This window comes from Perna viridis, chromosome 5, assembly GCF_037379345.1.
Source record: "Perna viridis isolate PV_CMFRI_1.1 ecotype Kerala chromosome 5, ASM3737934v1, whole genome shotgun sequence".
In the NCBI taxonomy this organism is placed as follows: Eukaryota; Metazoa; Mollusca; class Bivalvia; order Mytilida; family Mytilidae; genus Perna; species Perna viridis.
In genome coordinates this window covers 20,649,524-20,703,856 of record NC_142449.1, presented here as the reverse complement: position 1 = coordinate 20,703,856, position 54,333 = coordinate 20,649,524, and the positions used below count along the sequence as shown (strand labels likewise).

At 32.9% G+C, this 54,333-nt stretch overlaps 3 protein-coding genes across 3 annotated transcripts; 2 read left to right on the top strand and 1 right to left on the bottom strand.

The window, feature by feature from the left end:
• Nucleotides 1-13,443: 13,443 nt before the first annotated feature.
• Nucleotides 13,444-17,276, top strand: LOC148616454 (uncharacterized). Its single transcript, XM_088583506.1, has 4 exons — nucleotides 13,444-13,486; nucleotides 13,755-14,113; nucleotides 14,376-14,440; nucleotides 17,183-17,276. The coding sequence occupies exons 2-3, from the start codon at nucleotides 13,756-13,758 to the stop codon at nucleotides 14,414-14,416; spliced, it is 399 nt and encodes a 132-aa protein (XP_088439632.1). The 5' UTR covers nucleotides 13,444-13,486; nucleotide 13,755; the 3' UTR covers nucleotides 14,417-14,440; nucleotides 17,183-17,276.
• Nucleotides 17,277-18,909: 1,633 nt separating this feature from the next.
• Nucleotides 18,910-23,097, top strand: LOC148616453 (BTB/POZ domain-containing protein KCTD21-like). Its single transcript, XM_088583507.1, has 2 exons — nucleotides 18,910-19,112; nucleotides 20,113-23,097. The coding sequence occupies exons 1-2, from the start codon at nucleotides 18,934-18,936 to the stop codon at nucleotides 20,426-20,428; spliced, it is 495 nt and encodes a 164-aa protein (XP_088439633.1). The 5' UTR covers nucleotides 18,910-18,933; the 3' UTR covers nucleotides 20,429-23,097.
• Nucleotides 23,098-23,542: 445 nt separating this feature from the next.
• On the bottom strand, nucleotides 23,543-39,891 carry LOC148616452 (uncharacterized). The gene is made up of 11 exons (XM_088583505.1): nucleotides 39,719-39,891; nucleotides 36,223-36,326; nucleotides 35,730-35,833; nucleotides 33,453-33,580; nucleotides 30,370-30,493; nucleotides 28,612-28,759; nucleotides 28,202-28,435; nucleotides 27,741-27,838; nucleotides 26,523-26,606; nucleotides 25,058-25,135; nucleotides 23,543-23,940 (listed from the first exon to the last, which is right to left on the bottom strand). Exons 2-11 carry the CDS (start codon nucleotides 36,317-36,319, stop codon nucleotides 23,788-23,790), a joined length of 1,248 nt encoding a protein of 415 aa, XP_088439631.1. The 5' UTR covers nucleotides 36,320-36,326; nucleotides 39,719-39,891; the 3' UTR covers nucleotides 23,543-23,787.
• Nucleotides 39,892-54,333: the final 14,442 nt, after the last annotated feature.

The window sequence follows — 54,333 nt, the reverse complement described above, 5'->3', positions numbered from 1 at the left end:
TTTATAGTGTCTCTAGAGAAAACCCTTTGAGATACTTGTACGTTTTAATCACCATAAGGTTGAGTGTTGGAACAATTTAAAATCCGTGGAAAACATTTAACTATTATAAAATATCCCCGGATTAAATTTAATATTATTTTTTTTCGATGGAAAATATTTAACACAGGATACTATTGGATGTTACATATAAATTTTGTATGTATGTGTTAGCCTAATATGACATGTATGAAGGGGTGTAGCCACAAGAAATATGTTTTAAAGTCAAATATACAATTGCTCTACTGTCGTTTAGCCTACAACTGAAGCTCGAGTAGTTCTGATTGTTGTCTTGAGAGAAATGGGGAAACGAGATAATGAATTCCGGTGCCATGAACTTTCGTTAAGGATAACCATTTGTTTCTGAGGGGGATCTGGAATGGCTTGGAAAAATAGAAAAAAAAATATTCTGGCCTCCACTACCTCAAAAATAAATTTTAAAAATCTGGCCCAAAGATTCCAATGTACAGTATAATGAAAAATATAGCTGTATAGGATTTCACAAAAAAAATTCTGATGCGCAATTATTGAAAATAAAAATTCTGTCCCGACCAAAGCTGCAAAGCCCCATCCTTCAGAATCAAATGGTCGCCCCTTATTTAATTCGTTATATCTACCAGAAGTCAATTTTAGTCACCTACTGGCGACTGTCGCTGAAGGGGACTGAGTTTGTACTTTGTCCAATCGTCCGCCAGTCTGACAAGTGCGTTTTCTGCACCTTTGCCATCATGGATGCAGATATATGGTATTTTGGTACTATACATTGCTTAACTATGATAAGCTACAGTTCAAGTTCGCATTGTGTTCTGGTCCGTTTATTTTGCTGAGTGATGGCCCTTGGACTTGGCAAATTAATGCAAAAATTTAATTGTTTTCAGACATGTATTCGATTTTCATCGACTAATTGCAGATAAAGCTTGAGTTTAGTTCTGATCTGTTGATTTTTTTGCTGAATTATGGCGTCCGTTGTCGTTAACAATTTTTAAAAACTCTTCTCCCCTGAAACTACTGGACCAATTAGAACAAAACTCAGTATGAATGTTCCTTGGGGTATTCAGCATAGAACTGATTACGGGAATTCTGATTCGTCGAAAAACATGAACGCCGTTACTAAAATAGAACATAGGTGGTGAGTTTTTCGCATATATCCCCTAAGCCGTTAGGTTAAATCAAATTCCGACATGGGTTAAAGTGTTCAGTATTGTGAAATTTATCTGTAGTCGAATTTTTGTTATCTGTTAAGCCATGTGGGAGTGATTGCCCCTTTTCGACGTTTTTGTTTTGTTGCTCTTTTTAATGTTTTTCACTTTCAAAAAATCTTCTATGACATTACTTGACGTAGTGGAATTGGGTTGATGTGGGCATTTTTGTTCCGTTGAAAAACATGGGCGCTGTTACTACAAAATATAACAAAGTGGTAAGACAATTTTTTTTCACACATTTCACTTAAACCGTTAGGTTTAACCCAATGCTGACATGGAGTAAAAGTATTCAGCATGATAAGATCTCTGGTCAAATTTTCGCTTTGATCAGTTAGCCATATTGGAGTTATTGCCGTTTTCGACGTCCCCCTATTTTTAATGTTATTTCTTTCAAAAGTCTTCTCTGAAACTACCAGACCAATCAGAACCAAACTTGGCATGACTTATGCATAACACTGATGTGGGGATTTTGTTCCCTCGGGGAAAAAACATGGCCGTTGTAACTAAAAAGAGAACAGAAGGGTCAGGCAGGAGTTTTTTTCGTATATCTCCAAAACCGTATGTTTACACCAATTCTTTCAATGCTGGAACGATCGTTATTGTACGGCTTACAGAAGTCAGCATTGAATCAAAGTTGTAGTACATCGTCTTGTCGACTTGAAAGGTGAACAATAATGGGTTTTTTGTACAGTTTGCAGCAATATCTTGAAAAATATGATAGATGGAAAAAATCATTTGATGAAATGGTCCTTGTGAAAAAGTCTCCTGGCATCAAAGTTGTTGCCCTTGCCTGGTTAAAAATGATAATTTTAGCAGTTTTCAGCCGACGTCTTAGAAATTATAATTAGATAGAAAGAAACTCAATTGATGAAATAGTCTTATGATGGTAAGTCCTGCCAAAGTCTTGAGTCTAAATTGTCGGACGACTCCTTTTAGAGCTATTGCCCTTGAAAGGCAAATAATTAATCAGGTGAGCGATTCAGGCTCATTGGATCCATTTGTTTAAAAATCAAATGGATATCAAACTTTGTTGTAAAGATATAAAGAGGAACTGCCATTTTTTTTGGGTGATATTTTTAACATGGAATGTTAAAAATAAATTTTGAAATGAGTTAAAATAACTATCAAATAATTCGCTCCTATCATTATCATCAAATTCTATTTCATCAATATCTGGATCGTTTATTATATCAATCCCATGATTGTTTATTATATCACGAAGGGGAAGATTGTAGTTGTTAGCTTTGCTAGTCCCAAAAGAGACTTTTCATTATTAATTTTCTGTGAAGTTTTAGTTGTGAGAATTTTCTAGCATTTGTTCTAAGTTATTTTTGAATTCGTCTTTTGCAATCTTTTTTTTTATATTATTGACCTTATTACGTTGATGTTTTTATTTTTAGGGTATCCCAATAATTTCTTTTTAATAGCGCAGATGAACCAATGTTTCTCTTTATTACGTATGCGACTTGTGAATTTGTTGGAATACATTCCATGACAATTTGAACACATGACATCGATGTCTTGTAAATCGACAGGTTAAGTATCCCAGTCTACATCACCGTGACCGTATTTTACGGCGTCTGGCTAATTATATTACAGCTGATGCTGCATAATTATCGCTTATCTTTTTTGGGGATATTAAATGCATCAGATCACAGGGGCTTACTCCCACTGTCAATGTTACGCCCGAAATTGGAATATGGCCCATTCCGGAATGGGACGGGTCCTGAATCGGAATTACGCGATATTCCACGAGATCAACACCGTATTTATCCATAAATCTCCCAAAAACTTTACAATTCAGTGATTTTTCGTTTTACACTTCTTTATCTACTCTCCCACGTACGGGGATCGATGAAGACTGCAGTTGCTTACCGTGATATTACCGTGTGATCGTTTTTTTAATATACTTACTTATAATGTATACTTTCGCACAGGTGGATTGTATTATTGTCTGGTCTTCGTACTTATGGGATATCTACATATTTATTGAAGAAAATATCATGATACAACAAAGCAAGAATATCATTGTGAAAATATAATTTTTATTTAAAGACTACGTATTGGCGAATGTTTGGTCACGGCTGATGAATATTTACAGAAATTTTGTGGGGCTGCCAACAAATACTTGTACGCTGCAGCCCAAAACAAACCAAAAGTTTCGAAATGTTAATCAATTATTCGGCACAAAAAATTCAATCTTCGGTTCAAAGTTCAATATTTAGCACAACAAAGTTCAATAATTAGGACAACAAAGTTCAATAATAGCACAACAGAGTTCATTATTTAGCACAACAAAGTTCAATATTCAGCACAATAAAAATCAATATGCATCTTAGCAAAATTCAATATTGAACACAACAAAATTCAATCTATGCACAAATTGCAAAATTCAAATACTTGACCCTGGGAACGGAGATCAAGTATGCAAGTTGTATCATCTGATCATGCTATCCAAAAATATACGCCTTCAAACCCGATGTACATCATGTGCCGTTGTTAATCGACAACATATTTGTCCAGTGTGGTGGACGTGTTTTTCAACAAACAGTCGACATTCCAATGGGAACAAATTGTGCTCCTTTACTTGCTGACCTATTCCTTCACTCTTATGAGGCTGACTTTATAACTGATCTGATCAGAAAGAAAGAATATCGTTTGGCTAGATCCTTCAATCTCAGTTTCCGCTATATAGATGACGTATTTATTATCTTTAAACAATCCTAATATCGGGGATTTGATGTATCGCATCTACCCAAAAGAACTTGAGATAAAGGATACTACAGACACTGTGAAGTCAGCCTCATATCTTGACCTACACTTAGAAATCGATGATAAAGAAAAACTATTGACCAAACTTCACGACAAACGTGATGACTTCATTCAGAATTGTCAATTTTCCTTTCATCTGGGGCAACATCCCTTCGGCTCATGCGTATGGAGTGTTCATATCACAACTCATACGTTATGCCAGTGCTTGCCGAAACTACGCAGACTTTTTGTATCGCGCTAGAACTCTAACAAATAGGCTTCTGGAACATGGTTATGTTGCTACAAGATTGAAGTCATCACTACAGAAGTTTTATAGTCGTCATCATGAACTCGTGGATCGTTATGGTGTATCCATCAGCACCATGAAAACTGATTTATTCAACGGGTCATAGTTTTCCTTTCCTCGTTTGTCTACCCCGGACTTGACTTTTTATGAGCAACTCGGCGAGTGTTTCTAGAAAAGCAGAGGATGCTTACCCTACCGATGCAACTGGTCCATGCTCCCAGTTTTTAGTGGAGTCCGAGTTTTTCATTTACTTTTGTTACTTTGTATGTATGGTTTTAGTTGCTTTGTGTTCTTTGTTGTGTATGTCTGTTTTCCATGTCTGGTCTTTGTCCCTGGATTACATTCTTTTGAATGTGGCCTTGGTTCCCTTGATTACTATTTCAATCAGCCGTGCCTGTTTGGTTTGTTACATCTTCTGAAGTTATAAACAAAAAGCATACAGCAGTATTTGTTCTAACATAAAAATACGGGAGTGGCGGGAGGGTTTAAAATATTTTCTTGTATATTTGGCATATCAAAATAAAATTTTTGTTGTGACCTTACCCGAAAGCAAAGGGGAAATAATTGGGCCACATGGCCTTTTATATAGTTCAAGGGGGAATAACTCGTACACGGGAACTGAAAACGGTCAAAATCTTATCCGAATATTTCTCAATAAATTCATCTATTCTTGTAATTCAATAGATGGTCATATTAGTACAATGGATTTTTAGAACTTAAAGGGCCCATATGGTATACGGCTTTGTTTTAACACTATACCATCTACCTTTTATTGCGTACCCTATATCACACCTCCAGACCTATATTTCACCCCTTCACAGACCATACTTGTAAGTATGGTTAAATATATATGATATAATGAACATGACATGTTAAAATCTGTATCACATGCTGTATCAACCCTCGACCTGATATAGGAATCTCGGGTTGATACAGCATGTGATACCGATTTTTACGATATTCAGTATATATTATATGTCAGTGGAAAGATAAATTTATTTTTGAATATCGTCTTTTTCTAACTGAAATATTGTAATTTTTTTATTCTATTTTGCAGTAATTAAAGAGCGGTCAAAGATCAATCTATACCCTAATACCCAGTTGCAAGTTATTTAAGTGAAATCGTGTGTTGTAGGTATCTAAAACAGATAACATATAAAGATCACATTAATTGAATTAAAAAAAATATTATAACGAACTTTTTCTTACAATAGTTCACTATTTAATCACAGAACAAAATTGTCCCTAAAACGGCAGTATTTTAGTTTATTTTTATTAAAAAAAATTAATCACAGGTCTATGGATATAATAAGACACCGTAAATATTACAATGTGTATCTAAATATTAAGTACTAATTAGCCAAAAAAAAAATAAATAAATAAATAAATAAAAAATTAAAAATTAATACAACGTTCTCTATTTGATCTCAAACTTGAGCTTTGTAAAATGAGTTTGAAAATGTAAATTATATTTTTTTAACAAAACAACAAGAAGTTTAGATTTAATTATATATTTATTTGATTTTATCATTAATTCAAGACCATCATATTTCTATTTATAAATTCTACAACACTACAATAATCTTTATAGAATAATAAATATATATCTTAAACTTTTTTACTTCTGCTTTATTCAATTCAAAACATCACATATATGATTATGCACTATATAACCACTTATGGCAAAACCACAAAGTAAGAAACGGTCTCCATGAATCCTAACAAGATCAGTTGAAAATATGGAATAAGATAATTATTAAGTATTTATTTCTGTGATTGAACTAGGAGGCAAGTAACTCTATCATTTTAATATTAAGTATTGCTGAGAAGACAATTAGATACAAACTAAAATTTTTATCTGATTTTCGGCCATTTTTAAATTGATTTTTTTCTTTGATAATGTTTGAAAATGGGATAAAAAATTATCATGATTCATTGAAATTTATTTCAGTGGTCATTGCAAGAATTTTCATTTAACTATCTTTCCAATACAGTGATGCAATGGGAACTTTTAAGCATGAACAAGCAATATTACTCAAGAAAATAAGTTTAATTCGATGAAATGTTAAATTTAGAACTAGCTTCACTACTCTCCATAGACCTGTTTCTCCTCATTATTGAAAACACTTATATTTACAAATAGGGAGTCCCAGTCTACCCTAGCGAAACGATCTCTCAGTAGGTTATAATCTGCTTGTTCATGTAGACAGATTTTTTCTCTTAAAGGGTTTTTGTAGGTTAGATTTTGGGAGATTTAATATTCCAAGAATGGGTAAATGGAAGCGAACTTGATCGAAGAGATGCAGACCTACATCAGTGATCAACAGGTTGATGAGATTGTTAAGCATGATGAGGTCAACAAGGGATGATGAGTGTTCCGTAAAATGGGTAGGTTCACTGATTAACTGCTGAAGGGAAGATCTTTCATTTTATTGTTTGGAGAATGAGATTAATAAATAAAATTATCTGTTACAGTAACGTCTTTATCAATATTCAGGGCTAATTCTAAAGACTCGGAGACTTCTTCCCATATATTATCATTACTATTTGGTGGAACATAAAATGTACCGTATAACACGATTTTCTTTTTAAGTTTATTTCTAACCATAAGCATTCTGATTGACCAACGCAAAGGTCGGGACGCCAGATACTTGGATCTTACATACACAACAACATCCCCACCCAAACGAACTAGTCTATCTTTGCGGAATAGTTGGTATCCTGTTATCGATATTTCATTATCAGGTACAATCTGTTTTAATCAGCTTTCCGTAAATGAGAGGATATTAAAGTCGTTATATTCAATTGACATTTACTTAAGTTTTGGTTTTATGCTTTGCACGTTCAAGTGAAGAAAAAATACAGAATTCTTCAGGATTTGTGAATAACTTAAGTTTAAGCTGGTGGAGCTAGTATTTAATGGTTCCGTGCTACAACTGGATGTAGACAAGGGCCCAGGATTAGTTTCGACGCCAGCAATTCCCGACTTGCGGACCAACATTTTTTTCAACATTTATCTCCCTTTGGAGCAGGTGTCTATTCGGAACACGTAAGGTTTTCCATCCGATATCGACGATACTTTAGAGATCTCAAAAGTCAAAAGGAAATTTCTTGTTCTATTGACCCTGCCATAAATTTTCTTTACCCGGAATACAAATGAAAATCATCCTTATGTAACCTACCAACAAAATGAAACACCCTGTAAATTTTAGAAACACCGTTTTGTTTGTCTGCTAGGATTTCCATTTCCATTCGAGTTAACTCTTTTTTCTGCACCCGAATCCGAACATCGATTAGAGAGACTTCGAAATTACACCTGCTCTTACGGGAGGTAACTCTGCAAAAACAGGATAACATATGGTTGCTCCCCGAGCTCCGCAAGTATGGAATTATCAATAAAATACAAGCAACTATGTAGTAGAAAATTTCAGTTTTTATTGGAAAGTTTGGAACAGACTGAGTATAACTTGATATATTTTCCCTCTTTATCTCGGTACTTGCTTCTGCATTTAGTTCCCGATTTAGCTCATGATCAAAAAGGACTTTGCTTAAAAAAAGTATGAGCGGGACAGAGGCTAATCCATAAGTGATAAATAAACAAATGAATTTGATATTGAACAATGAAAGACATTTCTTAGATTTCCTTATACGCGATAATGAGTAAAACGGTCCGATTCTCTCTCTCTCTCTGTAGCTATATCATCCGTCATCATGACCATTTAAGACAAGATTTATTGATAGCCTCAGACACAGTAGGTGTACAAGAGGACAAAATAAAAAAAAAAAACAAACAAACAAACAAACAAATGTATATACATGTAAATAAGACACAATACACAGAACAGTCAATATCATTAAATATGTGAATACATACAGATTCACATTTATATTTTAACACATTCACTTTCATATGATATTAGCAATTTTTCGTAATAAAGCACACACTCTTTTGGATAATTGAACATTACAGATAGACAATAACCCACCAAATTTACTCATATTCGGTTGCTTTGAGTAGTCATGTGGGATGTAACGAGATCTTAAATACATAACCGTCCGATTATTTCACTGGAAGAATATGTGAACTTCATCTCCCTCCCCTTTTTTACAACGATTACATATTCTTTGACTCCGTGGGACTCCAGACCACCTTCCAGTTTCTATTGGTAGTTTTAAGTTAGGATATCTTAATTTTGTCAAATGAATACGTTCTGCTGGGGACAATCTGAGAAGATATGGTTCAATTCTGAATTCATGTTTAAAATTGGAATATAATTCACCACGAGACATGTTGTCCATTTGTAAAAATTAATAGAATTGATCACATAATGCCTGTTTAACTGCGATCTTAAGCCAGTCAATATTTACTTTCACGTGTTCGTTCCATAAGTAACTAAGACCTGTATCATCCAAAATAGATTTAACATGATATTCCACCTAAATTTGATTGGATTACTGTCATGCATTTTTAACATAAGTCGAGGCATTTTATTTGACAGTTTTTGTTCTTCTTCCATAGTTCTTGCCCAAAAGCTAATCATTCGTACTTTAACAAGTGGAATTCTACCCAACTCGCCATAAACCATAAAATTTGGAGTGCTGCTTCTCAGCTTAAGGATATTTTTACAAAATTTAAGATGCACCTTTTCAATGTTTTGCTTATTTTCAAAACCCCAGACCTCAGAGGAATATAAAAGTATCGGTGATATCAAAAGTATCAAATAACGTCAACTGTAAATCTATTGGCAGTGGAATGTTTCTTAGTTTCCTATAGAGAGCAAAAAGAGCTTTTGGGGCTTGATCTATTAGACGCTTTCTTGTAATAGTGAAATTAATAATTGAAATTTATATGTATACGACTCTACTATTTCTATATTTTTGTTATATATTTGGAATTGAAAATGTTGTTTACGCTTTATTTTACTGAAGACAATAACTTTTGTCTTTTCAGTATCAACTTGTAACTTCAATTCTTTTCAGTAATTAGCAAACACATCCAATGCTTTTTGCAAAGCTTCCTTTGTTTCTGACATTATAATTGTATCATCTGCATAAAGCATCACAAATATTTTGACATATACATCAAACATTTCTGAGCATGAACTTCCTATCAAATCTAGATTTTGTACTTACAATGAAGTATTGCAAAATGATTTCTAGATCATTCAATAAAATTGAGAACAAAAAAGGTGACAAGTTTTCTCCTTGTTTCACACCAACTCCACAGTTAAAAAATGCAGAGAAATTACCTTGATGCCCAATACAAGACTTAATATTCTGATCCATATTGAAAATAACTGAAAATATTTCCCTGTTACATTGGATTTTTGAAATTTTAGCCACGGGCCATCTCTCCAAACTGTGTCAAATGCTTTTTTAAAGTCAACAAATGTGCAAAATACCTTTGGAAAATATATATAGCTAAAAGGGAGTGTAACACAAAATGTTGTCAACAGTAGAATAACCCTTTCGAAATCCAGTCTATGATTCATATAAGAGCTCAATCTCATCGGTAGACTTAGTAAGTCTTTCATTCAAAATGGATGAGAAGTTTTCCCTAAGCATGGATTTAGTGTAATTCCTGTATTGTTATTTGGATCCGATACCAAACCTTTATTCTTGTATTGTTCTTATAAATAGGTACAATAATTTCTTGTGACCAAAGTTCTGGTACAATATCTGTATTGAGTACTGAATTAAAAATCATTAAGTATACAGGTATTAGCTCCAAAACAGTGTTTTAAGATATTCATTAAGAATATTATCAACTTCACATGTTTGCCATTTTTTTTAGATTTCTAATATTTTTAATTTTAACTATTTCGTCCTCAGTGATTGGACCACTAAGTAATTCGTTCAATTCTCTTGGTAAATTGTTAACAAAATTTTCAAAATTTCTTGAACTCTACTTCGGCGTCCATTTTGGTATCAGTCTTATCTTATATTACATATTCCTGGGCGGGTCTACGCAAATGATTATCATTTTTTCATCAAAAGTAACGGGTAAATATCAAGCTATGACACAAAAAACTTGTTTTTGAGGAAAAACAGTATTTTCATGAAAAATAATGCTTCAGAAAAGGTGTTTATTTTATGAACTCAAAATAAAAGTGAAAGTAGAAAAGGTCTATTTTTAGTTTGACCAGTCCTAGTGTACCAAAGTTTGTGTCTTTTATTCTAAAATGGACCTAAAAATTATTTTTGACATTTCCTTAATTGAAAAACATGGTCAAAAGTTGAAACTCCTTGTATATTTTTTTTAAATCATGAAAATTTAAGGTATACTATAGAAGCCTGTGAGGCGAAGAATACAAGACTGAGACCTGATACCCACAGTTTCAGTGGAAAGTAAGATTTTTAGTAAGTGAGTTTCAATTATCCTAGAAGCTTTCAAACAACAATATATCATATTTTATACTAAATGGAACAACCTTAAATGGAATAAAGTGATTCAAGGCCTCATTTTTACTTTTATGGCATATTTTTACTAAATTTGGAAATTAGCAATGTTTTTTATGGATTAAAAGATGACCAATGGATTGCAATTGCTATTATCAAAAATTTTCTAAACACAGCTATATAAGAAATAAATAGGGTGACTTAAATTGCAGAAATATTAAGTTTTGATTTTTTTTTACATTTTTAATACTTGGAGTAGAGACTTGACTTGAAAATGGTTGAATTGCACTTGTTACACATGACATATAAAAACTGAAATGTTTTTTTGCATTTTCACTTTTATTCTACTTTAACTGCTCAAGAAGTGCTGTACTACAGCCATTTGATTGATTAAAGTAAACACTGACCGATAAAACATTTTTTATCTCATAAATGACCATTTCTAATGGTACTTCCACTCAAATTTTAATGTGACTTATAAAAAATTGGTGGTAATGACATAAAAAAATGATGTTTCTTCAATAGTGTGTGAAGTAAGTAGAAACTTTGATATTTTCTGTGTATGTTATTTACCGTTCTTGCAAAATGTCAATTTGTGTCTGTGAGATATTTCTCCTTTTGTAATTACTGAGCACATTTATACATGCCCAGGGTACCAAATGTGACTGAAAATCAGATTTTTGGGAACTAAGATGTTTTTTTCATTAAAATAATGATATTTATTCAACATTTTGACTCTATTATATCTTTGTTTAAACAAAAAATTCAACTTTGTGCAATTGGTTGTTTCAGTAAGCAGATATTAAACTATCAAGAGGCTCCCTTGTGTTGAGGCTAAAAAAAAGGGGGGTCTGAACTTGACTTTGTGAATATGGGCCAAAAAAAAGAGATTTTGAAACAATTTGGTATTCATAGAATAGTTAAGGCATTTGTCGTATCAATATAGACAACCTTTAATGTTTAAAAAGGTCTAAATTTTTTTTATCAAAACTTTTTTTGCAAAATTTGAGACAATTGACTTAATACTGTTAATTCACAAGAAAGCAGGAGGACAGAGATATTTTGCCTTTAAGTTGGAAATTGAACACAGTTATAGAAAAGCAACACATTAAAAGATATCAAAAAGTTTTAGTAATAGGTATCAGTCTTGTATTACATATTCCTGAGCGGATGCACGTTAAAACACGAGCTCGTCCCGTTCCGGAATCGGACGGCCAGAAAAGGAATAACGTGGAATCTCGCGTTATTCCAATTCAGGATGCGTCCCATTCCGGAATGGGAAAATTCCGATTTCGACCGTAACATCAATATGCAGTCCTACTAGTATATAACCTACCTACACTAGTGGGGCTTCATATTTGATAGTGGGACCAAGCCCCTATGATCAGAATACAGGCAATTCATGCTATCACTTGTAGTTATAGGGACAAGTAAGTGAACTGCTATTGTTTATATTTCTAGTTGGGTTTGCTTTTACATTTTGAAGATTTTGGTTACGCATTAAATCAACAACAGAGTTCGAGTCGCTCACGATCACGATATTTTCGGTTAGCGGATGCACAACTTTAACGTGTCCAGTTCCGGATGGTCAATAAAAAGAATTGGCCTCTAGCGAGCACTAGTAACTTCAGCCCGTAAGTTTTCACCATTGTCGTTATCATCTTTTGTGTAAATAAGAAGACCAGCACTAGTGCTGGTGTGATCTTTCCACTGGGATGGATTAGGATTTAAAAAAATATATGGTTTCGAAAGTTTTCGAAAAATGCCGTATGATTTCTGATGCTTCGTATACTCGAAGTTGCAAATAGACAATTTAATCTTTACTTAGGAGTTATATATTTTGAGAACTAGAAAATCAATTTAGGACAAGGATTTAATTCAATATTTCCGATAAAAAGAAATACTGTAATACATACAAAAGAAATGTCAAATTTTGGATTTATTCCTTGAATAGCCATGCTGAAGCGAAGTATCGAACAATGTAAGTTGTCAACATAGTATTTGGGTAACTGAGTCTGTTATAGATCACGACTATTTGGGTAACTGAGTATGTTATAGATCACGACTATTTGGGTAACTGAGTCTGTTATAGATCACGACTTTTTGGGTACCTGAGTCTGTTATAGATCACGACTATTTGAGTATTTAAGTCTGTTATAGATCACGACTATTTGAGTATTTGAGTCTGTTATAGATCACGACTATTTGAGTATTTGAGTCTGTTATAGATTACGACTATTTGAGTATTTGAGTCAGTTATAGATCACGACTTGAATTCGTCGTTTTAAGCTACATTTGTTCGTTTCGTACTTAAATGTTAGACATGGTGATGTTCCAAAAGGAAAACAACTTTCCTTTGAAGACATTTTGTTCCATTCAAAAAAATTCTTGTGTTATCTTTTTCCCTCAGAAAAAATGTTTATTTCGCATTTATGGTATATGAATGACAAGAAGATACCTTATATCAATTTTAACAGTAAGTTATCTGAATCATCAACCATTACTTTTACTGCGGCATATAATGACGAACTCCATTCGGAATAGCAAGTCCTCCAATATTATATACTCATTATATTATGCAGATTTCGATCAGTGGTTTAAATCAGTGTGTTAGCATTACATATGGTGTACATGTATTACATGTATTTTGCATGTAGTTATTCCCGGAAGTGTCTACAAGTGACCATATATTACGACTTACTATATAAGATAGTTTGCGTCGGATATATAAAATGTATTTAAGTAAAACAGATATTCTAATTGAATTATCTTGTTTTGATCCGACATAAAAGTAGGTGACATTAGATTTTGTATATTTTCGACAACTGATAAATAAAAAAAGATTCCATTATGACCATGAAGCACTTTTCATAACAATTATTTTTTGGTACATGTGTTTTATTACAATTTGAATTCTTCAATCTCAATCACTAGGTTGAAGAATTCGTAGTTTAATGTATATTGTAACATATGCATGTAGATTGATGTAATTTGTATTTTTATCACTTGCTCTCCCTCAACGAGTTAGCAGTTAACAACAATGGATACCTTTGTTTTAGAATGAAGATCATCTCAGTTGTTGCCAGCGTTTGTGTTTGTCTGTCTGTAGTGTCTGCTACTGGATATGGAGCTGGATATGGAAGTAATTATGGATACGGAGTAGGTTTCGATGACGGTAGCTTTGGTTACAAAAACCTCGAAGGTTATCACAGTTATGGGCCATCAAAATTAGGTCACGCATTCTCTGGATATGGCAAAAAAGGATACGGAGAGAAGAGTGGATACATCGATGAACTATTCTTGGCCCAACCAATTGTTCCTATAGCATCACCTTACCCTTCTGGTGATTCATTGGGTGGTGTTGTTAATGGAGGGATTTTCGGCGGTAGTCTTGGAGGACAAGACGGTCTTCTTCTTGGTAAGATCAATAAAATGGGGCGCTAGTCATTCTGAGAAAAATACTGTTGTGGGGATTTCATAGTTTTAAACAACACAAGATGAAAACATTTGCCTTACTATATGACTGTATAAAATATCGAATACAGTCATATTAATAAGGAGAATTTGTATGGATTTCGAACTTACCAAAGTTAATCTTACTCTCAGAGTTCATAAATATTTCACATTTATTTGTATTTTGATATGTGTTATGTGTAAGATCGTTTGAATGTTTGTTTCAGCTGGTTTCTTGTTGCTATTGGTTGCCCTAAGAAATAACTGAACGACTTAGTGCATACACCAGAAAGTAAGTAGCATTTGTTATTGGTCTATTGTTAGCTTACTCATACGTATAAGGACTATATACAGTGTAATATTACTTATTATTTTTCGACAATATCTCGGTATTGAGACTGCACTCATGGCAACGTCACCTTTGGTGAGTTATTAGAATATGTATCTGTATATGGTAAATCTTTTCGTTAAAGTAATGACCGTTTCCTGTTTAATGTGACCGAGTGTAAACGAATTCAAGACGCTCGTTTGGTGTAATAAATGGAAATCCTATATATAGATTCTACTTCAGTTTCGAGTGGATTGTAGTATTTCTACACTCTCGATACTTAAAATCAAAGTTTTTAACATGCACGCTAAAGCTCAAATATTAAAAATCTTGAATTAACAATCTCGAGTGTAGATAATATATATAATATATAATCCACTTGAAACTGAAGTGGAATCTATATATACAAACAATTTTTTGCTATTGTTTTTTTTTTTAATGAAACCTAAATAAACATAAAATTCATTCAATTTCTGAAATGTAATGAAATATTAAAATAGTGAATAATAATGTACAAAAATGATAAAAAAATGCCATAAAAACAAAGAAACAAGAAACAAAAAACAAAAACAAAACTAAAAAATAATAAACTAATAATTGAATAAACTTAAGTATCATTTTTCCTCAAATACAAATTTTCAGTTTATAAGTCATTTATATTAGTGACCAGGTAAATATTTAATGGGTAGCTCAATAAAAAATTGAGATTTTGGTCCATTATCATTAATAAACATTTCATTTAGTGACATTTTTTAAATAAAAAAGTCCTACATTATTTGAAAAAAGAACAGTCATGTTAAAAGTATATTTTTCCGTAAAAGGCTTCAGTTCGTATGATGTAAGAAAATTTAATAAGTTATATATTATGAAAATCTGATTTAGAAAAGAATTTATTTAATTTTTTTAAAGAAATAAATTGGCAATAAATACTAGTACTGATTTGACATTAATAAACTGGCAAACCATGTAGAACCGCGGGGAAATGTGAGGTTGTGCAATGAAGGATAATAACAAAATTATCAAACTGATAAGATGATTGGGTTTTTTTAACGACCTTGAATACCAATACAGGCCTCTCACGGTCAACTGGTGTTGGTGGCGGAGCCCAGCCTTTCGGGATACCTGACCGAAGAACTCGGTCAGAGTATGTCCTACTAGCTGTTGGGCTGCTGTGTTGACGCTCTGGTCTATTCCCAGACCCCACGTGGATCCGAGAGCGTTTCCCCACTCTAACTGTTTGGGAGTACGTCAACGTGAAGAGTGATCAAACTGATAAAAACTCGGCAGTAGTCAAATAGGAAAAGTTGAAAGGAAAGACCGTACAACAAATAACAATATCAGGTTAAAACCTGGAAAGTTATAAACCACCGCAAAGTTCCTGACTTGGTACTGATACTATGTATTTATTAACAGATTTTACAGCGGCTTAACCTGCCGCTTCTATCACGATTCAGTATTCCGGTAAATTTCAACACAAATTGCCGCCTGGCAAAGTCGGTCAACTCGGTAGTTAAAACAATACAGTAGATATGAACAGTAAAACATGAAAATAAATAGAAGTAAATACAATTAAAGTTTAGTAAATAAAAAAAGATCTTCAAAATGAGTCTTCCACTTTATGGGGAAGATGAGTTAAGTTCAAGATAAAATCATGATATACAGTTGTGTAAATTGCCTCCAGTCAAAATCGGTAAACTCCGTAGTCAAAACAATAAAGAAGATATGAACCATAAGTAAGTGAAAATCAAATGAAAGAGAACTAAATACAAATAAAGTTAAGTAAATAAAAAAAGAACTTTAGCATAATTAAGCCAACTTTATCGGGAAGCTGCATCAAGTTGAGAATGTAATCAGAATATACTATTGTACGTTTGAACTACAGAAAATCAATTTGTAAACATCATCTATAATCAGTTTGATATGGATATCGAAAATAAAACTTTTTTTGGCAGCGTATAAGACGTACGTTCTTTTAACCTTGGTCCAAAAGTCTGTTTCTAAGGCCGTTTCTTTAGAAGTCAGAATACTAGTAGTCGCTACTAGCTCTGACAGACCGTACAACAACTTAGAAATATTTATTTACCATAGACAAGGAGGCTTGTATAGTACTACACAATTAAAATTTTAAAATAAAACTCGTCCCGTTTGTCATATATATTATTGTTCTTAGATGACTGCTGTCGTCAAATGTGAGGTCAGGTGAAGGTCTAAAAATGACGCAGAGAAAGCCGTGTCAGTAGTCTTTTTAATGTTACTATCTTTATAGTGCTAAAAAGGTAACAGAAAAATAATTTTTTAGCAAGCAGCCATTTTAATGTGACATTTAAAATGTCACAACAGAATGCTATTTAGTTAGTGACTGTATACTGGTTAGTAAATATACGGTTAGTGTTTTAAGTTAGTGACTGTATACTGGTTAGTAAATGTAGGGTTAGTGTTTTAAGTTAGTGACTGTATACTGGTTAGTAAATGTAGGGTAAGTGTTTTAAGTTAGTGACTGTATACTGGTTAGTAAATGTACGGTTAGTGTTTTAAGTTAGTGACTGTATACTGGTTAGTAAATGTAGGGTTAGTGTTTTAAGTTAGTGACTGTATACTGGTTAGTAAATGTACGGTTAGTGTTTTAAGTTACGGTTGCAGTATAAAATAAACTATACCAACTTCTTTTTTCTGAAATTGACCGTTTTATATTTTTTCTCTTTCCAGGTGAATATAGAGAAAGATTTATGCTAGTTACAGTTGCTATTATTTATTTATTTATTTATTCTGCTATGTAACATACACGTACAAAATAAATTTCACATAACAATTCCATTTGTTTGTCACTTCTCCTGATAGTCTATGGAGTGGGATGGTCCACCGCGAACTATCCACACACCAATTGTGAAGATTTTCAGATTACCATAATATATCCCGATTATGAATCAAAGAATGTTCTCGGTATGTATTTGTACCCACTGAAAAAAACAAACTTGGATATCAGTGGCTTAACAGTTCGGACGTCTACGTCATCATGGGATATCTCAAATGTAAAAACGCAAGTAAATGGCATCATGTAGCTATTGTTTAAGCTTTTTAATGTTACCAAGAATGTCACGTCAGTTTCAATCAAACTAAATATGACTGTTTTAGTTGAATGAACAATATGTACACAGTACCACCGAAATATCATATTTTCATTATTATAATTTTACATACGATGGGTACATAACTTTTTGTAGATTTTAACTGGTCTAGAGCTGGCTTGTCAGTTAAATGCTTGAAGTCCTTAGTTTGTACATTTGTGTAAATTAAGTTTCTTTTTTTCCGTTGGAATGTGTCAAAAAGAGAACCAAATTGGTCAGTAAAATAGTAACCTCTGGGTTTTTAATTACAAGGTAGACATGGGACACCAACATTTTTATGTTACGCAATGGGGACGTCGTTATCCATGAGACTATATAAATTTTGTACTTGTCGGTCTCTTGCGTTGACAAAAGATGCATAATGTTGCGAAACTTGTAAAATAAAAATAAAAATAATCTTAAAATATGTTCACAAAATGGACTTGACACTGAAAAGCTATAATTTCCCCATTTCCCGTTAAATAACGACATAGAGACAAACTACTCATAACACATATGTAAATAATACTCGTACACATTTGTAGTAAATGACAAATAATATTTTAAAGTTCATATTCTCATGCGTTATTTTTACGACTTTTGAAGAAAGAGACATCTTTTCTAAACAGAAAAAAATACAACACGCAGAAACAAAACGAAAACAGCATCAAACCTGCAACAAATCACACAGAACAACAAAACAATTGTCAGCAAACAAATAAATAAGTAAATAAATGACCAACAACAACAACAAAAAAAAAAAAAAAAAAAAGAAGAAAGAAAAGAAAAAAACCTAAACAAAGAAGAATGAAGAAAATATGTATCGCTCACCTGGAACTGGTATTTTTGCCTTATGAATTTTCCCTACCTGCTTAGGTCTAAAAATGTAAGCCTTCAGTGAAGAAAAAATACAGTTAAGTTTTAACCTTCGAGGGCTGATCACAAGGAACATATCAATCTCCATCTTGAATCATTTCAAGATTCAAGAGAACTTTAGAAATGCATTTTCTAAAATTTTTTTGAGAAAAAATTTTGTCTCTAGCAATGTGAGAATAAAAAAGTTTGTATTACTCTCAGCTTTTACTGACTTAAACCGTATACTTGAAAGAAAAAACGATGTTCTCTTGACATGTTACAAGAAAAAGTCTTTCACAAAAAGCGAAAAAAAAATTGTTTCAGAAAAAAATCAAAAGCTCCCTCCATCCAAAAATCGAATGGTTGTTGCCATACATATATTTGATTTACCACACCTCGAAAATTTTCTTTAACGATTAATTGTATATTAAAGCATATCGATTGACAACACCTTATTTAATCAAATAGAAAATAAACTGATGTAACATCTGGAGAGACATGGTAATGGCGGACAGGATACTAAAACTAAACGTCGGTGGCGTGCTTTATACTACTACTAAATCTACGTTGACATCGGTTCCTGATGGATACCTCTGTCAACTTGTCACTGGAGCTATACGGCCACTCAGAGATGAGAGAGGTACTATATTCATCGACAGGGACGGACATGTATTCAGGTAAGCTTATTCCCCCGTTCAACTTATTTAAAAAAAAAAAAAAGCATTCACAGTGGCGGATCTAGAAATTCCAAAAGGGGACAACTGGCCTTAAGGGGCCCGCTCCAGAGATTTCCATTTTTTCTATATACATGTAGAAAAGCAAACCATAAGGGGCGTGAGGGGCGCGTGCACAGCCTTCCTAGGATTATCCTATGATTTAAAGCAATGCAAACTTGAATCATCATTAAAGATGTTTTGTAAATAAATTATGGGGCGAATAATATGATATTATTAAAGATATTTTGAAAAACAATTATTAAGTGATAATGTACTCTTACATACTAATAACAAGTTTTACAAGTTAAGCATGTATGTTGAAGCGTATACGTAAACAAATTAAGTAACTCTCAAGATCTAACTTAGAGTATTCTTTTGTTTTATTCTCTACCACTATTAACCGACGAAAATAAAAAAATCCAAACTATTAGGAATGCATAATTTACATACATAAGAGTTACTGAATTTTAGTGAAGGAAGATGACTAATTCACGCGTCTGTATTGATTGCTAAATACGTGCAGCATATGTTGTGAATACTTACATATGTGTTATAATTTTGTAACTCATGAATGTCGCCAATAGGTACATACACTATGACTACCATCTTACATGCATCCTGGTCCTGTACTTAAATGGACTAAAAAAATCGTAGCATTGTCTGAAAAAAAGGGAAGGTATAACCACGATAACACCCTTTTCATAAGCGTACACAGTACTCTCGCGTGCGAAAACCAGACGCACAAGATTTCTTAAATTGGACTGCGATGCAGAGCTGATCAGAGTTGTGAATTGTTGGCTGGACTTGGTCCAAAATTAAGGCCCTACGCTGGATTCGCCTTCATTTTTGGAGTGTACTCTACATGTTCAAAGGGGAAAGGGTTTTATACCCTAAGAAGGGTAACGTCCATGTTCTTTAATATACATGTGAAAATTGTAAATTGGTTTCATATCTTTTTCAGATATGTTTTGAATTTCCTTCGTTCGAGGAAGTTGACCTTGCCACAAGGTTACAAGGAGCTTGCTATGCTAAGGGAAGAAGCGGAATACTACGATTTGTGTCAGTTGGTGTTTGACGTGGAGAAAGTTCTAAAGTCTAGACGTAGAACCCGCAACAGGCCTCGAAATGGAAACCGGCCAAACCACAAAATGGTGAATGGCAGTAACAGTAACAATCTAAGTAGAAGTTTGGGCTCAGATATGAATTCACTAGCTCTTTGTGATGAGAACGGCTCGGTGATATTCGAGGACGATTCTTCAGATTTCTTTTACGATTAACAGTTCCTTGTGGTGGTTATTTTTTCGGTATATTGGTGTTTTATTATCTTCACAACACCATATTTAATGATGTTGGATAATATTAGAGAAAACGAAGAAAAAATAATTACTTATTTCATTTTAGTGGTTTATGCTGGCATCAACCATTGCGCGTAGATAGTCTAGGGGAGTTTTGGGACCGGTGAAAATGACTTGATTTTCGAAATTATTTCGACTTCGCTCCTAACATGGCAGTGATAATAATTTGACAAGGTCGAGAACACTATAGTGATGGAAGCAAGGTCACGAAGGTCATATGCCTTTTATTGGTATTATTTGATCATCTTCTTGGAGAAGATAAGAACAAGCGCGTGACTGTCAAAATGTCTGCGAGAAAAAGAAATACACGTTCTCTCCATTCAAGACTAGCAGGTCACGGAAACGTAGAAATACATTTTACATGCAAGAATACTATGACAAAATTACGTATTTTCTAATCCCTTTAATGTTCTATAATATAGTAGAACATGATGAGTTAAGTGTTCTATAATGTAGTGAAATTTGATATGTATTTTATATAACAGCAGAATTTAATTGCAAAGAAATGAAATTATATAACTACATTTCTGTTTTGATCAAGTCACAAAATATATATTGATTCCTGTTGCCTTGACAAGTTGTGGCTTTGTAAAGAAAGACGGGAAAAGAAAAAGAAGATAAGAAGAGAAGGAAGAAAATGATCTTGTCGTGTAAATACATTTATAACATCATATCTTCCCAGACATGAATTATAAGTTCTTGAAATACGATATACATGTAGATATTTGTAAATAAGGAACTGCAAACTTAAAAGGTATTTTTATCAAATAAGATTTTGAATTTATGCGTACTATTCCAGAATTTCAGAAATCCAACCTTTTATACACGTATACACTGTAATGTCCTATGAGAATCCCCTATCATACATGATGACAGGAGTGCTTAGTATATACTTAAAATTAACAACTGTTTTAGATGATTAATTGAGATTTAAGTGCACACTTTCTATAATTAAAAACGTAACGTCTTACGTGTTCGTCTGAAACTATAGTATAAGACTCGATAGACTAGAATTGAAGGGTTTGAGACAGACAAGTGCATACTGTATCTCTCATTTTTACAGTGTACATGTAATGAATAATAATATTTCTGTGTATTGATAGGGCCCTCTTTGGTATAGGAATGCAGTTTCTGTTCTAAAATGATAAGATAGCTAAGGTCAAGTTCACAAAGTTAAGTTCAACTTAAATACATTCAACGTTTAATCCCAGACCCTGCCAAAACAGTATTAAAAACGTGGTTATTTTTATACAAACATTTCCTATTTTTGTATTATATAAGTAAATCGATAGACCATATTCGTGCTAACATTGAAAACATTGCTACAGTTATTGTAACAACGAGCTTATTGACATGATACACCTAGTAACATTAAAATGCATATCTATAGTGTATACCCTTAAAAATATGATTTTAATGCAAATGCAATATATTGCTTATATAATTGAAACAGTTACATATAAATCTTTCTTTACATAATTAGAACAGCTGTAAAACAGGTCAGCACCTGTATAAACAAAACAAAGCAATGTAAAAAATGTTTCAAAGTTTGCATAAACTTGGTCAGTTGTTGCTAACTATAATTTTACAGAAACTGTATGTTCTTACTTTACTTTAAACATGATATTTTAATCATGAAAAATGAATTGGATTGGATAGCAGGCTTGATATATGCTTGTATTTATTATAATTCTAGGACAAAACTAAACCTTACAAGTATTTTAATGTTGTTAATCTTAACGACTGATATTTTTTTTAAATTAGCTGATAAAATTACCGGTGATATCAATAAATATATTTTTGTTATAATCTGTTAATCAAATACATGTAGATATTTCTTTTAATAGTACTAGAACAAGACATTTCAATTTAGTTTTATTTTAGATCTCCATCTATCCACGTGACATATTATCAAGGGTTAATGAAACCAACAACAGATAAAGACCCTTTCAAAATATATTTATTATAGTTTTTTTTTCTTATAAAACAAAGATTCTTTGTCAAGTTTTATTGCCAAATACTCATTGGTCTATTGAAGAAGTTACTTACAAAAAAAGTTAATTTACACTTATCCAAATTAGATCTCTTTATGCAATTTATCTCCGTGTGGATTGAATTGGATCCACAGCATTTGAACTTGGTCATGGTTTTTGAAGTTTTGTGAAGACAGAGAGGGAAATATACAGACAAGAAATTTCTTCAAATTCAAACATTTTCTTTCTCAACTATAATTTTTCATGTCAAAGAATGTTATTTATATATGTCCTTCTGTTTGCAATATAATAATATGTGAATACTTAGATAATAATTGTGTTTGCACAGAGAGTGTAATATAAGTCCATGTTTAAATAACTAAATCTAACGTTGCTAAGTTATGTTTATAATAGTTAGTGGTAAATTTCAGGCATAATTATGTAGTATGATTGTCATATTTAATGCTTATGTTAACTGGTTTGTCCATTGGGATGAGACAAAATCCAGACGTATGTGACCAATAGTAAGTGAACTCGACCTGTATATATATATGTGTGTGTATATGTAAAGTCATTTCATTGAATTAAAAAGAATAAATGGTTAATACACGGTTATAATTTTTTCATTTAGCAGAATATTGTAAGAGAAAAAAGACATTCAGAATAAACAATAAGACAACCTACAAAACGTGACACCCAATACATTTGAAAGAAACTCAAATAGAGTCTTAAATATCCATTGGGAAAACTTCTGAAGGCGCAACATGCAAGGAATTCTGAAAGGAAATCAACCATGGTTGAAAAACAACACAAAATAAACAAAAAAAAGATTTTCCACCCTATGGAGTCTTTTATAGACCTTTTTCAAAAGACTCAATTTATTGATCAAAAGTTCTTTCTTATCAGTTAGTTTACAAAAATTTAGGTAAAAACTGCAAAAAAAATTATTTTCACAAGAGCCCAAGACCAACAATCAATATTCAAAGAAAAACCTTGGATGCTGGAGAAGATGGAAGTCAAATAACAAAGTCCATGCTTCCTTATAAAAGAATAATCCCACAAGCAAGTCTTTTAATATTTACTGTTTGTACAACATAATACATATGCAATATCCTTTTGCATTACAGGGTGGTTCTAAGTTGCTACATTATTACCGTACACATACACAAGTTATATATAAAAGTCACTCTTCACATTCTTCAAACACATTGTTCTTTGATGCAAGTATTTATTTTTTTTTTGAAAGTTTATGTGTACTTATCAACATTGATTTCCAATCAATACATTATTCACGAGGACAGCTTCTGGCTAGTAATATGGTCTGGTCGGGTGTTGTCCCATTGGTTGGCCAGTCATTGTTTGATTGGTCAATGGCTGCCCTGTCATTGGTTGTCCAGTCATTGGCTGTGCTGTCATTGGCTGTCCAGTTAGCCTAACTTGAGATTGTTGTGGGGGGTAATTCTGGAAAACAAATGAATTCAGATTACAATTGAAACTTTATTTCATTATGTTTGAAATATTCAGAAACTTATTAATATCATATTTTACTTCATACCAGAATTTTGCCTTTCTTCAACCAGTCAACAGGTATGATGTAAAATTTACCCAAATAATTTCTTAAGGAATTGAAATACTTTTTGCTACCCTTCATAATAAAAGAGAGATACATCAATAACAAACTGAAGAATTAGGTTCAATTTTCCAAAAAAGAAAATTTTGATTTTTAAGATTTGTACTTTTTATTGGTCTAATAATAAGACTCAATGTAAATAATTACTTCAGTAATGGGTGGTGTCTTCAATGGAATGTACCTATTAGTTACTGGTGTCAATAGTGCCCTCATTTTCAGTTTGAGCATTATCAGCATTCAGTCAATACCACTGTCCATTGTATAATAATACCTGTGATAAAAGTGACTAATTCTTATTCAAAAACAAACATGAAGACGCTATGGATTCTTTTGTTGAAAGAGAGACATCAAACTCTGATCTGAGATAAAGATTGATATGTAACTGTATATTAATTAATGAATTAACCTGAGATAATGGTTGATATGTATCTGTATATAAATTAGTAAACTAACCTGAGTTGATGGTTGATAAGTAGCTCTATATTAACCAGTGAACTAACCTGCGGTGATGGTTGATATTTAGCTGTATATTAACTAGTGAACTAACCTGCAGTGATGGTTGATATTTAGCTGTATATCAGCTAGTGAACTAGCCTGACTTGATGGTTGATATTTAACTGTATATTAACTAGTGAACTAACCTGAGTTGATGGTTGATAAGTAGCTGCATATTAACTAGTGTAGCTGTATACAATGTGTTAACAAGTGAACTAGCCTGCCGTGATGGTTGATGTTTAGCTGTATATTAACTAGTGTACTAACCTGAGGTGATGGTTGATACGTAGCTGTATATTAACAAGTGAACTAGCCTGCCGTGATGGTTGATGTTTAGCTGTATATTAACTAGTGTACTAACCTGAGGTGATGGTTGATACGTAGCTGTATATTAACAAGTGAACTAACCTGAGTTATGGTTGATAAGTAGCTGAATATTACTAGTGAACTAACCTGAGGAGATGGTTGATACGTAGCTGTTGATTGGGGCGGAGCCTGACCTCTGGCTGAATATCCAGTTACAATACTCCCCTGAAAATACAATCAGAGGTTATTGTAAAAATGCTGTTAAGCTCCTTTCTACTTACATACATGACATCTTGTCCAAAGAAAAACAAGAAGATTAGTTTACCAAGGCTTATGTCTTCCACTCCTTGCAAGATCTTAATTTGCCTAAGTCCAAAAATTCCTATAAAATATGTTTCATCAAAATGGTGGTTAGAGTTTACCTTTTAATTTCTTAATGTAATTAATTCTACAAATATAATGCAAATCATCTTTATAGTAGTTTCAGAGATGATGCATTCCCAAGATATTGTTTTTGGGAGATGTTGAAAATAGTTTAAAAAAAAATTATTCACAGTAAACTTGACATATCCTTTAGTTGTATGGCATCTTGTGATAAAATTTAAAAAGAAGTTAATAGAATTATTCTTTAAAAGGGGGTTTAAAAATAATAATATAGAATAAATTTCTAACACTTGAAATAGAATTTAGAAATTTACATAAATCAAAAGGGTGCTTAAATCAATCGTAATTACTAGTAACTATTTCCATAAGTTTCAATAAAATTGGTAGATGCATTTATGATTTAGGACAGAAATATTCGCAATTATTTGGGAATAAAGTTCCATAACTGTGATACTTAAATTTGACATTTTATAAAAAAAATCAAGATCTCATTAATCAATACAAACAGTTCATTAAGTTTCATGAAAATTTTAAGTATTGGAATTCATTGTTTGAAATGTGAATGATGGATATATGTGTCAAAAAGACTAATACTGGTATACAGTTATATGTCCCATTAAAAAAAAGGGGTGTATAAAATGTGGAAAGGGGAAGAATATCAGGTCTAATAAGAAGAGGTGCATCAGTTCTTTTACCAAAAGACACAATTATACTCAGCTGACAAAGTGAAAAAACCTAAGTAAACACACTCACATACCCCAAGCATCCACATATTAATCTCATATCCTGTGTCATACAGATCTCTCAAGTTTATTATAAATTGCTAAAATAGTCCATGTCACGGATCTCCTATAAAATTTTTTCGAATCAGTATGGCAATAAAATATGCACATGTTAACCCAATAACAGTTCATTCTACCAAATATGGAAGGAATATGGCAAGCAGTATTGAGGGAGTTGTGCTCACAAGGTCTTTTGAAACTATGAACAGCTGAAAATTGTCTCATAATGTCCCATAACTCCTACTAAATTTGTTAAATTAAAATGGTGGTACAGATTAAAAAACATTCTACCCTCCACAACTGTGTTTTGTGGGGTATAAAAATCTGAAATCCACACTAGGAAGTGTTGATTACACAATAAAAACAATTTATGTTTGTAAAAACCTGAAAAAGGGTTCAATTTATTTTTAAAACAGAAAATAATCAAGTCTGCTATTGAAACTAACCTTTTGTTGTGGCTGTTGTAGCTGAATTTGTTGATGGATCAATCCTTGTGGTGTCTGGCCTGACATTGGCCTTATCTGTTGTTGCTAAAAATATATATAACTACATATAACATATAACTATATATATGTTGTAGCTTATTTGACATACTATTCAGAACACATGGGTACATGTACTAAATTTGGCTTCCTATTTATAATATTTTTAAACTTGAACTTGAACTAAGATTTGGTACTAATGCTGCTGATGAGAGGTTACTCCTTGAAATATGGGTATATATGATTGGTACATTGTGTATATATATTCTATAAAAAACCTCTATTATCAATAAATATTTGTATTGCATAATAGATGTAAATTTCATGACTTCATTATAAACAAATCTATTGTCAATATTGAAGTTTGTTTTTTTTTGTCTTCAAAAACATATGTCTCCCCTGTTCCATGAAATGTTGAAAAGATAATGAAAAAATCTATTGAGGTATTTCAATAAGAAACAAAGAAACACCTGTTCATCCATGAAGCACAAAGTCCTATAGGAAACCCTTAGGTAGACTTTAAAGTCCATCTTTATTATATATAAAGGACACAATAAATTTATGTAATAAAGTATCAGTCCATATAAAATTCAGGCACTACCCATGTTAAAGTAATTCATGGTGTAGAAAAACCCATGGATCAGAGGATGCTTTTTTGGTCAACATAAGATATATTTTTATTTGATAGTAGTCTTTTCTGTATTTAGATCTGTACGTTTAGGAAAACTACACTTTAACTTCGCACTAAAATTAACCAAATCAAGAACAATAACTCTTACAAAGTGCTTATTTCATGTACACTCTATACAAACTCTGGTTTTGTGATCTATAACGGTTTCCGAAGAGAAATAAAACTGAGTTCTGTGGGTTTTTGACATGCATGAATCACCCTGGTACTTAACTTGTCTGATAATGCTATAACTGCTGCCTCTCAAACAATATTTAGTAGATTTGATATCAGAGGGATGCATACAATCAATCAACTTTTTTTACTTATTCTAAAATTTATAGAGAGTGACTAGTGGCAAATTTAAGCTATATATATATATACTATTTCATACTACGCTACCTACAAAGTTGAATGAGATTCAGTTGAGAAGTTTCAAAATCATGGTGTAGTAAGATGCAAATCTACACTTCATACCAATACATCCTACTAAAACAAAGTAGACAAATACAAACCTGTTGTATCTTATACTTGTTTTCTTCATTAAAACCAGCTTTCTGATTTGCATGCTCTAACTGTTGTTGAAGAGATCCATGAGAAGGTCCCATATAATCTGAAATAATGAAAAATAACATCAAACTTAAAGTGTTGTTCTGAAAAAATTAATATGTCCTAAAAAAGTTTATGTTAACTGCATAAAATATGTAACAATCTATCAAATATGCACAGAAAACATATACTGTGTTTTTTTCCAAAGATCCACATGAATAGAACAAAGCATTGGTTTCTGACAAAGAAAAAACAAAGCAAATCCATAACCATTAAAAACAAAATCATAGCTGCAAGAGTTTAAATACAAATTCTGGATGTTTTGTTGGAGAATAATAGAATGATGCAAAGACTAATAAGGGTAAAATTATAAAGTTAGGGCAGAGGCATTAACAAACTGTGTAATTGGCTACAAAGCTACACATACTAGACGGCTGTTGCATCCTAGGGTACCCTGTATAAGACTCCTGAAGTTGTTTTTGCTGCTGATGAGCATAGTGACTGGGATATGATGTAAATGCAGATTGTGATGCTGGATAATTCTTGCCAGGAGATTTTCCTTCTGAGTAGACACCTGCTGAAGCCTGGTAACCATGTCCTGATGGTTTACTAGCGTAAGTCACCTGACTAGGCTGTGTATGACCAGGATATGCATTGGATTCTATAATGAAAACACCAAATACTGAATTCATACTAGTCAAATCATATAACAAAAGATTTCATAATGATCTGTATTTTTCTGGTTCTTTGTATTTTTCAGATTACAAAAGTGCCAAGAGAATCAATGCTTAGAAATTTTATTACATATTTTCAGAAAATTTTAACATTTTTACTCACTATACTCTGCTGGTTGTGTATGATGGGGATATGGATTATGCTGTTTTGGCGCTGTTGGCTGAATCATTTTTTGTTCAGGAAACTGCTGATGTTGGTAAGCTGATGAAGGAGGTGGTGATGGACTATGTTGTCTTTTCATTGGCATTTGCTGAAAAAAAAAATAATATCAATGACAGATATTATATTTTCTACCACACATTTTTTCAACGAAGGTTAAAAGATGCTTCACGTTTATCTTTCATGATCAATAAATGAAATATATATACACTTAACTGCGAAAATGGCTATTTTGACCTTTCAAGGGCAGTAACTCCTAAGTGGAGCTTTTCTTACCATAAGTTGAACTATATTAAATCTTTTGTATGGCCTTTTCATCAATTAAATTTTTTTTTCTATCGCAGGGCTCACGCGACTAGGCGATTCGGGCGAATAGTTGCCCGGGAGACACTCATTTCGCCCTCAGATGACAACAAAAGCGAAGTGAAGTCGACCAATTATTTTTAGATATTGTCCATGATCAGGACTGTATTCTGTCTTTAAATAATTTTAAAAAGATTTTGACTAAAATTAGGAAGAAATATAAAATTTTTTCCTTTCAAAGGCCACTCCTCCAACAAGGAATTGTCCTACGAGCAAATGGAGACTTTTTTTAGACTTAATCATATGGATCATTTCATCAATAGAATGCTTTATCCTGACTTAAATGTTTGACACAGGATAAGATTTTGACCAGAATGGATGTGGTCAAATAACTTAAATACTTGGCAATATATCTTATATATCTTATATATGAAAACATGGACAGAAACACATACAGATAAAAAAATATATTTCCTTTAAAATTTATCCAAATTCCTTTAGCTGAGCACTTTAGGAGGCATTGTGCTACCAGAATATGTAAACAGACTTACAGATGGAAAGGCAGGCAGGATGATACCTATACACCCATCCAAGCTTTGTTTATGGGGTATAAAAAGAAGAGGATCAAAAAGTAGTACAAGAAGTTCAGAAGATATATTCACTCTAAAATAATAAGTCTTCCTTCCGCATAATGATCTGACCTAACTTGCTTCCTGCTCAAACCATAGGCCAAACTCGCTTCCTGCTCAAACCACAGGCTATTAACGTCTTTACAACGTAGACATACTGTTAAAGCATTTTAATTCGTTGATACCAATTTTCGTGGATTAGGGAAGAAGCATAGCTTTGTGGATTCTGGAATTTGTGGTTTTGAGGTTTTTCCACATACACATTAGTGGAAATCTCTTTTAGTTGGGAAACAAATGGTCTACCCAAGAAAACTATGAAAAATGGTACCACTTGAACAATAGTACTTTCACAGTAGATTAATAATAGAAATTCTACTGATCAATATCAGATTAATAGCCACTGTTTATTTACTTCAGTTATAGGAAACATCACTAGAGGGATAGGCTCCTGAGATCCTTCATTAACCTGTCAACATACATGTACATATCTTACAAGGTTCTACCCTGTCTCTCAAAGAATGGCTACTTCCTGGTATTAAAGGTTGTTGAAATCTGAAAATTTTGCCCTACTGTGATTTCCCATTAACTTTTCTTACTGGTATTACAGTGTACAGAATTCTATGCAGTGTTTATCTTCTAAAGAAGAAGTGATATTTTAGACTGCTAAAGATAATCATCAAATGATTTTCCGTCTCTTCACTTACTTCTATTGTAAGATGACCATGCCAATATGACATGTATGTGGATGAACAAGTGGTAGTATACTTACTGATATCATAGCCTGTTGTGGTCTGTACAGCGTGGGCCTTCCAGAGACTGACTGCATTGATAGCATTGAATGACTAGATACAGGTATGTGAGCTTGGTAGGCTTGTTGAATGTTCAGCATCTCACTTTAAAATAAAAAAGAAGAAAAAAATGCATATTATTCTAAAAGACAATGAAAGCTTCAAAAACGATAATCAAGTTTTGTTTTGGATTCATACAAGATTTTGAGGGACACTTAAGTTATACAATTAAATAGAGGCTTACCTGGCACAGCTTGATATGATCACAATTTTATACAGATCTATACACTTATATTGAAGTTATTGTACAAACATGCGGAAAACATTTTGTATTTTGGCCTTTTTCTCCCAATTCCATAAACAGTTCAAATCATAACCAACAAAATTTTTACCAGCCTTCAATTTGTGATATAAAACCTTCTGATGCAATTTCAAGCAGATTCATACTCTTTTAATTAAGTTACAATGTATTGTCCTGGCATAAGGAAAATGCCTTTTTCCACCCCCTATTTAACTTTTAATTCTAAGTCACACAACCCAAAATCAATCCAAGTCTTCCTTTGATGGTAAGACTGACACCTTCTGCTGCAATTTTAAAGACAGCCACACAATTTCAACAAGTTATTGTCTGGACATCGTGAAAATGCTTGTTTCCAACTTCCTGGTCCCTTTTTGCCCTTATTTCCAAATAGTTTGAGTCACAATCCCCACAATGAATCCCAGCACTCCTCCAATGGTAAAAATACTTGTATTTCATGTAAGCACACCAGCCATTTCTGAGGTCAATGCACCAATATTGAGTGTACAGATAAGGATGGTACTAACTCAAATGAAGAAAGAATCACACCATTCAATGAAAGCAAAATGTTTTATGGACAAAATAGTGTCAATTGAGAAATTTTTGCAATTTGAGTAACCAGGAAAGAAATGTGTTCTTTCATTTTTGTGAATCGCTACTTGGATGATAAAAATAAATCATGAAATTTCACTATTACTAAGTCATGTACAAGTTAAGAAGATTCCTTTACAAGCAACAAAAATTAAAGTCAATTTCCTGATTTTTGTATACAGTACACAAATTAGTATTACTATATCCTTCTGAGACATGGAGTACAACATCTGCAGCAACACACAAACTTCAAGCAATTATTAACAGATGTCTGTGACATATACTTAAAGTCAAATGGCAGGATAAACTGACAAATGAGGAATTTGTTCAGAGCAAATCAGCTTCCTATAGAATTACAGATCAATAGGAGAAAATGGTCCTGGATAGAGCCAAAAACCATCATTGTAAACCAGGCCTTGATATTGAATCCATGAGGACAAGAAAGCGAGGAAGACCTTAAACTTCCTGGAAAAGAGCAACAGAACAGGAGAGAAAACAAAGCAAGACTTGGAGTCAGATTGACAAGCCCACCCATAGAAGAAGAAAATGAAAATCCTTCAAAGAAAACATATGTCCTGCAAAGGTTGAAAGTAAGTCACACATCTTGTGTCAATGATAACATTCATCATAAATGAGGATCAATTCACAAACTAGTTAATATGAACTGCTAATGACAATTAATGCTGATGAAGGGGATCTCGAAACTAAAGAATTTCTTGTAATGAATCACAGATCCTTTTCATATATGAGTATGTGGGAGGCTCATGTTGGGTAATAGTGTCTAAAATATTAGCATTCTTAAGAATTCTAAGTTTCAATTTATTTAATTCTATTTTATTTTTCTTTAAAGTATGAGAAATTGATATCACTATAATCTGCTGAATAATGCATGTCTACAGACAAAACATAAAGTACTACCTAAATACAATAATAAATTGGAATGTATGAAAATAAAAGAATTCCTTTATGCAAGAGCAAGGTAATTTAGATCTGATCAATTGAGATGCAATTAAAAACAGAATATATTTGAAATCATTCTTATTATTCTGGTTAGTTCGTACAAGTGTCACCAGGCTTCACTAGGAGACAAATGACCTGGTATCATTGTAAAAATAAACCTTGGGGTGCCCGAAAACAATGTGTAACACCTTTAGTCGAAAGAGGGTAAATCATAAAATAAACAAGGAGTCTGTTAAAATGAGAGTTTTCAAAATGTCATCACCAGCCAGCCACATTTTTTGTATTAACAAAAATATTACAAAAAAATCTGAAAAAAAAGTCAGGATAACTGAAAATTTCATGAACAATTCAGAGACATAGTTTCTGTTTTTTAAACCATTTCTAAAAAACAACAAAAAACCAAAACAGCAAATAAAAAACAAAAACTGAACAATAAAATTAATAGACAGAACCAAATATCACCAGAGGTTGATTGCACAAAAAAAAATCATGTGTAAAATTTGTTATGAGGTCACAATATTCTGAACTATTAAGTAGCAGTCTTTCTAAAAATCAGACAGAAGGTGATTTATGCATGCCAAAAAAAACCCATCGAATACCATTTTATCTCTTGTTCAGAAACAGTTACTGATCACATAACCAGTCTTCGTTTTTCATTTGGTTGTGGCAGTTTTGAGATAAAAATTAGATAGATTGTTACTGTATATTAAACTGGCACTTTACAAGAGTTATTGTTCTTGATTTTGTTTGATTTGGTTGATTTAAGTGGGAGATAAATTTATTATTTTCTCAAAAGTGCAGATCTGAATACAAAAATGACGATCATTTAAGAAAAAAAAAACAGCATATGTAGACCGAAAAAAAACATCATTTGTTTGGTGGGTTTTTCTACACCATGAATCACCTACTAAGATTACATTGACAAGTGCTTAAGATATCATTACTTAAGACTAATTTTACACAAAATATTTTTGTGTAAAATGGACTGCTGGACTTAAGCTAACAGTAGAATTATTAGTAGATGGATAGCATGAAAAAAGTCACATAGGTAATGTTGCTCTTAGTTTACTGTACATTATACCTGCATTTCGTACAATTTTTTTCTGTGTACTTTTGAAGATTTAGCATTTATAAAGTTAAAGGAGCTTTTCAATCTTAATGATGAAAAAACTACTTTAAATTTGATTTAATAAATTCCCTGTTAAGTATACTAACTTCTGTTGTTCCTTTATTTGAGCTCTCTTTCTTGTTTCATCTTCCTGGTGTAAAACTTTCTTAAGTTGTGAAAACAACTCATGTTTCTCTTGTTTTAAACCTTCTAATTTCTTCTCCAAATGTTGAATCTAAAATAAATATAGGTTTGTTCAAGCATAGTTTAATGAAAACGTTGTTGTTTGTCATTTACATCTATACTCGTATTTACATGTGTGTAGTAACTCAATTCCAACCCAACATTTTTGAAGTAGCAGTCTTTATAAATATCAGACAGGAGGTTAAAGGAAAATCAAGGAAACCAGTATTATGACAGTAATCAAAAGATAAAGTGTAGGTGAAATAAAAATGCTTGTTTTTGGCTCTTCTTATGTCTCTTATTCCAAAACAATACAGATCATTAACCCTAAAAACCAATTTAGTCTGATCTAAAGTAAAAGAAAATGCTCATCTTTGTCCCCTTTGGATACATTGTTTTCAAATGATTCATAATCATGAGTAAATGATGAGTCATAACCCTTTAAGGCAGATGCATGTAATGCCCAATTCATGAAGCATTCTTTTCAGTCAGATATATAAATATATATATTTTAAATCAACTACTAGTGTTTGAATGATGTAAAAATAATATTTTAAAAATATTTTAAAAGAATTTTTTACCTAAAAATTGTACAAATATGATCTGTAAAAAGCCCATTTCAAAGGAAGATAATAAGTGGTAAAATTCTTTCAAAGGGGAGATAATTGGCAGGAAAATGTTCTATAGAAGTGTAATGGTAGTTTTAGTATTTTTAATATAACAAGAAAAAGAGTTCTGTGACCCCCAATTTTCTTTTTGAAATATGAAAGAATGTGAGTTAATTATTCTTCATATAAATTTATATGAAATTTTATCTACTGGTCTTTTAATATGCAACACAGGTAAAATTCCCTACAGAATCCATATAAAATGTTGTAAAAAATTGCCTGTATTAAGGCTCAATCATGTTGAAATCAAGTTCGGTGACCTTTGTTTTTTACATTAAAATTCTGATGTATGTTCATTCAAGGTCATCTTTGAGAAAAAATAGGAAAATCTATCCATTAGAAATATTAGGTATGATCTACCTTAAATCAATCTCAAATCTTTCTTTAGTGTTACAGAACCTTACTGAGTTCCAATTTAATCCAGTTATTTAGTAAACTCCAAATGTCTACCAATGGCAGTGTCATAATAAAACTAAAAACATTTTTCAGCCCTATGAAAATACCCACATTAGACATATTTTAAAACTATAGCATTAAATTTTCTTTTTTGTAGGGGTTCATATTTTGCAAATCTATAAAAGAAATACTACAAAAGCTGAGACCTCAAGCTTCAGAAGCATATCCATTTTTTTATGATTTGCTCTTCCTAGTTTAAAGAACTGAAACATTGAATCTTAATGGGAGATATAAGGAACCTGAAAATCAAATTTGAATTGTTGAGTGGAAAAAGGGGAGAGGTGTAGATAGATGGTTATTTTATATTAGCACACATGCTAAAAGCCATTTTGATTGTGCTGTTTCAAAACCTTTTTACTGGTAAAATTGATCACCAAGCACACAAATAGATGGTTGTAACATCAACTTAAGTTTTTCAGCACGAGTGACAGTTACTGAAGGAAGAATAAAAAATAAAATTCGCCCCAGCTAAATTTAAAAAAAAAAAAGATGAGAATCAAGCAATTTTGTTTATTATAGCCTGAATTATTCTGGTATACCACCCTTCCTTCATGACTACCATCTTTTCTTAATGAATACCACCCTTTCATTAACAGTACTACCTGCTCCTTTCAGTAATGTTCTCAAATTTTTACGCTTCCAAAAACACACAAAAGCATCAGATATAATTTATGTTTATTGTAAGTGTAATAAAGACAATATCAGTAATTCATTGGCAAATAATGATACAACGGAGAAACAGCAAATTATGCAAAGAGGAATGGGATTGTTCAGTTTCTATAAAAGAATGGGACATGAGATTGTATGAGAATTTATCCAAACATGAACTTATTGACATTTAGTATAGTATTACACATACTGCTTGCACTTGAGGGTTGTATACTAAATCACCACGACCAGAAAAGAATATCATCCTCGACTTTTGTCTTGGGGGATATTCTTCCTTTGTATGGTAATCTAGTATACCACCCTCAAATGCAGGCAGTATTATTATTATACCACCCATATTTCAAGGGGGTATAGTATATAATACATGTATACACTTTCATTCTGAAATTAAAAGCATTTTGACCAAACCTGTTCTTTGGTTTGTTCCAAAGTCAGACTGTCCTCTTTCTCTTTTTTCTTCCTTAATTCTTGTTCTTTTCTCATTCTCTCCAACTGGGCATCCTGTTCTAATTCTTAAAGTATAAAAACACATAAAATATTCATTTTTATTCATCATTATTTGATTGTATCTGCCACTGATGCCTAAAAACTTTATTTCAAAACCTTAAACTTCATTAATGACCTGTCATTTGTGTTTTGGTAAGTTAAATATTTTTGCATGTACTTAAAAATTTCATGCTTATCCCATTCACTGATGATAACTAAGTGTTACTGAGTAACAGTCCAAAAACTGGAAATTGCCCTATTTTTGAATGAAGTCCCATAATACAAAAACCTTTAATCGAAATACATAAAAATCAAAAAAAGAATTTACATCAATAAAAATTGATAAATGATAAAGGGTGTAAATTTCATGACAAATTGTTCATTTTCTTTTCATTTTATCTTGGAGTTACAATACCCTGTTTCTTTTTCTCTCTTTCTTTCATAATGTGTTTCTTCAGAGCCTGATACATTGATTTTGTGAGTTTTGGACGCTCCAATACTGCTCCAGGCATTTTTTCCCTGGAAATTAATGAAATACAATTCATTTGTAAAGAAAAATACACTATTTTTAATACACATATAATGTAATTAATGTAGATCTATGCCTTCAGCTTCTTGCCCAATGTACTTCATAATTTGCATGTAAAATATTATCTGGACAATTCAAAAATCAAAGAAATAATGTTTGTAAGATACCATGTTGTATAATATTGGACAGCAAATACATTTGTACTGAACCTTTTGTACTAGTAACTGTGATTAGAAATTAATAGAAGTATGGTTTAATTGCAATCATGTTAAAGTATAAAATTTGAAAATGAAAAACATGACATTAAAATGGTTTTGAAATACTCAAGTCTTCCACCGAAAAAAAAAAATGAAATCAAAGAGTAATTAAGGGAACCAAGATTCTAGCGGAGTGGAGGTCAAAAGAATGTAATCTTACATTCACATTCCAAATGAGACCCTATCAGAGTCTGACTCCCATATTACGTACAATTTTTGTATGGCCCTATGAACATGAAAAAAGAAATACATTTCAATAGGGGAATGTGTTCTAAAATTTACAGAAATTTTGGATTAGGTTACCTATTCTATGTAAAGCAAAATAATTTTGGACAAAATGAAAATTTTAATGGTATTGGAATTCAATGGTCAATTCAAAAGTTTTGTTTCACATCCCAAATTGCACAACATTTTTAAATTAATTACCAATTCAAAAAGCTGAAAACTGAATATAAAGTTTCATTTCTGTTGAGTTTACAAAGGATTTTAAGGAATACTGTTATTTCTCAAGAGGTAGGTTAAATATTAACCTTTAGTTTGGTCACCTGTATACAAATGAGGGTGAAGAACTTGTATGGTAAGCTTTAACAGGTAATTAATTAAAGCCCCTTCAAATGCACAAATCTTTCTTAGAATCCTTAAGAATCTCCCAAATAAACAAGATTGGTATAACTAACACAAATCCTTATGAAAAAGCCACCTTAATGAGTGCTTTGCAAGTGCTTTATGATTAGTTACAAGTATCAAAGATCACTTTGTGATTTACAATGAATGAATGTGATGGGTTTATGATAATATTTAAGGCATCATTGCCGTTAAATATGAGCAGTTTATGAATGCATACAATATCATTAAGAATATGTGAGTACATGTATACGCAAATTGTCACTATCTGGTCCAAGCTTTAATGACAATTCAAGCCTTACAGCCTCATGCATTCTTTAATTGCACATTTGACATGTTTTTTGAGAGAAATAAGTCCACATTATACCAAAAATTCTTTCAACTTTTTCAGCAACTGGCATGACAACCTAACTCTCTTTGCCCTGGACAAAATATTCATATATATTTGCAAAGCACTTGCTTGTTCATCCATTATACCATAAAAAACTATTTTTAACTACTCACAATCATTTGTAAATGAATTGTAACAAAATCAAATAAAGAAGTTAACATAACAGTTCTTGGGAATTCTTTATAAGTAACGATGTCTTTTGAAATTTTTAGAGTGGTTTGAATGCTCTTTACATATTAAATATTCAATACAGATTTTTGGACATTTGAGTAAAAACTTTTTGACATGTCAAAAAAATTTCATTTCCTTTAACAAATTGATACCAATGTGAACAAGTTGTTTACGAGTGCTCAAGAATGACTAAGAATTAATGATTTATAAGGATTCTGAAGAGAGATTGGTAAAGGGACCATTAACATCCAAGGATCAATTAATATATAACGTAAGAGTTTGTAAGATGGCCCTCTGAAGGATGATGTTTAAATATGGAGAAACTGAGCAACCTCATTCAGAATAATTTATGTTTTTAAGTTGCAACCACTAAAATGTTCTTTTGAAACTGTGTATACTATAAGCATTAACTCAGCAGTGGTCAATTTATGACCATTTACAAACAACAATACAATTTCAGGAAACTGATGTGCAAACTTACAAGGTGTGTTGACTTATATATGGGCTGTATCAGTGATTTAGCTAGCCCTCGTCATTTTCGCCATTTACGAAAGGATTTCGTAAATGACGAAAATGTTTTAGATTGTTTTCGTCATCTAAAATTTGAAAAGTGTATTTAAAAAATTCTATTCAAAAAGTATCTTAGATAAATTTTTGTCACCTTAAATATAAATGTTGTTAACTGTCAATCGAAAGTTACATAATTTCAACTGGTCTTACACTCTGACAAGTTCATGACCCCAAGCTTAGTAATTACCTGGTCAACCAGGTGTGAAATACATTCAATTGTTGTTAGCCGTACGTTCCCGATATATGCATCGTTAATAATCCTTTAAAATAACAATTTATCAATCTTTTGATCATTAGGAACACAAAAGATGATCCTAAGGTTCTCACTTTGCATCAGCCGGTCGTTTTCAATCTCTGAAACAAGCTTTGAGTTTACTCGAGACATTTCTGATTTTAAGTATGTTTAAAATATAACTTATAGATATCCTTATTTTCATAATTAGTTGTGTTAAACGATATCAATATTTAATGAATGCGGACCGATATTTACACCTGTATAAAAAGAAACCCTTCATGAAACACACACACACACAAATATATATATAGCTATCTATTTTTAGGTATTTAAATACAAACATTATTAATACAATGTCTCTCAATGTGTGTCTGGTCATCTAATGGATTTCAAATAATTTTAATGCAATAGCAGACAGTTGGGAAGTATTAATCAACAATAAATATATATTTCATGATTCTCTTTTCTTCTTGAAACAAAGACCACAATGATTACGAATTTCTTCAATATTTGACTCATGGTCCGGGGTCTAACTCAAAGGTTACTACAAAAAATACCACCCAGCAGTAAGACATCACAGAGCAATCGCTTACAGAGTTCAAAATTCTACAATTGACTTTGCCAATGTGGCCAACCTCCTTTCTAGCTGTCTAGTTTCTGTTTTATCTTCTGGTGACTGCAAGAGGGGATTTAGTAGGTACAATCTGATTAAGACCTATCTTAGGAACAGGCTCAAGATTTCATCATTCAATTCTCTCCTAAAGGTGTGTCTCCATCCTTCTGATTTGAGGACTTTAAACTTGAAGAGGGCTTTTTAGGTGTGGTGTTTGGCAAAGGACAGGAGGATTTTCTCTTATTACTTGCGTGTCCAGTCATCCCATAATAGTAGCTTTTGTCAAATAGTAGCTGTTTTTAGACTGAATGCATCAAAGCTTTGTCATGATGTAAAAATCTATTTTTCTAGTAGTAACCATTTTATTTTATTACGTACAAATGTAACACCCATATTTTCTTTTATAAGGTGTCGTTCGTGCTTTACGCAAAAGTGACTAAAGCCCTCAAATTCCTAGATAAAACCCTCGACTGTGTAGAAATAGAAATACTTGTCACAAGGAAACTGATGCGCAAACTTACAAGCAGTGTTGACTTATATACGGACTGAATAGAAATAGAAATCCTTGTCACGTCAAATTGCAGAAAGTAATGGCCGTAAAAGACAAACAGAATCGTTTGCAAACAACCTCTGCGAAATTCTGTCAGAATACTAATTTTCTTAAATCGGAACTATTCGGTCTCCGCTAACCTTACCGTTATGGAAAGTAGAAAGTCTTGAGTAGTTCCGATTGGTATTGTGGTGACAATGATCGGAATCAATCGGGCATTACCGTTAGACAAATCAGACGAAATCGGTAGTGGACAACGACTAGAATAATAATAATAATAATAATAAAAAAAACCCACGAAATAATGAAATGCAAGGATCTTTATTACCTTGCGAAAGTAAATATATATAATCAAAGTACTCATGTACTGAATCAGTTTATGTCGATCATTTGAAATTTTATGCCTTAAATAGTCGTTAACTAAACTGATAAAATAAGGGATAAAATGAAAGGACGGGGATCGAATTCAAACGTAACTTTTAAAACACAGGCTTATTGTTGTAAATGGTTGACCTGTCTGAACTATTTTTAATCCCCCATTCTTATTACGAAAGACCATGATTATTTAATTAACACACAACACAATTCGTGATGCATCGTAGCATGCAGTGCGCCAGATTGCGAAATATTCAGGTTCGATGTTGGTTTACATGTATATGAAACACATACATGAATTAACACAAAACATGCAACATACTGCATAAATGAACAACAAACTACTAGTTGGCCTTTCCCTGTTTCTAAATTTTCAAGTCGAAATTCAATTTAAACATCACCAAGTCCAAAATTGTCTGTCAAATCATTGAAATAAAGCATGCCTTTAGATACATGTCCCTCTCAACTAACTGTATTTCTCAGTTGATAAGCTATATAGCTCAAGTACTACAAGTTATCGCATAGACACCTGTGTGTCATCTAAAACACTTGTTTTCTGGGCCCCTAGTTCCAGAGACACGTAGATTGACATAAACACCAAAGCCTTAGAATGAAATGTAAACAAGTATGTATGGCACAGGAAACACTCGCCATGCACTTTTAAGACCCTGAAGCACCTACAGATGTATCATTATAACACATGACCAAACAGCCAAAAAGAATAATTATTACAAAAAGCAATATACCAGACCACAGACTGAGGCCATTCATGAGAAATGCCGCATTATTGTATTTCCAATGCCATCGTTTATAAGAAAAGTTTCATTTTTATTTGTTCCTCCGGGCTTCCGATGTCACGAAGCAGTAACTGTAATAAAAACATACAATACAGTGAGTGATAGATCAGGATGGTTTCCGGGGGTTGGGGTGGGGTGGTGGTGGTTATGCTACCCTTTTGTTAAAAAAGTTTAGCAAAAAATGAGCGGCAAATATTAATCTGGGACAGGTAGTGTAGTCTCTGCCTAGAACCTCTTTCTTTATGTAAGTTTCTTGATCGGCTCTTCCAGTTGATACTCAGCATTGCTCTTTTTTCATTTCTATGAACGATGACTATTTCAAATCTCGAAGGGTTTTCATTTCTAGCTAAACATCAGATGGCATGGCTTATGATGCGGCGTCTTAGAATATTGCATTTGGAGGCAAATAAATCTACAATTCTAAAGGCTCTGATCTTCGATTTAAATTGATAAAAAGCAAATGACTCCTTCTAATAAAATAAAAATAAAAATAATCATGCCTTTTATAGTTTCACATTAACTAGGATTTATTTTTTTTCTTCATAATTTAACAAAACTTTAAGACATTTAATGTTGTAGATAGAAAATTAAAAATATTTTTTTATGTGTATTACCTTTGATATTACAAGGTCAAAGATTAAATTCGCATTGAATTTCATATCCTCTATATAGCTATTCGACCTCAATCTTGCACAAATATCATCTGTAGTTTACTTTTCTGTTTCATTTTTGTTAACAAAAATAGTAGTCAATATCAAAATAAATATCAAGTGACAAGCATTGACATTTACAGAAGAGTGATCCTGGGAACCAGATTCCAGGGCGCGAAAATCTAAAGAATATATTCCAAGGATGGAGACTATAGGCAGGGAAAAAAACAAATACAATAAAGAACGTGAAATAACAAAAATAACAAGTACAAAGAAACAAAAGTAAATGAGCAACCCGGTAAAAATTGGGAGCATGCACCAGCTAGCTGCATCGGTAGGGTAAGTATCCACCGTTTATCCAGAAACAACCGCCGATCAAGTTGTAGAAAAAATGTTATGTCTCGGGGTAGACGAAGGAGGAGAGGAAAACTATGTCATGATGAACTATTAAATCGATTCTCCTGGTGCAGATGCCTACACTATGTTACGATCAACGATTTCATGATAACGACCATAACACTTTTGTAGTGATGACTTTAATTTTATAGCAACGTACACATCCCTGTCCCAGTAGCCTAACTGTAAGAAGTCAAGCACAGTATGAAAATGGGATGCTGCCACAGATGAAAGGAAATAAATAGGAAATGAAAAGTCAACGCGTTAAAAAAAATGGCGTATATTTTGGCCATGAGCTTTCCTTTTTCCCATCGATCTTTTAGTGTAGGTAAAGAGATGAGCTGACTTCATGGTTCCTGCCTGTAGTGTCCTTTATCTCAAGTTCTTTGGTGGTATATGCTACAACATATAAAATCGGTGAAACTAAGGCTTGAGAAAAAAAAATACCACTGTCATATTGTCTAAGGTCAGACAATTTGTCGTTCGAATTTGACACAATATGAACTTTACATGTCAATCTCCCGAGAGCCTCTTATTCTTTGATACACCAGACTTGTATTTTTTATCATGTTGTATCCTTTTGTACTGCGGAAGTTGGGCATTTATTTAGGAAGTACGATGACCTCTGAGGTTTTGAACGGAAGCGTATTAGGGCCATCCTTTTATATTATTTTTTTTTCAAATTGCCGACTTTAATCTTGAAATTATCAACTTTATATTGATCTTGGAATCATCAACTTTAGTCTTGGAATTATCAACATTAAACTTGGAATTATCAACATTAAACTTGGAATTATCAACATTAAACTCGGAAATTCCAACTTTAATCTTGGAATTATCAATATTAATCTTGGAATTTCCGATGAGCGTCGGACAAATGATTGTCGGGCTTATTAGTGTCGGACCAATGAGCGTCGGACTTATGACACTATCTCGGTTTTCAATACTTTATATCATACAAAGGTTTCCGTCACTGGGTAACTGAATATTATGACGATTCAACCATACCTTTGTTTTCTGGGGCGAACCCAGGATTCCTTAACTTCACAAGAATCCATACAAACAACGTTACATAGCTGGATCTGCAAAATGTACAACCAAACATCTTCTAAAACTTTTAACTTCTATACTCACAGCTGTCAAGGAGGGTCTCCAGTCTTACAACACTTGTTACTCCCGTAGTGGTATTAATTCAATGTGGATTCTGAAAAATTCGAAAAATCTTTTGGTGACCCTCGATTAATTCAAGATTATTATCATAATATAATAGCATTAAAACCTTTGATTTTTCAACAATGTATACTTCTATTCCCCATATTCCGTTAAAATCCCGACTCAAAGGCATTATACATCGTTGTTTCTCCAAAAAAGATGGTACACCTAGATACAAATATATAGTTCTTGGTAGAGATTCCTCACATTTTGTAAAGAATAATTCTAAATCATCTTCCAACTATACAGAAGATGTTTTCAAAACATATTTGTCCAGTGTGGTGGACGCGTTTTTCAACAAACGGTTGGCAATCCAATGGGAACAAATTGTGCCCTCTACTTGTTGACCTGTTCCTACACTCTTATGGGGCTAACTTTTTAGCTGATATGATCCGAAAGAAAGAACATCGTTTAGATAGATCTTTAAATCTCAGTTTCCGCTAATGAGATGACGTATTATCGTTAAACAATTCTAGTTTCGGGGATTTGATACATTGCATCTACCCCAAAGAACTTGAGATAAAGGATACTGCAGACACTGTGAAGTCAGACTCATATCTTGGTATGCACTTAGAAATCGAGGTAAAGGAAAACTATTGACCAAACTTTACGACAAACGTGATGACTTTTCATTCAGAATTGTCAACTTTCCTTTCATCTGTGGCAACATCCCTTCAGCAGCTGCGTATGGAGTTTTCATATCAAAACTCATACGTTAAGCCAGAGCTTGCCGTAACTACGCAGACTTTTTGCATCGCGCTAGACTTCTTACAATTAGGCTTCTGGAACAGGGTAATGTTGCTACAAGATTGAAGTCATCACTACAGAAGTTTTATGGTTGTCATCATGAACTCGTGGATCGTTACGGTGTATCCATCTGCACCATGAAAACCGATTTGTTCAACGTGTCATAGTTTTCCTTTCCTCTTCCCTCAACCGGACTTGACATTTATGAGCAACTCAGCTGGGGTTTCTATAGAAAAGCAGAGGACGTTTACGCTACCGGTGCACCTGGTCCAATCTCCCAGTTTTTAGTGGAGAGTCCGAGTTGCTCTTTTTATTACTTTGTAAGTATTATTTTAATTACTTTATGTTCTTTGTCGTGTTTGTCTGTTTTCCATGTCTGGACTTTGTCCCCTTGATTTCCGCTAGAATCTTGGTTCCCTTGATTACTCTTTTGTAAACAAAGAATTTAATTATAATTTAAAATGTAATCTATACTACTTATTACACTCTACGTACTACATGCATAATGCAAATAATGCTACATTTGAAAGCTATATATTCGATTTCAGTTGTTTGATACTCATTAGCTGATGTTTACGGATCTCCTATATGCATTTATTTATCATTTATTTGATTTATATCATTTCAAATTCATTGAAACCAGGAAATTCATCACAAGTTTATCAATTAATTGTTTAGAAAAACTTTTACAATGTTTGTACTTTGATATTCAATGGATTTGCCGTTTCGACTGCACATAAGTAGAGATTTCCACCATTTTAATGATTTGCTAAAATTTTGAGAAAATGTCTGCAGTAAGTTAGGTGTATTGTTCTATCACAAAGTTGTTTCCTACTCTTTTCAAATATTTTTGGCAGTGAAGACAATCACTACAATAACCAGAGAAAAAAAAGAAAAACAAAATAGATAGTTCGAGTAATCTAAACACAATTTAAGAAAATAAAAAAAATACTGACAATTGTAATATTCCGTTCTTGGTAACTGGATAAACATGATATAACCAGTTTAAATTATCTATTCACAATAGTTGCTTGGAGTTACTGTCTCAAACTGAGCACAAGACTTAAGTTTTTCATGTTTTGACTGCACATTTCTTTTTTGAAAATCACTAAACACGAAAGTCGCTTTATTTAGCAATTCTGTATAGAAAAGTGTGTGCTGCCGCTTCGAGATTTCATTTTTGTTGCCTTTTCAATAATCAAGCTCAAGATTAAACATACCTAATAAATTCAATATACGTAGGCCCAGTACCATCTTCCAGCAAGTTTAAATATCCTAATCTAAGTAATTGAATTATTAGGCCACTCGTAATTAAAGTTGTCACTTATTTTAAGAAATGTACGCCATTTTGATTTAGTTCATAATGGCCAGTTTTGAAATTCGTAAGGCATGGCTGTGACTTCGTAATGACAAGCTATAGGAATTTCCGGTTCGTAATGACCGGTTGTCGAAATTTTCGGTTCATAAAGGATGGGCATTTCTATACATATAATTGTAAGTCGGTTAATAAAGTACAATAATTAGAATGACAATATAAGATGCTAATACAGTGTGTTGTGTCTGAAAAATATTTCAACTCAATACTTTTTTTTTACTTTAAAACCTTGTTAACTTGTAATTGTCGCCAATATTTGTTCTGTTTCGTCTTGAAAGGTGTATGCTATTTTAAATTTAAGTCCAAGTGCATATTAGGTTTTAATAATTTATTATATAATTATTCTCGCCCCTCTTAACCTAAACAAATCAATAGAACGAATGAAGTACACAAAGCAATTTCGTGCGGAAAGTCAAAACACTTTTTTGTAAACTTTTGGTCCATGTTCCCAGTTTTTAGTGGAGTCCGAGTTACTTTTGTTACTTTGTATGTATTATTTTGGTTATTTTGTGTTCAGTAATATTGTTGTGTATGTCTGTTTTCCATGCATGTCTGGTCTTTTGTCATAGGAAATTATTTTTATTCTTTCGATTTTCGCTAGGATCTTGGTTACTTTTGTACAGTTTTGACGTTTTTAAACAAAGCTGAAATCATTATGTTAGTGGAAGGGTAAATGCGATTTTTGTCGAAATAGAAAAGAGACGAATTAATGAACACCAAACACGAATCACATTTTGCATGATTCTTATCTGGCGTGCTAAATGATATTAATAGTTACGTAGTATAATATCGGCAAAAAAGTACGAAGATAAGTAATGGGATGATTGAAATACGCCAAAATTAAAAAAACACTAGCAATATAAACAATGATAAGAAAATGTATGTGTTATGTATCTACATAGTAATGTACTAGCAAGTAAGATGGTAGAGTTGCTTCACCCCATGATACTTCTTTTATGTATTATATACTTGGTGTGGCTGTATTTGTATACTGTTACAGATCATCTATTATTTTACTTGATACCATCAGAGGTTGTCCTATTCAGTTACATCATATGCTAATGTTTGCGCTCTAGATTTACTTATGAGGAAGTATCACTCGGTTAACGAAAGCCATATTTTATAGCCTAGTTGGCCGAGTGGTCTAGAGCTTTGGACTTAGTGCATACGGAGGTGCCATAGATGTCAGAGAAGAGAAGGGGTTCGAATCCCGCGGAGGGAGCGACCAAATTTGCAACCTCGCAACGATCCTAGAGTTGGGGTGTAGTTTGGACTTGTGCGTATGTCTATCTATCTATCTAGAAAATACCAGAATACCCCAAAACATTATAAAATAATCATGATAAATTTTAGACCTTATTTAAACCTTATCACATGTATTGCGGCTATTCCCGATAAACGCGAGTGGAACCCATGGGCGTGCACTACAGTCATGATTAATACAAGTACTGCCATCCGTTCTGAAAAAAAGAACATCTAAATAATACATTTTTTTCTAACATTATAATATAAGAAAAGAATGTTTCTCACGTATTATTTTCACCTTCAAATTTTCACCCTTTGCATTTTGCCTAAAAAAACTCCAAACATTTAAAGAGAACTAATGGATAAATTTGTATTTATATACTCGTAGCCAAGGATTTGTATAGTTGACTAAAACAACCTTGATATAATATAATCATATATTTCGGATTATGTTACACCTATTAATTTCGAAGAATTTCTGTTAAAAATCGTCACAGACAATTGCAGATCTAATAAAATTGTTAAAGTCTGTCCCGATTTGTAACAAGCTACAACAGTGCACAACAGATCAAAAGAATATTGTCATCGCCTTTCATGGCCTGTAACGGGGCAATACAGTTCATAATAGATCAACTCAAATTGCCATTACCTATTATGATCTGTAAAAAAATCATGGCAGTTCATAATAGACTACTCTAAATTTGCAATTACCTATCACGACCTCTTACAGTGAGGGACAGTACTTAATAGGTGTAGCAAATATTGTCGCCGATAATCATGAACTAAAACAATTCGGTACAGTTCATTATAGTCGAGGAAATATTGTTAACGCCTATAATGATCCATAACAGACCTTCACATGAATACAAGTAAAAACTATCTTTTCCTTCGAATGTTCAAGTGATAGATACTTCATAATAGTTGGAGTGTAAGGACTGTTATATACTGTCATGACCTGTACCAAATGATAATAGTATTTTATAGTTCTTGCATAGTAATTTGACAGGAATTTACAGTTCGAGACAGTAGTAAAATCACTGTCACTGGACAGACAGTTCTTATTTTTGTTCATAGTGCTAGTTGTTTTCTGCTACATACTGTAACACATTTCAACATTTGAAAACTGAACATGTTTAACAAAACAGAGTAAAGAAATATAAAAACTACAATATGTAAATTGATTAACTTTATTTTTTTCTTCACTATCACTTCATCCATGTTATAATTGTAGTCTATGATAAACTACGTGTTCGCAAACGAACCTCATTCCTTTCCGCTTTCTTGCATTCAATGATAATACTGCTACAAATTTGGTTTTTCATCTAAAATATTAGGTGAAATTTGTTTCTTTTGGACTACAGTAATTCATATACTCCATGTTAAAGTAAATTAATTAACATATTATCAATTATATTCAGTTTATTTACATTTTTAACATCCGCATCAAATATAAATTACTTACTTTAAACACATGCAATTGTCCACGGACAAAGACTAGACATGGAAAACAGACAAACACAACAAAGAACATAAAATAATAAAATAACATAATACACAAAAATTAACAAATGTAACAAATCAACTCGGACTTCACTAAAAACTAGGAGCAAGGACCAGGTGCACCGGTAGGGTAAGCATCCTCTGCTTTTCTAGAAATACCCGCCGAGTTACTCATAACAAAATCAAGTCCAGGGTAGACGAAAGGGAAAAGGAAAACTATGACAAGTTGAACCAATCAGTTTTCATGGTGCAGACGAATACACGATATCATGGTAACGACCATAAAACTTCTGTAGTGATGACTTTAATCTTGTAGCAACATAACCTTATTAAAGAAGCTTAATTGTAAGCGCGATACTAAAATTCTGCATAGTTACAGCAAGCTCTAGTATAACTTATGAGTTGTGATATGGAAACTCCATACGCAGTGCTAAAAAGATGAGCGGAAAGTTGACTATCCGAAATGAAAAGTCATCGCGTTTGAAGTATAGTGTGGTCAATAGTTTTCCTGTACAATTGGTCTCTAGGCATATGTCAAGATATGAGGCTGACTTCACTGTGTCTGTGATATCCTTCATCTCAAGTTCTTTTGGGTAGATGTGATGTAACAAATCCACCGAAACCAGGATTTTTTAAAAATAGTACGTCATTTATATAGAGGAATCTGAGATTAAAGGATCTAGCTGAATGATGTTCCTTCTTTTGGATCAGACCATCTATAAGGTCAGCTTTATAAAAGTAAAGGAAACGGTCAGTAAGTAGAGGAGCACAATTTGTTCCCATTGGAGTGCCGACCGTTTGTAGAAAAACGCGTCCGCCACACTGGACAATTGTGTTATCGATAACAAATTCCAACATTTTGAAACACCTTCGGTATATTTAGGAGATGATTTCGAATTAATTTTACAAAGTATGAGGAATCTCTATCAAGAACTATATATTTGTATCTAGGAGTACCTTTTTAGAGTAACAACGAAGAATAATGTTTTTGAGTCGGGATTTTAACTGAGTATGGAAATAGAAGTATTAAGCGTTGAAAAATCTTAGATTTTAATGTTATCGTATTCTGATAATAATATTGAATTGAGGGTTCCCAGAAGGTCTTTGAAATTTTTCAGGATTCGCATTGAATTAATACCACTACGGGATTAACTGTCATTGTAGGACTGGACACTTTCTTTGACAGCTATGAGTATAGATGTTAAAAGTTTTGAAAGAGGTTTGGTGGTACATTTTGCAGATCCAGCTATTTAGCTTTTGTTTGTATGGATTCTTGCGGAGTTAAGGAATCAAGTATAGAGATGGTATATTACAATCATCTTCGTTGGTAGAGAGACCAAAACTGGATAGCACAGATTTATGGTTTTCCATTATCTCTTCTTTGGAGAGTGTGGCAGCAGTATATGTCTTATTAGAGAACAAACCGCATTTTAACATTACTCGACGCATACCTATTAAAATTTGACTACCTATTACCACATAACTCATTCAACCATGATAAAAAGGATTCGCTTGCTGTGAGCAATCAAAATTAGTATGCACGGAATGATATTCTCACAACTTTATTTCTAAATTAAAATATTGCTTTCGAATGGATGATCGTGTTATTATTACTTCAAAATAATTACTATATTATTAAAATGCACATCTTTCAAACGAAATTTTGAAAAAAAAGAAATGCCGTTGATTTTAAATGGAGATAAAACAAAGCTGTAGATAAATGTCAATATTATAGAGGGGCCTTTATTTCGTGGGTAGTAACTTTATATTTTGCTATTGTAATTAATTGACACATTAGAATAGGAATAGTACACGTATATTTTAAAAGAATACCCCACGTTTTACAGAATCATAGGGACGTCCCCTTTTGTGAATCTTTAATGAATAAAGATTTCTTATTTGATGTAGTTAGGGATCTGTCCATGTAAGAATCATGCAAAGTAAGTGATTCATGCATAGATTGGATACAATGGTGTTTTTTTTCCTAACTTGTTTATTTGGTTCTTAATCACATCCTACAGTAATACGAGCTTTAATTGACACAAATCTGAAACAGCATCTGACGTTCGAAACTCACTCTTGACGCTTCAGCCAGCCTTCTAGGAAAATGCGAAGTCGGGAAAAAGTGAATGCTCGAATTATTTTCGAGAATTGTGAAAGGCCTGTCTGCAGCGGTTATTAAGAGAAGAAACGAACGACTGCCGCTGTAGGCCTGTATCCAATTGACTCCGGTCATGGGAAAATATAATTTACTTGGTTTTAAAGGGAAAAAAAGTATGGACAATTTTTCCCGCCAAAAGTGCCCCTATACATGTATGATAAACGATTTGTTTTTAGACCTAATTGAACAGATTGCAAAGATAAACACATGTCCATGCCCTTTGCACATCTCTAAGCTTGACTGCTAATTATTTCTTTTATTCGTCTACATGTAACAGTTTTGAAGTGTGTGCTGTTTCCGTTATTGAAAGATAAACGCTGTGAGAATTAGACTGAATTTTCGTTTTAAAAATGTTGAACATCGACCTACTTTGTTGATAATCTCAATCATTTCAATCTGTTGAACAGTATGTTAAAGTTGCATATAAAGTAATCAGTTCATTTTTTGTTAAAATTTTGCCATTATCGCAATGTTAAGACGTGGACCCTTCACAAATGTCATTAAAACTCTTACAATTGGAAACAAAGATGAATAAATATATTGGTTAACATTTTTTTTTTCAAATTATACAAAGTTGACCTTTTGAGGTTAGTACTTCACTATAGCTCATGCAGGATGACCTTATTTATTTTACTTCTACACAATGTCGTATCTGTTTTTTGGAGGTACGGATACCCCCGCTAGGTACACTGCGGAATTAAGTCTCTACAGCTTCTAATTTGAACCTGCACTACATCATTCAGTATATTATTATAACGTTAATTTTAGTTTTCAAACACTGAATAATTTCAGAATGCATTAAGTTCAAGTAGAAATGAGATAAACAAAAAGCGATAAAAGAAATATCGGAAATATTTATGAAATTTCACCATGTGGAATTAATTTATCTTAAATACTACATATCCTAATCACTTAAAAAAATCTTTACGTTCTGTAAAAATGAATATTTGTGAACATATTATTTGGGTATCGGCAAAAAATTAGTACGGGTAACACAATTTTTAATCAATCCAGTTCGAGTTTAACTTGATATATTTGAACAAAAGTGAATTCAATTTGACACCGTTGGCAACTGGGATGTTTTCTCCAAGTGGTGAAATGGGGTACCCCTGGCGTGTTACATGCTGGGGTTGTCAGGATATAATACGGAAAACCTGACTGTAAACCATAGTGGTGCACCGTGTTCGGAAAAATGTCACGTTCCTCCCACGTTAAAGAACCCGCTGTGGTATTCGATAGGTGTAGGAACCTCTGCGCTCCGCCACAGGAGGCTACATTGCCCGACCCTACCCATCCCTCCCTTTTCTAGTGGCAATCAAAATTTGTCGATCCTATTATTCTTGTGCCCCATCCTTTTTTCATTTCATCATCATTTCATGTTCATTTTATCATCCATTTCATGTTCATCGTCTGAATATAGCTGAAATATTGCTGCTTGGACGTTAAACCCCAACAATCAATCAATCAAGCACGTATGAGAACGTATTTAAACGTTATCCGGCCTTTTGACAATGCGACCAAATTCTGCTTATTAAACCATTTTGTGAGACAAGTTTGTAGTGTTAGGCAAGTAAAATAAATGAAGAAATAAAGTTACTGCATAAGTAATGTAATTCAATTTGCCAAACACCTGTTTTGTCATGAAATTTCTTTTGAATAAGAATCGCCCCCCCCTTATATCTACGTCCCGATACGTCGAGAAATGTCAAAATGCGGTTGTTCTCTATTTCTGCTATTATTTTCTACGTCTACCTCTGATAAAAACATTAGATGTAATACGTTTTAGTGACAAAACGATGTTGTTTTAGGCATAGTCTGCTAGTATACATATTCGTCATGTATAGTAGGCAATGTTTTTTGCTACATCGGGTCTTTGAAAACTGATGTAACATGGATAATTATTGACCTACTTAAATCTTTCATATGTTTCAAATTAAAGACCTCACAGCCTTAGCCACTTTGGCAGAACTTCAATGTCTTCTTGTGCGCGTTTTGTCTATTTTTTTGCGTAGTCCTTCACGGCTTTCATACGAACTTTTAAGTTGTAACTCCAATTTATGAAGTGTGGTTCACGGCACTTTCAGAAAAGACCTTACGGAGAGTTTTGTTTTCGATGATGTTTAAATATCCTGCAATGACGTGACCGACAGGACCATATTTGAATAGAGAGTTTTTTTATGAGAACTGTCAGGTGGTTAAACCTTGAAGTCCTCAATCTCGAAGTCTTCCAATAGTCTTTTAAAATTGAAATATTGGATGCAGTAGGTGAAGTATGGTAATATGAAATCAATATTGATTTGTCTTTGGAATTTTCCTAGTGTCGTTTTTGTTATTGAGGGTGTTTGTCAAATTAATTGAATCTATACCTTTGTTGACAACGGTAGTGGAAGAAATGATCGTTTTTCTTCATCTTGACCTTTTACAAAAACTGGTTTAACATGTCTGTTGAAACAAAATGATGGCTACTAGTCTGTATAATGATGAGGCAGGTTCAGAAAAAGGAGTGTGAAGACTTGTCTTGTAAACGAAGTGTAATAGAGTAAGAGCTGTAGAATATAGTCTTGTTCGAAAATGATGAAGTCAAAATGAGTTTGCATGAAAGGAAGAAGACTATCTATGCAAACATCATGCATCTTGAGTGATGTATAGTGGCAATGGCCGTGAATCCTTATCTGTCTTGAATTTGTGTTATTTAAATTCATCCCATTTTTATGCTATTGTTATCTTGCTTAGAAAGGTTTCCCATAGTTCTTGGTAGAGATTCCTCATACTTTGTGAAAAGTAATTTCAAATCAACTTCCAAATATACAGAAGATGATGTTTACAAAAAGCTGGAATTTTCAATCCACAACATATTTGTCCAGTGTGGTGGATGCGTTTTCCAACAAACGGTCGGCATTCCAATGAGAACAAATTGTGCTCCTCTACTTGCTGACCCATTCCATTACTCTCATGAGGCTGATTCTATAGCTGATCTAATCCGAAAGAAAGAATATCGTTTAGGTAGATCCTTTCATTTCAGTTCCCTCTAACTGTACGACAAACGTGGTGACTTTTCATTTAGAATTGTCAACTTGGCAAAATCCCGTCCTCACAAGCGTATGGATTGTTCATAACTCATGCGTTATGCAAGAGCTTACCGAAACTACGCAGACTTTTTTGTATCGCGCTAGATTTCTAACAAATAGGCTTCTGGAACAGTGTTATGTTGCTACAAGATTGAAGTAATCACTATGGCTGTTTTATGGTCGTCATCATGAACTCGTGGATCGCCTCGGTGTATCCATCTGCGCCATGAAAACATGATTTTTTCATAGTTTTCCTCTCCTCTTTCGTCTAACCCGGACATGGCTTTTTATGAACAAAGCGCGGGGGTTTCTAGAAAAGCAGAGGACGCGTATCCTACCGGTGTAACTTGTCCAAGCTCCCAGTTTTTAGTGGATTCCGAGTTATTCATATTGGTTTTTACTTTATGTGTACTTTATGTTATTTATTGTGTATGTCTTTTTTTCCATGGTTGGTCTTTGTCCCTGGATTACCTTCTTTCGATTACCGCTATAATCTTGGTTCCCTTGATTACTCTTTGCTGTTGTCATTGTACCCGTAAGGTGTTACAGTACCTAGTTTGCTTTCCAATATTCCTCTCTTTCCCTGTGATAGCTTTTACTTACGACAGGACTATTCGTTGAATGGTACATTTTTTCAAGAATACGAACTTTCTCAGAGAGGATGGAATGATCCTGTTAATTAAAATGATTTTTTACTGTCGGGAATTTGGTTGTATAAATTCCCGAACCATGACTGTACTTTCGTTTGTTTAATCGTTCTTGTGTTTCACGGACATATTCCAGAGCGCAGAAATTGCGATATAATCCGTAGATTGATTAAGTTTGCCGCTTTGCAACTTAGGCCATCATTATTTCTTGTGTGTGAGGTTTGATCGAGAAGAAAGAGTGTTATTAGAATGTTGCATGTTTTGCAATTTTTAATTCCACTTTCTGATAAAGTACAATGTACTTAACCATCCTTACAGTCAAATGCATTCAAACCTTTGGAGCTCGAACTCCAAGGGACCATTGAAATTTGTTCGAGTAATGGGGAGTTCGAAAATGTGAAGTTCATATATTA

Excerpts from the sequence above, each read along its gene's own strand:
- LOC148616453 (XM_088583507.1), top strand. The coding sequence starts at position 18,934 with ATGGTAATGGCGGACAGGATACTAAAACTAAACGTCGGTGGCGTGCTT. Across the intron at positions 19,113-20,112 it reads AGGGACGGACATGTATTCAG|ATATGTTTTGAATTTCCTTC; the intron begins GTAAGCTTATTC and ends TATCTTTTTCAG.
- LOC148616452 (XM_088583505.1), bottom strand. The coding sequence starts at position 36,319 with ATGCCTGGAGCAGTATTGGAGCGTCCAAAACTCACAAAATCAATGTAT. Across the intron at positions 35,834-36,222 it reads AAGAGAGAAAAAGAAACAGG|AATTAGAACAGGATGCCCAG; the intron begins GTATTGTAACTC and ends TTATACTTTAAG. Across the intron at positions 26,607-27,740 it reads ACAAGTATAAGATACAACAG|CAACAACAGATAAGGCCAAT; the intron begins GTTTGTATTTGT and ends ATATATTTTTAG.
- LOC148616454 (XM_088583506.1), top strand. The coding sequence starts at position 13,756 with ATGAAGATCATCTCAGTTGTTGCCAGCGTTTGTGTTTGTCTGTCTGTA. Across the intron at positions 14,114-14,375 it reads ACAAGACGGTCTTCTTCTTG|CTGGTTTCTTGTTGCTATTG; the intron begins GTAAGATCAATA and ends TGTTTGTTTCAG.